The 72,089-nt window shown below is 34.1% G+C and overlaps 1 annotated feature.

The window, feature by feature from the left end:
• Positions 46,130–46,330: a silencer, noted in NCBI's record as "peak621 fragment used in MPRA reporter construct". NCBI's record gives its function as "represses an SCP1 promoter by STARR-seq MPRAs in K562 erythroleukemia cells {active_cell/tissue: K562}" and the evidence as "EXISTENCE:reporter gene assay evidence [ECO:0000049][PMID:32103011]".

Genomic DNA, 72,089 nt, shown 5'->3' with positions numbered 1-72,089 from the left:
CAAGTCTCTATTTAAATATAATGGCTTTTCTTCCTGTATTTTCTTTAGATTGGATAATATGTATTGATCTATCTTTCCATTTCCTGATTCTTTATTCTTCCAGCTAATATCTGCTGTCGAGCCACTCCAGTGATTTTTAAAAAGTATTTCAATTATTGTATTTTTGACTCTAGAATTTGTATTATTTAAAATATAATTACTATTACTTTATAATGTCTATTTGATGAGCCATTACTGTCATATTTTCCTTTAATTCTTTAAACACAGCTTTCTATAGTTGTTTTTAAAACATAGTTATTATTCCTGAGAAGTCTGTGTTAAGTCCAATATCTAGACCCTTTCAGAAGCAGTATCTATTGTTTTTTTCTTAATTTGAAAATCAGAAAGGTCAGTAAGAGGTCACCTATTCAATTATTTTTTTTTTTCAATTCTTTTTTTTTTTTCAGACAAGTTTTTGCTTTATCACTCAGGCTGGAGTGTAGTGGTGTGATCTCAGCTAGTTGCAACCTCCACCTCCTGGGCTCAAGAGATTCTTCCACCTCAGTCTGCTGAGTAGCTGGAACTACCGGTATCCACCAGCAACCAGCTAATTTTTGTAATTTTGTAGAGATGGGGTTTCTCCATGTTGCCCAGGCTGCTCTGAAACTCTTAGGCTCAAGCAATCCACCCACCTCAGCCCTCCATGGTGATGGAATTACAGGCATAAACCACTGTGCCCTGTGCATTATTATCTTTTGTATAGATAATACTTTTGTGTATCTCAGCATATCTCATAATTATTTATTATAACCTGACATTTTTGGTTTTACATTGTATTGATTCTGGATACTGACTCCCTTCCCCCGGGAATTATTATTGCTGCTTTTTTGTTTATGTATTTGCTTAGTTAACTCACTAGAAAAATTCTGTATGGTTTGTCTCCCTGATGATATGACATACTAGCAGGGTATGGCCAGTTATATCTATGAATATTTTCTTGTTGTTGCAGTTTTGTTTATGGTTTTTAAGCTTGAGTCACTTTGGGTCACCATAGTTTAGTGTCTGCCAATAAGTAGTCAGAAGTTGCACTTAAACATCTTGACCCTGCAAGCCTTCGGCTGTTTGTCACTAGGTCTGTAAGTAGTTTGAACACATTCAATATGTCAGTTTACATGTTGGCCCAACTTTTACTTTCTCCCTTTGCAAGGCCTTATGTTAAGCTAGTATTGATAGTTCAGCCCTTTCTAGTGTCTCCTGAGTGTACCTACCTCTTTGGCCATCAGTGCAGCCTTCCAGATTATTACAGAAACGCACTAAAGTCCATTGTGACTGTCTTTTTCCCCTGGTTCTTCTTGTTTAATTCTGGTTTGTGTATTGCTCATCCCAGTCTATAGCATAATGCTAAACTCACTTTAATATTGGACTTCCTTAGTTGTTTTTAATGAGAAATATATTGTTTTGGACAACATACATGGTCATGATTTTTTTCTTTTTTTTTTCAACTCTATTCACATCAAGTCATCCATTTGGGCACTGAAGCTGTACTCTTCCTGGCTTTCCCTGCCATGATAGAACTCATGCATGGAGGTATTGGGAATAGGAGTCATATCAGCCCCAGCCTAAAATATCAAAGACTCCCACTGTTCTTACTAAGGTTCAGTTTTTTTTTCTTAAATAAAAACTTAATTTTGTGTGTGCCTCTGGTCAATTTCCAGACTTCTGATTTGTTGTTTTCAATAATTTTGATCCATCTTATTGCTGCATAGAGAAAAAGGTTTTGGTAAGCTTCTTAGTTAGCCATTCTGGAAATCGCATTCTTGGTCACTTCTGCTTTTGTAAAAATTTCTCTCCCAAGGCCTCCTTATTGTATGTTGTGGATCTTTTGGCAGCACAAACCATAAATCCTGAAAATATATGACTATTTTACCATTGACAAACAGCCTAAATTTAAGCATTGATATCTTGCTTTATTTAAACATTAAGAAATAAAATAATTTTTTTTGTGTGTGTGGGAGGTCTGTGTATGTGCATGTGATGATAAATACATCGTCTAAACTTAAGAGTGGTGGTTTTGGGGCATTTAAAATCAGAAAAATGGCATTAGGAAGTTCTCATTGTAATTCCATGAATAAATGAAGGCAAATTTTCTAGCCCTTTTGACAGATTGATCACTGCATGCAAAAAAAGACTTAACATGAGTACACTACTGACTGTGATTGAAAGTTTTGCTTATTTGTTTTGTTTTCTATAATTTAACTTTTATTTTAGATTTGTGGATATATATACAGGTTTGTTGAATGCATATACTACATGATGCTGAGGTTTGGGATATGAATCATCCTGTCATCCAGGTACTGAGGATAATACCAATAGGTAGTTTTTCAACAGTTTCCCCCTTCCCTACTCCTTCCCTCTAATAGCCTCAACTGTTTATTGTTGACATCTTTATGTCCATGAGTAGCCAATGTTCAGTCCCTTCTAATAAGTGAGAACAAACGATATTTGATTTTCTGTTTCTGCATTAATTCCTAGAGGATAATGGCACCCAGTTGCATACATGTTGGTGAAGAGGACCTGATTTCATTCTTTTTATGAATGGATTCTTTTTATTGATGGGCACCTAGGATGACTTTTTGTCTTTGCTATTGTGAATAGTGCAGTGATAAACATATAAGCACATGTGTCTTTTTGGTAGAATGATTTATTTTCTTTTGGATATATACCCAGCAATGGGTTACTGGGTCAAACGTCAATTCAGTTTTAAGTTTTGTGAGAAATCTCCAAACTGCTTCCTACAGTGGCTGAATCAATTTACGTTTCCTCCAACAATGTATAAGCATTTCCTTTTCTCCACAGCCTCACTGGCATCTGTTGTTTTTTGACATATTAATAATGACCATGTGACTTTTGTAAAATGGTATCTCGTTGTAGTTGTGATTTGCTTTTCTCTGATGATTTATGATGTTAAGCACTTGTTCATGTTTTTTGGCCACTTGTGTGTCTTCTTTCAAGACATTCATGTTCACCTTTCTTGCCCACTGTTTAATGGAGTTATTTGCTTTTGGTTTGTTGAATTATTTAAGTTCCTTATAGATTCTGGATATTAGATTTTTGTCAGATGCATAGTTTGCAAATATTTTCTCTCATTCTGTGGGTTATTCATTTACTCCATTGATAGTTTCCTTTGCTGTGCAGCTTTTAGTTTAATCAGATCCTACTGTCAATTTTTGTTCTTGTTGCTATTGCGGACTTAATCATTCTAGTGATCATCTGATAATTATATTTTTCAAAGAAAACATCTGTACAAAATTTGACTATGTTGAACATAAATGTTTCTGCTCCCAGTGTAGCTATCTATATCTTTTGTTGATTAGTAAGTTGGTGCCTGTGGTATCAGCCTATATTTGGTTACATGCTTAATATGAGCCTGTGTCTTTTAAAATACATTGTCAGCTGTTAAAACTAAGCTTCAGAGTCTACAATATATAGGTTTTGGTGATTATGCACTGAGTGTACCAATCCACCTAAATGTAGTCTACAATTTAAAGGTTCTAACAGGAAAATGCATGCGTTTACTTATCATCTTGAATGGAAATGACCTTTTCTGTCTGGGAAACTTCATTTTCTTGGGGCTGCCTTGACTTATTACCACAAACTTGTGGCTCAAAACAACAATTATCTCTGGAGGTTAGGTGTCTAAAATCAAGAATTGCCATTTCCATGCACTCAGAAGGCTCTAGGTGATGATCATTTCCATGCCTTTTTCTAAGCTTTAGGCTTGGCTGGGAATCCTTGATCTTTGGCTTGTAGATCCATCACTTCAATTTCTGCCTATGTTGTCAGGTGGCATTTCTGCTGCGTGTGCAACTGTCCCTTTCTCTTTGCCTCTTCTCTTAAAGAAAGTAGTCATATTAGATCAAGGATCCACTTATTCCTGTATGAACTCATTATAATTTACATGTATATCTCAATTATATCTGCAAAGATTATTACCCCGTAAGTTCCTATTCACAGTGGCAGAGGTTAGGATCTCCACATATCCTCCTAGAGAACTCAATTCAACCCATAACGTAAGCCATGATCTATCATTAAGTACATAAAGCACTGACAATGGAAAAGAGAAATTGAGAAATCCTTGATAAGTTTTAGTGATCAATTAAATGACAAAAGACTGTGTGTAATATCTTTACACTCAATGACTACTTGTGAAACCCCCTAAAAAATTGACAAAGATTCTCTGTCATCTATTGAGCTTCAGATTTGACAAAGCTATACCAACTCCAAATAAAATGTCATTTATTTTTGGAAAATGTTATGTTTTCCATTCTTTGTTATGCCAAGTAGATATTTGTGCGAATTATTTAAATAAACAAAAAAAACTTTAGATAAAATATAATTGTGTTATTTGTTAAACAATTACATTCTCCACAAACTTTTCTTTTTTTTTCTTTCTTTTTTTTTTTTTTTTTTTGAGATGGAGTCTCACTCTGTCGACCAGGCTGGAGTGCAGTGGTGCCATCTCGGCTCACTGCAAGCTCTGCCTCCCAGGTTCACACCATTCTCCTGCCTCAGCCTCCCGAGTAGCTGGGACTACAGGTGCCTGCCACCAAGCCTGGCTAATTTTTTGTATTTTTTTAGTAGAGACGGGTTTTTACCATGTTAACCAGAATGTTCTCGATCTCATGACCTTGTGATCCACCCACCTCGGCCTCCCAAAGTGCTGGGATTACAGGCGTGAGCCACCGCACCCGGACCTCTCCACAAACTTTTAAAAGTAAAAGAAGAATTCAGAGAAGGGGTGGGATGCCATGTCATATGAGGATTTATAGCCATTGTTTAGATATTTTTGGCACTTATTTAAGTTATGCAGGATTAAAGTAATGGGATGGCATTGTGTTATTTTTATTTTAAAAGAATAGTTGTGCCTCCAGTATTAAGAGTAAACTTTCTGAGATAAAGCAGGAAACTACACATTCTAGCAATCCGAGTTAGAGATTATGGGAGTCAATGAAAGGCATTTAATTCTGGATATATTATTAAGGTAGAACCAATAGTTTTTCCATGATGCAATGGGTATAGATTTTAGGGTATGGAATATAAGTTAAGAATAGTCCTGGAATAATCCAAGATTTTTGGCCTGATGGAGTTACCACCAAGAGAGAGAATGGATGAAACTGAGAGAAACTAAGACAAAATTAGGAATTTAATTTTGAACACATTACATTTGATATCTTGACTATTCACATATACATTTTGGATTTGTTTGCATGTAATTATTATTTAAAGCTCTTGGGTAGGAAGAAATCACCACACAAATCAGTGTAAACAAGAAGAGAAAAAGAATAAGAATTGAGCTGTGATGCTTGTCAACATTAAGCCTGGCCATGGATAAGAGGAGGAAGAGACAAAGATACAAGATTCAAAAACCCAAGTGAATGAATAACATCAAGAAGGAAGGAGTAATGCACTATTTCAAATGAACAAATAAAAAACTTAGATTAACCTGTATTTGGTTAGATTAACCTGTATTTGGATTGGGGTGCTTTCCTCTCATGTGTTAATTTAGCTAGATGGTGTCTGTACAGGTAAAGTTAATCTACCCTACCCAGAGGCAGTGGATTTTTCTGAATTCTTAAATCAGAATCTTTTTAGAAAAATTTACATCCTCTTAAACTGTAATTTTTTTTATTCTTCATATTCTCAAAAACAGAATTTGAGTAATGGCTAATATTTTGGGATAGGCATAAGACTTAGTTTCAAAATGTATATTGAGAGAGAGTGATTTTTTTTTTCCTACAGTGAAAATGATGCCTAAAATTCTTCTCAACTGTGAATAAATAACTCAGTCATAAGCATGGTGATATGATTTGGCTCTCTGTTCCCACCCAAATTTCATGTTCAATGGTAATCCCAAATGTTGGAGGTGGGGCCTGGTGGGAGGTGATTGGATCATGGGTATGATTTCTAATGGTTTAGCCCTACTGTCTCATGATAGAGTTCAAAAGTGTATAGCACCTCCCCTAGCTCTCTCTCTTCCTCCTGCTTCTGCCGTGTATGAAGTGCTGGCTCCTGCTTTGCCTTTCACCATATTGTAAGTTTCCTGAGGCATCCCCAGCCATGTACGGCCTGCAGAATTGTGAGTCAATTAAACCTCTTTTCTGTGTAAAATACCCAGTCTCAAGTAGTTCTTTATAGCAGTGTGAGAGTGGACTAATACACTTGATTAGTTTAACAAACACTCTGCTGGGCTACGAAACGTCTTATGTGCTGATTGTAAATTGATGAGCAATATTAACAATCCTTCACCTCAGAAGCACATTAGTGGAGAAGGTAGATATTAAGCAAATAATGACACAAGGATATTCTTAGACATATGATGTATTATAGATACTTATAATGATTGGAGTACCAGGAACTATGGAGATAAAACTTTGGTATCATCAAAATAATCCATCCAAAAATATTGACTATAAAATGGTAAACTTCAAGATCATGGATAATTAGCCTTGAGATTATGGACAGACTTCAAATGACATTAGTCTGAAATTGCATGCAAAATCTTGCAAGTGTGTGAATAAGCAATTTTCCCCAGGCAATTAGGCTGATAGCTATCATCTATTGCCAAACAGTCCTTTGACTCCAAAAGTGTATAAAAAATACTCCAGAAGAATGCTAAAATGTTATTTCTAACACCCTGCAGTTTCAAAACAGCCAGATGTTTGGAAGCATGAGAACACATATACGGATGATTGACTAAATTTCAGTTTCATATGGATGTTTTGACAGCAAGTTCTTGTTGTAAAAAATGCAAATTAGCTCATTAGTGTGGAGATAAAGCAATTAATGCTGGAATATGACCAGACATTAAGATTCATAGGATGAAATGAGGATTAAAATTCCCCTTACTCGAAGGTAGATTTTTCTTAAGATTTTGTAAGAGAAGAGGATAAGCCGAGAGAATAAAAACTTTAGTAGGATTTAATTAAATACCCACTTTCTTCAAATGTAAATTTTAAAATAAGTGCACAAATGAATATTAATACATTGGTCAATGTACTTTATTTTTAGCTGTGGAAAACTATAATAACTTACAGAATATTACAGAGAGTAATAGAGCAGAAAAATACTTGAGGCTCTATTTTATTATTTTTCTTCTTCCTACACCCCTATCAATAAGGAAACAGGGTCTCTGCATTACATTACTTATCCACAAATATCTGTTTGCTTGTGTGCTGTATACATGTCACTGTGCTAGAAGAAAGAACAAAACCAAAGAGAGGTAACCTGTAGTTACAGATTCCATTCTAATCTTAGTAGCTGGAGATTACTTGTGAATGTTATAATTTATGTAGGGCTTTTGTTTTCTGAGAAGAGTGGCAGAGAATGTCTTAAGCCTGTTCAGTATATCTTCTTCATTGAACATCTCAGAAACATTTCCTGAACCCAAATATCTATTCCTTGCTCAGAGGTATAAAAATATTTCTCCTAAATTTAAAATGCTGTAACATTCCAGTTCTTACCCAAATTTAGCCTTTAAAATTTTTTTGAATGAGATTTTCTATATAGCCACTTTGCCTATTTTTGGGAGTTTGGATTCTTCAGGATATTAATTTTCAGAATGAGTCACACCCAGGGCATCGTCATAAAAGTTGGCACACCAGAACTAATGGAACTGGATATTAGAAACTTAGGAGATTGGACTGTTAATCTTTCTTCAAAATCATTTATTTGTTCTGTATAAAATACAAATGCTTCATTGGTTACATTTTTAAAGACCATATTTTATCTGTTATAAAATATGGTCTTTATTCAATGTAAAAACAAAAAAAAAAGTACATAGAACATTGGCTTAGATGGTTGCTTTTGCGGGGCAGCCCTGTTTGTGTCTTCTTTCTTGACCTGACATAGGACTTTATTCAGTTGTTCTCAAGATCACATTCTACAAAAATTACCAACATAGAAATTCATTAACCTAAAAATAAACTTCACACATAATAGAAAATTCTGAAAAATTAGTAATTGTATTTTTTCATTTATTACTGTGAAGGCTACTTAATATCTTAAAGACAATTTGTAAGAAAACCAACCTAGTCAAGAAAACATTTAGCATACAATACCTAGTACTATAATATAGTCCTTATGTTATAATATCCAAAGATGTAGTTACTACAGCCAGTTCAGGTAAACATTTATTTCTGAATATTTTTCTGTGTAAGACAGATCAAAATGTTGTATATTACCAGTTTTATGTCTGATCTAAGATAATTTTATTCAAGTATCTAAAATGTATATACATTTTTAAAAATTTCAGATCAGAACGTCATCTAATAAAATATTAAGTAGTTATGTCTTAATTATTTCAAACATTTCAATCATGTTGTCAATGCATTAATAGAAATTTCAGTATAGCTATGCTTAATACTTTAAGAATAAGCAAATCTTGAATGCCTGTTTATGCAACACTGAATGCTCCAGAAATTCAGACATAAGCTCATTAGAGAAATAGATGGAAACATACAGGGTGAGGAAAGCATTTTCTAGAAGATTCATAGTGAACAGCCTGGCTATGGGCTACTGTATTTTTCTTGTTTATAAATCTCTAAACATTTTGAGTTTGTTTGTCACCTCACAGTTTGATGAGGAGATAACTTTATTGGTGTTTTAATTATAAGTGATGTTAAAAGAAATATTTCAAAAATATAAGAATAATCCTTCACATTTTGGTGACCGACGACAGAGTTAGACTTAAATTTTACTATTTCTGTGTTCTATTTGCAAAATCAAGTACTTGTAACCCTATAGCAAATTGCTTTCAGCAGCATATTCATAACATTATGTAGAACATAACATCATGTGGATCTCTCTTATGGAGAAAAGCTTGTAAAGAATAATCAGTACTAAGAACTCTTTAGCTCTGTATATACAAGGTTTAAAAGTATCTTTATACAATATTCATATCTCTCAGTCATTTCTGGAGGTTCTAGTTAGCCAGAATATTGTCGAGAGAAAAATGTATATGTATTTTTTCCCATTGCAAACGTAAAACAAATAAAAGACCAGTGAAAAGGTTTTATAAATTACCAATATATATTTTATTTTTCATTTATTAACATGATTATAAAATATATTAATATTTAGGACAATTTTGGAGTAAAACGTTAATATCGTCTTTGAAGAAAAAAATAAAATATAGTAATATATGTAAGTTTGTATTGTCATCATGTTAATTTATGGATGCCTTACTCTATTTAGTTTCCAAGACTGATAATGGTGGAAGAATAATAAGAGTCGGGGGACTAAAGTTTCCTTTCATTTTCAGAAGGAACATTGGCCATAGTAATTTTGCCTCTATTTGGTGGTAGTAAAAGTTTATTGTTATTTTAAAAGGAATAGTAGCTCTTCCCTTCTACCATTTATGATTGGGAATTCGAAACATACCAAAAAAAGATATTAAATATCAACTTAATATAATTAAAATTTGCTTAGCCTTAAAGCCTCATCCTATACTTGTGGATTTGTTACATTTAGTGGAGGCATTATACAAATAGCAAAATATCATTTAAAGGTGAGTAAATCAAAGAAATATTGCCTTCTGGGGTATAGTGGTCACATAAAGGAGATACACCTCTGGATTGGCTAGATTGCACATCACAGGCAGGCTCCATCTGACCCCTTTACTGTGTAAGAACTGGCTAGACCCAGGAGGGGCAGTCTCCTCAGCTAGAAAAGTTCTTTTTTTTTTAATCTAAGTAATAATTTCTTTTCGATCTTTATTAAAATATTTATCATTTTGCATCCATAGTCTGCATTTCCAAAAATGTGTGATGTGAATTAACATTCGACCTAGATCTTCCACTTTGCTTTTATTATAGCTTGTCAAAATTAAAAAAAAAAAAGTCACTTTGAATGAGGCATGTTTATTTAACAGGTCAAGTAGCTTTTAATTCGAAGGAAATTTGAAATGAAAGAAATACAGATTTCCTTATTTTTACGAACAATTAACTCAGTGTTATTGGAGAAAGACTGAACTATTAACAAACAAAAATAAAAAGAAAACTAAACACCATCAAAAACAAACTACAGCATTTCCTCCTCTAATTAATACATTATGAGATTTAAAGGAAAACAATATATGCGATCTTCACATTAACTTTCATTCAACTCCAAACCTCAGAAGACAACAGCTTCCTTAGAGTAGTCAGAAAAACATATTTATATATTAGGCTTGTAATTATTCTTATCATTATGTCATGTATCCTCTTTTTTGTTATCTAATAGTTGTAAATTTAGTTTAACTTAAAAGTATATAGCTATATATGATATAACAGTGGAACAGGAATTATGAAGTGTTGGAAGAGTCCTTAGATAGAGCCAAATTACTGAGAAGAACCGTTATTTTGCTGCTCAGGATTCAGTTATAATCATAGAAATGAACCATTCTTTAACTCCCATATATCTTTCCTCATAATGTTAATTTCTTGGATTATCTTACATAGGGTTTAGTTCAGCACCTCTTCTCATAACTATGAATTTCCATGGAAATGGAGCTCATCTCTAAACATTATATTCAAAATTCTTGATTACTCTGGTATGCTTTCCATAATACAAATTTAAGGTGCAAGTTTGTGTAAAAATATTAGAGAAGATAGAAATAGTACAGACTTCTAATCATAGTCCAAATATACCTTACTTTCAAATACAGGGTATTGAGTCTATGAAATTGAATGCATTGAATGAGGAAGAATGATTGTTTTTATTTTTGAAAATTTTCTTTTACTTTTAATTGACAAATAATTGTATATATTTATGAGGTACAATGTGATATTTTGATATGTGTTTACTTTGTGGAATGAGTCAATCAAACTAACAAACATATCCATTACGTCACATACTTATTAACTTTTGTGGTGAAGACATTTTAAATTTAATTTTTAAACAATTTTAATACAATACATTATTATTAGTTATTGACACTATTCTGTGCAACATATCACTACAGTTTATGCTTCATATCTAGGTGAAACTTTGTATTCTTTGATTAATATTTTCTTTTCCCCCTTCCCTCCCATCCCAGTGCCTCTGGTAACTACCATTCTACTGTCTAGAATTATGAGTTTGATTTACTTAGATTCCACATAAAAGTAAGATCTTACAGTATTTGTCTTTCTGTGTCTGGCTCTTTTCACTTAGCATACTGCCTTCTGGGTTCATCCATGTTTTGGTAATGACAGAATTTATTCTTTTACAAGGCTGAATACTTTTCTGTTGTATGGACATATACTCCACATTTTTATTCTATTCATCCATCTATGGGCACTTAGGTAGTTTCCAAATCTTAAATATTATAAATAATGCTGCAATGAACATGGAAGTGCAAATGTCTCTTTCACCTGCTGATTTTTTACCTTTTGTATATATACTCAGTAGTGGGATTGCTGGATCACATGGTAGTTCTATTTTTTTTCCTTTTTTAAGGAACCTCTATATTGTCTTTCATAATGTCTATACTAATTTACATTTCTACCAATAATATGCAAGTCTCCTCTTTTCTTCACATCTTCTCCAACTGTTATCTTTCATCTTTTTGATGATAGCCCTTCTTACAAGTCTGAGATGATATCTCATTGTGGTTTTAGCTTGCATTTCCCTGATGATTAGTGATGTTGAGTAGTTTTCACGTATCTGTTGGTCATTTGTATGTCTTCTTTTGAGAAATGTCTTTTCAAGTCCTTTGCTGATTTTTCAATCTGGTTGTTTTCTTTCTGTAGAGTTGACTTACTTACATATTTTGTGTAAGTAACAAATGTGTGATTTTCAAATATTTTCTCCCAGTTTGTGGGTTGTCTCTTCATTTTATTAATTTATTCTTTTTAATATTTAATTAAAGTAGTTATACTTAAAATAGAAGAGGTTTCAGATAAAAAGCAAAAATCAAATAAGCAAACGCAGTTGTCCCTCGGTATCCATGAGGCATTGATTGGTTCCAAGATTCCCTGCAGATACCAAAGTTCATGCATGCTCAATCTCTTATATAAAATGGTGTAGTATTTGTATATAACCTATGCATATCCTCCCATCTACCTTAAGTCATCTTTAGATTACATGTAATACTTAATACAGCAGCCAGGCGTGGTGGCTCACACCTGTAATCCCAGCACTTTGGGAGGCTGAGGAGGGCGGATCAGGAGGTCAGGGGTTCGAGACCAGCCTGACCAACATGGTAAAACCCCGTCTCTACTAAAAACACAGAAATTAGCCAGGCGTGGTGGCACACACCTGTGATCCCAGCTACTCAGGAGGCTGAGGCAGGAGAATGACTTGAGCCTGGGAGGCGGAGGTTGCAGTTAGCTGAGATGGCGCCGTTGCACTCCAGCCTGAGCGACAAAGCGAGACTCCGTCTCAAAAAAAAAAAAAAAATACAGCATAAAAGTTATGAAAGTAGTCATTATACTGTATTGTTTTAGGAATAATGACAACGAAATAATATCTGTACATGTTCAGTAGAGACTCAAATTTTTTCCTAAGTATTTTTGATCCAATTGTGGAATCCATGGATGCAGAACACACATATATGGAGAGCCTACTGTATTAACTATGTATTTCCTGTAGTAACAACATCAAATATGTGAAACAAATGGTAAGAGGATACTGACTTTTTGTTTATTTGTTGATTTATTTTCGAAGAAAGTTACTAAGTAAATTTTAATCTTCTTTAAAAAATGAGATTTATAAACTAAAATGCAAATTATTAGGCTTTCTGTAATTGACAAAAGGCTTTAGGGCTCGTGGGTAAGTTTCAGTGGTTCTATGTTGCAGTAAATGTTTTAATTCAAATGTTGATATTTCCACCTTGCTCATTTACAATGATTTCAAAATGTCAAAAATACAAAGGTCAATCCTTAGTTGACCCCTAATATTATTAAGATTGTTTTCAAGTGGTAAACCTAAGGTATAGCATCCTACTTCTATACAGCTACAACTATACAGGTCCATGAACACCAAACACCATTTAAAAGTACACATACAGATGTACATCTACACGCACACACACATGCACACACACAAATTTATAGAGAGGCAGCAAAGTCTGCTGTCAGTAATTATGGATTTCAAAAAAATAGCAAACCATTTCAAAGTTGACTTATGCTGATTTTTAGTTTTTATTTGTTATTTATCAATGTGGCAAGGGTATTCAAGGAAAATATATATTTCCAAAGAAAATTCAGTACATTAAGGAAAACAGTAGTATTATTTATAAACCAAACAAAAATCAACCAGATAAATGAAGCTTTGTTGAAAATGCATACCCTTAAATGTAATATTGATATGAAAATGTAATATTGATATGAAAATTGATATTGAAATGTAATATTGATATGATAAGATCATAAATGCTTAAATAGAGTTGTTGTTTTATTCCAAAAAATCAATACAGGTCCAAAGTCCCTATGCATAACTTATTAAGCTGTATCAAACCCACTTACCCAATTATTTAACACTTTTTCTATTTTGTATTTTGTTTTTACAGTAATTTTTATTTCACAAAGTAAAGAATAAAAAGAAAAAAATGTGTATTCCTTTTGTTAATCTAATTTTTTGTGCGTTAATTTTTTTCTTTAAATGTGATCTACACAGTTACTGAATTCAGAGGTCCTGCCAAAAGTATTGTGGTTTATATTTTTGGTTTTCTCTCTGTAGCTACTCATTTATTATATTAAATAGAAAACAAATTTTCTTTTGATCACTAATTGCTAATTGTTAATTAAATATGAAATACCATACTAATATTTCCTCTATAATTGTAAATTCAACAATTGAATAGAAGGGATATAATTTTGCTTCTTTTTATTAAATCGGTATCAGAAATGTCTCCTATTTTAGATAAAGAATAGTAATACATATAATATATAGTTAATGCATAATGACTTTAACATTAATTTATAATTAGAATTTAGAATTCAGATCTTAAAACTTCAATTGAGATTTCTTCCTATTTCCAGACAATTCTGTCGTATATGGATAAGCATTTTATTGATGAAAATGCAAATGCTTGCTCTGTATTGTGCGTGAAAGGTCAAAGCAATTTTATATCTGCTCCTACAAAATATTTTACTTCAAATAAATCTCTGTATTAATACTTTATTGGGATAGATTTATTTCCTAAATTTTATTTTGTAGAACTTTGCCCTTTCAATTTTAACTGGTTCTAAGAAATTACATTCTGCCTCTTCTCTTGAAATAGGAAAATGTCAGGGAAGGGAGGTGGCTGTCAACACAATAATAAAACCTGAGAATTCTCGTGCACTTCAGATAAGGATCCAGGCTTACATGTGTTTATCAGGTTTGAATTAAATATCCAATATTTCATCAATTAGTAGCACAAATGCCACTGTATTTTGATGTGCAGTACTAAGGTGTTTGTGATATATTAGATTTACTCTTCAAATTTAAACAAATAGCAAAAAATTTGATTTTTGATGAACATACTTGATATGACACATATTTAATAAAATGAAGTAAATTTTAATACACATTTGTAATAAATTTATGATTTAAAAATGTAAGTAAATGGTTATAGTGGTCCTGTTTCTGGTTGAGGTGCTATATATTTGGGATCAAAGTGCATCAACTGCTCAAAGAAACAAGTTAAATAACCAGAATAAACAGTAGAAAATGATGGTCACTGATAAGTACTAAATGTTCACTGTAGAAGTCCAGTAGTCTCCTCTTACACACAGTTTTATTCTCATAGTTTCAGTTATTTGTGGTCAATCAAAGACTGAAAAGTACAGTAAGATATTTTGAAAGGGAAAAGAAAGGTTGAGAGGCAGAGGCATCACATTCAAATAAATTTTATTATATTGTTATATTTGTTCTATTTTATTATTAGTTGTTATTGCTAATTATTATTGTTAATCTCTTACTATGCCTAATTTATAAATTAAAATTTATTAAAGATGTGTGTGTATAGGAAAAAACAGCAGTTTCAGGCATCTACAGGAGGTCTTGGAATGTATCCTCCACAGATAAAAAGGGTCTACTACTGTATCATTATTTGTATTTTAAAAATGATTCAATTGAGGTTTACACAGGGTATTTGCAAAGAGTAAAAACTTCATCAGAGTTAAAGTTCTTTGCAATAATGATAAGTATTGTGATAATGATAATTGTCATCATAGAAGTGGTGATAATGCTAATTACTATTTATCAAGACATTATGTCTGAAGAAAAGTGCTGAGATTTATGCACAGTATATCATACATCTTCCAAGAAACCTGGGAAGTAGATATAATCTGCATTAGATAGTCATTTTATAACCTGCAGGGTATGGTCAGATTAATACATTGCTTTAAGCTGACTCAAAATCCCATGGTTTTAACATGGTTAAGTAGTGTACTGCTGAACATGACATATAAGATAAAAAGATACATGTTTCTAAAAAGTGTTCTGTGTGTTTAAGAATATAAAATAAATTAAGGCTAATAAATGTATGATAACTCTTTGACAAGTAGATGTCTTTAAAATACAGAAATGATTAAGATAAAATTCAAATGACATCAAAAAACATTTAAATTGAGTGTGATTTCAACTTCTGTATATAAAAATACGGCTGGATAGTGGATATTAAGCTTCTCTATGCATTAAATACAACTGTGCAAAATGCATAAAACACAAAATGAACCATTTAAAACATTGGACATAAACCAAATAAGCTATGATATAGTGTGTCAAGATCCCAGCTAAAAGGCAAGTTCAATGAAATAAAACTGATACTGAGACACGTGTTTTCTGGTTACAACATTAGCTGTGGTGTGGCAGAGGCATGGAGGACTGAGAGAAAGCTGTATCTTACAGCATGTGGGTTAGCTAAATAAACATTAAATACTTTCTGCAGGATATCCAAAGACTGTACCATCTATCATGTGTAATGACTGGCAGATCATTAAAAATTACCTGGAGTACTAGGAAAGAGTACCAAATAGCATAAAAATCAAAATAAAAAACCAGGTAACACAGCCAACTCATAACTGATACTGGTAAGGGTGATATTAAGCATAATCACTATAATAGCTATGATTAATATCTTAAGGATAGTGGATAAAAAAGAAGAATTTTACAAGAAAACTTGCATCTACTAAGCAAGAACATCTAGAACTGAAAAACAACATAACTATGCTAAAGTATTTATATATGTATATATCAGTTAATATATGCATACATTAAGTATTATATAAATGATAAATAGTAGAGTAGAAACAGCAGAAGAGAGGATTAGTAAAATGGAATTTAGTTATCTCAGTAGAAAATACCCAGATTAAAACAGAAGAGGAAATTTATGGAACATAGTGAAAAACATAATACATATATAATTTAAGTTACAGGAGAAGAGTAACTTTAGTAGATAATTTTCTAAATCTTTTGAAAAGTATTAATTTACAGATTCTAAAGTTTCTATAAAATCCAATCATGAAAAATTAAAACAAAATTGAGCACATCCTGGCAATCTGCTGAAAATTAGACAAACAAAAATATTAACAACTGTAATCAGAAAAAAAAATACACTTTCCTTTCACAGGAGCAGTTAAAAGTAACTACTGAATTCTCAAAAGAAACCTTGTAAGCATGAAAGCAAAGAAATGATAACTTTTAGTGATGAAATAAAATTCTAGAATTCTGTAGCTACTGAAAATATTTTTCTTTTTAATTCTGACAAATATAAAGACATTTTTCTGACACCAATTCTGAACTAAAAGAAATAATAAAACAAACTGAGGTAAATAATTTTAAAGTAATTAAACCAATATATAAGAAGAAATGTAAAGCATCACTAAATAAAACAATAGCTTTTGGAGATCTGGAGACTAAAATATATGCAAAACTGAAATTTATAAAAACAATGGAAAGAATGTGGAATGTGGTTAAGTGAAAGTTGTGTAAGGTCCTTGCATTTTCTTGTTAGTGATGAAAGTACATATTTAAAGTTGACTGCAAGTAGGACATCCAATTTAATCACTAAGCAAGCCCTGAGAAATATAAATAACCACTAATAAGTTAAAGGAAAACATCTCAACAAAAATAATTGATCTTAAAGGAGGTAAAAATTAAGACAAATACAAACAAAACAGAAAAGACATAAAAAAGAGGAAAATATAGAAATGATTATGTTCAGTGTAAATGAACTCCATAAAAATGGCTTTTTTTTTTTTTTCCTGGCTAACACAGTGAAACCCCGTCTCTACTAAAAACACAAAAAATTAGCCAGGCGTGGTGGCGGGTGCCTGTAGTCCCAGCTACTCGGGAGCCTGAGGCAGGAGAATGGGGTGAACCCGGGAGACGGAGCTCGCAGTGAGCTGAGATCGCGCCACTGCACTCCAGCCTGGGCAACTGAGCGAGACTCCATCTCAAAAAAAAAAAAAAAAAAAGATCATAAAAAGGTAAAAATGACAGTAATAGCAGATTAAACTCAAAGTAGGCCCCTTACAAGAAACATTCTTTAAATAGAAGATATTGAAAAGCAGAAAGTAAAAACGTGATTTTATATATATAAAAACACATTCAAACACGTAAGACTAAGACAAAAACGCTAAATAAAAAAGGTGTGTGTTTATTAATATGGAAGAGTAAATGTTAGGGCAAGATGCATTATTAGAGATAAAGCTTTTTTTAATGGGTCAGTTCAGAAAGAAGATATATTAATAGTTAATTGATGTACACAATAGCATGTCCTAAGTATGTATAAAGTCTCAAAAAGTTGACAGAAACAATATGAAAAATTTTTAAATGAACAATATAAACAAGCACATTTGGGTTTTTTAACAACATTTTTATACTAAGAACTAAGAAAAAAATTACATCACAATATAAAATATTTGAAACATGTTAAAAATAAACTCAGTAAATAATTTAAAAAATGAATTTTGACAGCAAATTAGACACAGTAGAAAAAAGGATGAGTACATTAGATGTTAGTTCAGTAAAATAACTAGATTTAATAAAAAGAAGAAAAAAATTTAAAAAGCAGGAAAATGCATATGAATTTTATTGAAATAGTAGAAGCATTTAATATGTTATAGTATATAATATATAACAATTAACCCTTAATAATTATAATACATAATATATGTATACTGTATATCATGATTTAAATAAAATATCTACATAATTGGTTTACATATACTGCACTTGAGCTTAGCCAAAGTGCAAGAAGCAATAAAATGATTTACTTATAATATGATTTACATGATAAATCTGTATATAATTAGCAAAATAAGGGTTCTAAAACATAAGAACTACAAAATATTTAAATATAGTGCATATAATATTGCACATAATATATTATACATGATATAGAATATATTATACACTATATTGTATATTGTGTCATATTTTACATTACATATTGCCCAATATGTATGTTATTTGCAATATATTATATATAAAATATATTTTAAAATGGACTCTACCAAAAAACCTATTAGAACTGATTAATTCAGTAAAGTTGAAATCTTTAAAATGACACAAAATCAACATACAGAAATAAGTAACATTTCTATTTGCCAACAGCGAACAATTGGGGAAGAAAAACAACAACAACAAGAAAACTATCCCAATTATGATAGTTACAAGGAATATAAAGTAACTGGGACTAAAATTAAACAAAGAAGTGAAATAGCTCCACAATGAAAACTATAAGAAGAAAAAAGAAATTGAACAGGACACACACAAAAAAATGGAAATATATTTCATATTAATGAATTGGAAGAATCAATATTATTTAAATGTCCATACTACCCAAAACAATGTACAGATTGAATGCAATTTCTATCAAAATACGAATGACATTCTTCACAGAAATAGAAAAAAACCTTAAAATTTATATAGAACCACAAAAAGAGCATGAATAGCCAAATGATCCTGAATAAAAAGAACAACGCTGGCGACATCATCCTACTTGACTTCAAAATACACTATAAAGCTTGAATTATTTTGAACAAAATGTACAAAATTTATAATCAATTACCCTGGGTCAATCAAAAGAACAATAATTATATGCAGTAATATTAATGATTATCACTAACATGATCTTAATAGATAGGACGAAGCAATATATTTTAAAAAGTATATAAAATTTATGTATATAAATTTCTAAAAGAAGAAAACTAATTTATGATGTCATAGGTCAAAATAGAGGTTTACTTTGAGGAAGTAATGACCGGACAAAAGGATTAGAGAGATTTCTACAGTATTGTTACTACCCTAACCCCACTATGATAATTTCACAGGGCTATTGAAGTTGTAAAATTCTATGTCAGAATTCATCAATTTAAAAATTCATTATCACTTAAGTAATTAAAAAAATGTCACTTAAGGTCTGGAGTATGTTAACAGTAAAAGATAAAACAAAAAATACACTTGCCATATATATTTATTTTTGAATTTGGCTAAAATTTAGTAAGAAATAAGAGATTAAGCAGATTATTTCAGGTGAGCAAATTTATGAAGAATAAAAATAATAGTAGGCACTGAATAGTTAAGTGTAGTTTATTTACTCCTTCATAAATCACTTAACAAATATGTTACAGTCACTATTCTAGACATTGGAATAAATCAACGAATTTTTTTTCTTATCAGAAGAACTAATTTTAATGGGGAAATAAATAAATCTTAAAAATTATATAATACGAGCTTAGAAAGTAAAAGTAGTGGGAAAATTAAAACAAATAAAGTATTGATATTTTTAGTAGGTAACAAGTACTTGAGATAGAAATGGAAATTTGGATGGTTTAGGTAGCTATTGTTTAAAAGGTGACATTTGAGCAGCAACTTCAAGGCAATACAAGTGACCCATGTGTTTAGTCTTATTTCACCCAACTGGTTAGGAATTGAGGGAAAACCATCTTGAATTCAAAGAATCCTAATCAGTGATGTAATGACTATGTCCAAGAACAATGAGGAAGTGGGCAATGATTAGTCAAGGATGGATTCAAAATGTTTGGCCTGAACAAATTAAGAAATGGAGTCCAGGTAATGAGGAGTAATGTGGAAATAGTAAGTTTCAGAAAAAATCAGATCAGTTGAGTTTGTGATGCTTTAAAATATACAAGAAGAAATATACGATAGAAATTTGGATATACACTATTAATTACAGGAAAGAGGCTGGTGTTGGAGATACAAATTTGTGAGTGCTGAGTATCTACATGCTATTTTCAACCACAAGGCTAGATGACCATAGATAGAAGAGACCCAAGGATTGAGAGCTCTGGGGCCTCCAAGTTTAGAAGTTTAGGGGAAGACCAGAATAAGGAAAGGAGAGAGGGAGCAACCAGTAAGGGAAAAGAAAGTTTTCTCCAACAAGTCAAATGGGAAAAATATGTTAAGGGTGAAGAAAACTTCAACTATCTCAAAAACTACTGATAAATCATGTCAAATGAGTTGAGAAAGCAACTGAATACAGCAATGTAACGGCTGTGTCCAGGAACAGTGAGAAAGTGGGCATTGATTTGTTGTTTTGTTCTCAGTAAGCATAATTTCTGAAATGAAAGATTCATAGAATGTCCTATTGTGGCAAATATGCTTCATATATCAGAATGATCCTCCACTTATTTTCTCCTAGATTAAATGAAATCCAATTAAAGACTGAACTAAACAAGGAGAGCAAGAAGAACAACATAGTGTACTTTGAAATAAATTTTCAGTCTCATTAGCATTGTACATTAGTTCTATAGGCCTTATGAGTGTCTGAAAAAGACAGCTCACGTTGTGGTTCATGGTCTTCAACAACTGAATTCACAGCAGAGAAATGAATTCTCTCCTCCATTTAAAATGTGACTCCATGAGGATGGTTACAGAAGTTTTTAAAATATCAGGTCTGATCATGTTTCAGGAAAGATCTTGGCACCTAGTGTCCGTAAAAATAGCCTTCACTGTGTGAGATGCTACTTCTGCCAGTATATGTTCATCCCTTGATTACTGGAAAGCAGAGTTCTCTAGGAGCCTTGTCTTCAGCTTGGTAACATAATGGCCAATTAATACCATATTTGAATACTAAATCACAAACACTAAGAAAATTCTTTTTAACTTCCTTTTAGGTCAATTTAACAAAAAACCAACAAACAAGAACACAAATACAAGCAGGACAAAAATCAAGTACATAAAGACTATCAGTGAGTGAGAATATTACTTTTCATATTTAACTCATGGGTTTGCTTCAGTGGAACTGGAAAAACAAGACATGGGGTAATTTCTACAATACGGTATGAGAGCATTACTCTGACACAAAATTATTCACCCTAGTGACCCTTTAGATATCGCTCTTTTGCTTTAGTGTCATGCTGCTGCTAATAACAGATATGAAATTAATTTTAACAATTATGCTCCTAATTCTTGGTACCTTTAAAGATGACATAATTTCTTTGGCACCTGTCAGACTAACTTGCATAATCATAGTTAAACATACATAATTTTATGTATAATTATAATACTTTCTTTTCCATTAAAATGTCTTTCAAATGAAGAACAGAAATCTAGCACATGATTAGTAAATGAATACGTTTCCTTATTTTCTTTTACCAAATCCAATAGAAACAACTGAAAGCATATAAATTTAGAATATTTCCATAGTATGATGCAAATCAGGAAATGTGTTATTAGTGGAACAAAGCAACGAGAAATGAATCTAAGTCACAGAGTTGGGGAAATTAAATTAATATAAAAGGAAAATATGTTGAACATCTTTTGAAGAAATAAAGATGAAAATAAGAATGACAGAAATTACAAATTCCACAGGAGAATGCTTGAATTTGGAATTTTTTTAAATTATTTTATTTTAGATTCAGAGAGTACATGGGTAGGCTTGTTTCATTTCACGTGCAATGGTGGGGATTGGGTTTCTAGTGTTCCCATTACCCAAATAGTGAACATTGTACTCTATAGGTATTATTTCAATACTTGAATACTTGCCCCTTCCCATGCTCCCCCATTTTGCAGTCCTAGAGTGTCTATTATTTTTCTCTTTATGTCCATGTGTACCCATTGTTTAGCTCCCACTTGTAAGTGACATGTGATATTTGATTTTCTGTTTCTAAGTTAGTTCACTTAGGACAATGGCTTCCAGCTCCACTCATGTTGCTGTAAAAGACAGGATTTCATTCTTTTTTATGGCTGCATAATATTCCATGGTATATATATATATATATATATATATATATATATATATATACCACATTTTCTTTATCTAGTCTACCATTGGTGGGGAACTGGGTTGTTTCCATGTCTTTGCTATTGTGAATTAGTGCAGTGATAACCACACACATGCAGGTGTCTTTTTTTAATAATGATTTGTAATACTTTGGGGAAATACCCAGTAGTGGGATACTGAGCCAAATGTTAGTTCCATTTTTAGTTTTTTTGAGAAATCTCCATACTGTTTGCCATGGAGGTTGAACTAATTTACATTCTCAACATCAGTGTATAAGCATTCCTTTTTCGTCACATGCATGCCAACATCTGTTGTTTTTTTCACTTTTTAATAAGAATCATTCTGACTGGTATAAAATTACATCTCAGTGTGGTTTTAATTTGCATTTCTATGATGATTAGTGATGTTGAACATTTTTTCATGTGTTTGTTGTTTACTTCTATTTCTTCTTTTGAGAAATGTCTGTCTTTTGCCCAGTTTTTCACTTGGTAGATTTTTTTTTTTTCTTATTGAGTTGAGTTCCTTGTAGATTCTGGATATTAGTCCTTTGTTGTGGGCATAATTTGCAAATATTTCCTCCCATTCTGTAGGTTGTATGTTTACTCTTGATTATTTCTTTTGCTTTACAGAAACTCTGTAGTTTAATTAGGTCCCATTTGTCTATTTTTGTTTTTGTTGCATTTGCTTTCGAGGTCTTTATCATAAATTATTTGCCTAGGCCAACACAATGAAGAGTTTTTCTTGTTTTATTATTTCTGGATTTTTATAGTTTTAAATATTATATTTAAGTTTTTAACCCATCTTGAGTTAATTTTTGTGTATGATCACAGATAAAGGTCTAGTTTCAGTCTTATGCATATGGCAAGCTAGTTATCCCAGTACCATTTATTGAATAGGATGTTTTTGCTCCAATGTTTATTTTTATCAACTTTGTCACAAATCAGTTGGTTTTAGGTATTTGGCTTCATTTCTGGGTTCTCTATTCCATTGCTCTGTGTTTCTGTTTTTGTACAAACAATGATACAGGAGTTAAGAAGAAATTACTTAGGCAGATAATGAGGGTACGGAAGTCCTCTGTAAGGGTTTCCTTTTAATGAAAAACAGCTGTAAATCATTTTCTAACAAAGAACAGCCTGTAAAATTGAGCTGCAGACACAGACGCCAGCAGTTGTGCCAATCATGTTCAACATGGCGGCTCCATCTTCCTTTCTCTTTGTCAGCCACATGTCCGGTAAGGAGCAGACAAGATTGCACCCTCCAAGGAGGAAGTTTATTTGCATAATATGATTAGGGTAGGACAACCAGCCTTCCCTGTGCACCATGTAAACGTCATACTTGATTGAAACAATCTGTGAGCCTTATGTAAATCAGACACCACCTCCTCAAGCAGGACTACAAAATCCAGCACATCCACTGACAGCTGGCCTTTTCCTCTAGGAAGTCCGCTCTTTCTCACTAGACAAAGAAAGCTGTTTTCCCTTCTCTTTCTTTCTCTTTCTTTTGCCTATTAAACCTCCATTCCTAAACTCCTCGTCCTAAATTTTCTCGACACGAGAAAACAAACCCTGGGTATTTACCCAAGACAACGTAGCCACTTCAATACCGTGCTGTTTTCATTACTTTAGGCTTCTGGTATAATTTGAAGTCAGGCAATGTGATGTTTCCAGGTTTGTTCTTTTTGGTTAGAATTGCTTTGCCTCTTCAGATTATTTTTTGGTTCCATGTGAACTTTACGATTGTTTTTTCTTAATCTGTAAAAAATAGGCTTGAGTGTGGTGACTCACACCTATATTCCTAGCATTTTGGGAGGTTAAGGTGGGAAGATTTCTTAAGCCCAGGAGTTCTAGACCAGACTGGGCAATAAAGCAAGGCCTTGTTTCTAGTAAAAATTTTAAAAATTAGCCAGGCATGGTGGCACATGCTTATAGTCCTAGCTACTGACGAGGCTAATGTGGGACAATCGCTTGAGCCCAGGAGATCTAGATCTCAGTGAGCAGTGATGGCACCAGTGCACTCCAGCATGGGTGACAGAGCCAGACCCTATCTCAAAAAACAAACAATAAATAAATGCATGTTTAAAAATGACTGTGAATTTGATAGGGGTTGTGTTGAATCTGTAGATTGCTTTAAGCAATATGGTCATTTCAATGATGTTAATTCTTCCACTCTATGAATATGGGATGCTTTTCTGTTTGTGTCATCTATGATTCCTTTCATCAGTGTTTTGTGGTTCTACTTGCAGAGATATTTCACCTCTTTGGCTAAATGTATTTCTAGGTATTTTAATTTTTGGTAGCCACTGTAAATGGGATTGAGGTCTTGAATATTAGCTCTTGTCTTGAATGATACTGATGTATAGAAGTGCTACTGATTTTGTATGTTGATTTTGTACCCTAAAGCTTTACTGAAGTTGTTTATCAAGTCTAGGTGTCTATTGGAGGAGTTTTTGGGGTTTTATAGGTATATGATTATATCATTAGTATACAGATAATTTGACTCCCTCTTCCAATTTGGATGTCTTGTATTTCTTTCCCTTGCCTGATTGCTCTGGCTCAGACTTACTGTACTATGTTGAATAGGAGTGCTGAGAGTGTTTTCAACTTTCCCCCACTCTTCACGATGTGGGTTGTGACTTTTTCATATATGTCTTTTATTATTTTAAAGTATGTTCCTGCCTATTTGTTGAGGATTTTTATCACAATGCAATGTTGGATTTTATTGAATGCCTTTTCTACATCTACTGAGATGACCATATGGTGTTCAGTTTTAGTTCTGTTTATGTGCTGAATCATATTTATTGATTTGTGTATGTTGAAATATCCTTGCATTCCTGGAATAAATGTCACTCGATCATGATGTAATATCATTGTGATATGCTATTGGATTCATTTTGCCAGTATTTTGTTGAGGATTTTTCATCTATGTTCATCAAAAATATTGACCTGTAGTTTTCTTTTATTGTTTTTTCATTGCTTGACTTTGATATTAGCATGATACCATTCTATGATAATGGTTTTGTAGTCTAAACTAAAGAAGGATCCCTCCTCCTTGATTTTTAAAAATTATTTCAGTAAGATTGGTACCGGCTCTTTCTTGTATGTCCAGTAAAATTGAGCTGTGAATATCACTGGTCCTAGATGTCCTTTTTCTTTTTGGCTACTGATTCAATTTCATTACTCTTTATTGGTCTGTTTGAGATTCCTATTTCTTCCTGGTTCAGTTTTAGGAAGGTGTATGTTTTCAGGAATTTATTAATTTCCTCTAGAATTTTAGCTTGTGTGCATAGAGGTTCATAGTAGATGCTGATGATCTTTTGTATTTCTGTGGTATCCATTGTAATGTCACCTTTGTCATTTCTGATAATATGTATTTGAATCTTCTCTCTTTTTTTCTTATTTAATCTAACTAGAAGTCTGTCAATTTTGTTTATCCTTTCTAGGAACCAACTTTTTGTTTCATCGATGCTTCGCATGCATTTTGTCATCTCACTCTCATTTAGTTCTCCTCCCCTCTTTGTTATTTTCTTCGGCTAGCTTAGGGTTTGGATTATTCTTGATATTCTAGTTCCTTCAGATATGACATTAGGTTGTTCACTTAAGATATTCCTATCTTTTTTAATATAGGCATTTAATTCTATAATTTTTTTCTCTTAGAACTTGCTTTTGCTGTAATCCAGAGGGTTGTATATATTGTGTCTCTGTTTTCATTTGTCTTGTAAATTGTTTTTATTTCCACCTTAATTTCATTGCTTGCACAAGGTCATTATTGAATAATTTTTTTAGTTTCCATGTATTTGGGTAGTTTTTTTCTTTCCTATTGGTATTAATTTCTAATTTTATTTCACTGTGGTTCAAGAGGATAGTTGGTATAATTTTAATTTTTTTTTTAATTTATTGAGACTTGCTTTATGGCCAAACATATGAAGAATGTTCCATTCAGAAAAGGGAAGAATGTATAATCTGTAGTTGTTGGATTAAATGGTCTATTAATGTATATTCTATTAGATCCATTTGGTCTACAGTTCAGTTTAAGTCCAAAGTTTCTATATTGATTTTCTGCCTTGATGATCTGTCTAGTGATGTCAGTGGAGGTGTTGAAGTCTCTCACTATTATTGTATCAGTATAAATATTTTCATAGATCTAGTAGAATTTGTTTTACAGGGTGTGCACCTGTAATCCCAGCTACTTAGGAGGCTGAGGCAGGAGAATTGCTGGACCCTGGGAGGCGGAGGTTGCAGTGAGCTGAGATCATGCTATTGCACCCCAGCCTGGGTGACAGAGAGAGACTCCATCTCAACAAAAACAAACAAACAAACAAAAATAAAATAAAATAGAATTTGTTTTATAAAACTGAGTGCTCGAGTTTTGGATGCCTATGTATTTAAGATAGTTATATATGTTTTATTGAACCATATTCTTATATAATGTCCTTTGCCTTTTTTTTCACTGTTTTTCTTTTGACGTCAGTTTCATCTGCTATGAGGATATCTACTCCTACTCATTTTTTTTTTTTTTGTAATTTGCATGATGTATCTTTTCCCACTCCTTTACTTTCATTCTGCAGCTGTTTTTGGCCAGTAGGTAGGTCTCTTGTTGGCAGCAGATAGTTTCAGCCTTGAGTTTTCATCCAATTTGCCACTCTGTATCTTTATAAAATTATTATTTCAATAGGTTTTTGGGGAACAAGTGGTGTTTGGTTACTTGAATTTATTTAGCGGTTATTTCTGAGGTTTTGATGTACCTATCACCCAAGCAGTGTACACTCCACTCAATGTGTAGTCTTTTATCCCTCATCCCCCCTTCAACCCTTTCCCCTGAGTTCCCAAAGTCCACTGTATAATTCTTATGCCTTTGTGTCCTCATAAAGGCATAAGCTTTGCTCCCACTTGTGAGTGAGAACATGGAATGTTTGGTTTTCCAATCCTGAGTTACTTCACTTAGAATACTCATCTCCAATTCCATCCACGTTGCTTTGAATGCCATTATTTTGTTCCTTTTTATGGCTGAGTAGTATTCCATGGTGTGTGTGTGTGTATATATTTATATAAAAAGTTTTATTTATCCACTCGTTGATTGGTGAGCATTTGGGATGGTTCCATATTTTTGAAATTGCAAATGGTGTTGCTATAAACATGCATGTGTAAGTATAAGTGGGGCATTTAGGTCATTTACAATAAAGATTAAATATTGATATGTGAGGTTTTGCTAGTGTCATAGTGTTGTTAGCTAGTTGCCTTGGGGTTTCAATTGTGTAATTATAGGATCTGCGAGCTTTGCACTAATGTTTCCTGGTGGTAAGTTTCATATGTTTGTTCTCATGTTTAGAACTAATTTGAGCATTTCTTGTAGGTGCAGTCTAGAGGTGACCAACAATAACGTTCAGGTTAAGAGGTATATTGAATTAAAAACAATTATATACTAAATTTTTCCAATAAATAATGATTTTAAAGTGAACAAAATTATATTATTGATGTTTACATCAATTTAGTTAAATGTATTTCAGGTGATCTGCGCTTGTTTTACACACACACACACACACACTCATACATATATATTAGCAATTTAGGAATTTCTGAACAAAAGTAACTATATTACATCACACACGGAGCGATTTAAGAGTGGAGAGAGTCTTTCTCACAGTTTATCAGATTCAAGGAAACCCAGGTGACTGTCAAAATAAAACAATACGACAAAAATATCTTTCTCAAGGTAAATGACCTAGTGAAAGTTTTAGAGGAACGAAATATGGTGATTGAAAGCCATCAATGCTCACTAAAGTATTCACTTTTCCTGAGGATTGGATCACCAACTGTTGGTAAAATTATACTGAGGGAATTTCATAAGCCTCTTTTGTGCATGAAATATCTCAGTTAGTGAATGTCACTGACATTTGCTTTTCAGCAGCTGTGTATTTCATCTGTGACTATGAAAAATAAAATAAGACTTGGGGACTACTTTCCGTCCAGAGAAAGAAATACTATGACGAATCAAATTATTACTAAACTGTTGTTTAAACAGTTATTACAGTGTTTTAGTGCAGAATATTCGATTAAGGTAGTCATATTACCCAGTTCTTGGTCTGTACATGAATATTTATAAAATAGCAATTTTAATATATTAAACAAATTTGATGCCTCTCATTAGTTACCATTTATAATGTTGCTATAGAAATGCATTTTTAAAATCTTTGGATAAGTTGTGGAAAGATTTGAGTTTCATCACAAATAATTTTGTTTTAAAATGTACATATAATGAAAATTTATTATACATTCATAAGCAAATTTTGTTTTTTAAAAAGGAGGACATTAATGGAAAAAATAAGAACTTGACTTTTAGTATGTGACAATTAAAACGTAAGATTATATTTGGGTAATTGTAATTAAAACATCATCATCATCATAATCTACACACACACACACACACACACACACACACACACACACACGGCAAGCTCTTCTACACTTTAACAAAACAAAAGAACCTATTGAAAACATGCATTTTGCTAACCTAGAAGAAGAAAAATATGCAGAATACATTACAACTCCAAACAGGTATTTATTTATTTACTTATGTAACAGTTGTTTCCCTTTCATGTTAGGTAAATTAAAATTTGAGCTCTTGATAACTTTGTAGCAATTTAGGATTAATTCCATTTTTTTAACTTTTATTTGAAAATAATTTTAGACTTGCAAGAAGTTGTATAGTAGCACAGAAAATTCCCATGTATCCTCCATGTAGCTTCCTCTATTGAAAACTACTGAAGTAAGGATTCAAATGAATGACTTTGTTCTTTTCGGGGGAAGGGGAAGGCGCTTATGAATTAATTAATGAAATACTATCAAAACGTTGTTTTCAGTAGATTCTTGGAAGAACTCTGTGTGAGATTATACCAGAGTAAAGCATAGAGAATCAGTTGGAAATTATAGCATTAAATTATCATTTCAGGAGACTTTGTGTAATGCTTATCTAGTTATTTTGACCCCTTTCAAGGGGTTTAGTTTTAACCTAGTTGTATAGTTACTGTATTTTTCTTGTCTAAAGTAATTCCCAAAATAGTTATTAGGTGCTAGCCATTTGCCACCTGAAATGACTGCTGCCCATTCCCTTTCCCATGAAGGAGTCTGGCTGAATGCCTTCTAGAAGAGATGAGAAAAATTCAATATGATAGTTTTTAGATTAATTAGTATTAAATTTATTTATTAACCCCAAGTCTTTTTTACCTTGCAAAATTTAATTTTTGCTTGTGGGGACTAAAATATTAGTTTGTACACAGTCATTCTGACAGTACTATTGAAGAATGATCATTTTATCTAAGTGGTCCTTCAACAAAAATAAATAAATTTTAAAAATATATTTCTCAATAACTTGTATAATATCAATTATCTTTTAGCCTTGTCAAAGAATTCATCAACTGATTATATTTTTTGCTCACTTTAATGTTAATTATTTTTTCCAATTTTAACTTTGATTTAAAAACACTAATGGCACATCATCTACTTTGTAGAATGTGTGCTACCTTTGGAAGTGCAAAGCTAAATAAGACAATGATTTTACCAATTAGGAGGCTATAATTTAATCAAATGATTAGACCTATAGGATGTATGTACCATCATTAATGGAAACTACCTTGAAATATGCAAAATAATTGAAAATATTTTTCAAATACTTTCAAACTATGCAAAATCATTGAAAAACAGGAAAATTATACTGCCTTCCTAGGGTAAAAATTGCAAAAACAACACATCAGTATAAGACCGAGGGTGTTGCAGTTACCCTACCTGAGTCATTCTGGTTAAATGTATTACCATAGATAAAAAACAAAACAGAAGAATCTAATCAAGGATCATCTAACATGACAACACACATACAAAAAAGGGACATTCACTTTGCAAACTTTGTCAGTGTTAATTCTGTGCTTACTTAGAGGTCTCTATACCCCAGGCCAAAGGTCATTCAAAATAGTGTTACTGCCCTAAAAACGCCCTGTGCTTCACTTATTTGTTAGTTCTTCCTCCCCTGCCCCCAAACACTGACTGTTTACTGTCTCTATAGACTTGCATTTCCCAAAATATCGTATAGTTGGAATCATACAGAATCTAGAATTTTTAGATTGGCTTCTTTCCCTCACCATTAATCATTTAAAATTTATCCATGTATTTTTGTGTCTTGATATTCTTTTTTGTCACTAAATAATATTCCTTTGTATGGATCCCACAGTTTCCTTATTTATTCACCTTTTGAGGTGCCTCTTTGTTGCTTTCAGTTTTTGGCAATTATGTATAAAATTGCTGTAAACATTTGTGTGCAGGTTTTTGTGTGGCCATAAGGTTTTAACTTATTTCAGTAAATTCCAAGGAGTGGGTTTGCTAGACCATATGGTAAGACTGTGTTTAGCTTTGAAAGAAACTGCCAGATTGTCTTCCAAAGTAGTGATACCTTCTTGCCAGTAATGGATGAGAATTCCTGTTTATTGAACATCCTTGTCAGAATATGTTATTATCAGTTCAGAACTTTAGCCATTCTAATAGGTGTATGGTGGTAGCTTGTTTTAATTTGCACTTCCCTAATGACATATGATGATGAGCATATTTTCATATGATTATATTCCATCTTTATATCTTCTTTGGTGAGATGTCTGTTCAGATTTTTTGCTCATTTTTAAATTGGGTGGATTGTTTTTCTGTTGTTGACTTTCAAGTTTTCTTTGTATATTTTGGATAGTCTTTTATCAGACACGTATTTTGCAAACATTTCTTCCCAATCTGTGGCTTGTCTTTTCATTCTCTTAATACTGTCTTTCACACAGCAGAACTTTTTAATTTTAATGAAGTTTGACGTATTAATTTTTCTTTCATGAATCTTGCTTTTCATATTTATCTAAACCCATTAACAAAACCAAGGTCACCTAATTTTTCATCCATGCTATCTTCTCAAAGTTTCACTGTTTACATTTTAGGACTATGATCTATTTTTATTTTATTTTTGTGAAAAGTGTAATCTCTGTCTAAATTCACCTTGTCACCATGTAGAATTCTAGCTACTCCATCTTCATTTGTTGAAAAGACTGTCCTTTCTCCACTAAATTTTCTTTTCTTCTTTGTCAAAGATCAGTTGAATATATTCGTGAGTACATTTCTGATATATCTATTCTGTTTTATTCATCTTTTGTTTCTATTATTTAGTCAATATCATTATCTCTTGATGAGTGTAGCTTTATAGAAAGTCTTGAAATAGGGTAGTTTCAGTTCTTCAACTTGTTCTTCAGTACTGTGTTGCCTATTCTAGTTTTTGTCCAAATAAAATTTATCAGCATTTTGTCGATATCCACACAATATCTAGCAGATATTTTAATTGACATGATATTTAATCTATACATGAAAAACAGATGGAGAGAAATGATACTTAACAATGTTTAATTTTCTTACTGTGAATATAAAATATATATTTAGCTCCTTTTGATTTCTTTTATCAGAGGTCATAGTTTTTCTCATATAGATCTGATACATATTTTATTAGATTACTAAATATTTCAACTTTTTGTTTTAATATGAAAGGTTTTGTGTTTTTCCCAGCACTTTGGGAGGCCAAGGCGGGTGGATCACGAGGTTAGGAGATCGAGACCATCTTGGCTAACACAGTGAAACCCCATCTCTACTAAAAAAAATAAAATAAAATACAAAAAATTAGCCGGATGCAGTGGCAGGAACCTGTAGTCCCAGCTACTCGGGAGGCTGAGGCAGGAAAATGGTGTGAACCCGGGAGGCGGAGTTTGCAGTGAGCCGAGATCATACCACTGCACTCCAGCCTTGGCGATAGAGTGAGACTCCGTCTCAAAAAAAAAAAAAAATTATTGTGTTTTTAACTTAAAACTCTAATTATTCATGCTGCTATATAAGCAAACAATTGAATTTTTTATATTAACATTAGAAATGGCCACTTTGCTTTAACCACTAATTCATTCCAGGAGATTCTTGACAATTTTTTTTTATGATTTTCTACATAGACAATCATATTATTGGTGAAAAAAAGTTTTATTTCATCTTTCTCAATCTGTATATCTTTTATTTCCTTTTATCTTCTTATTGACTTCTAGGACTTCCAGGATCATGTTGATTATAGTTAATGAAAAAGCATATCCTTAAAACTGAAAAATATCCCAATTCTCATCATTATGATGTTAGCTGAATGTATATTGCATATGTTCTTTAACAATTCTATAAATTCTCCTGTTCCTAGTTACTGAGTGTTTTTGATTGTTTGTTTTATCATGAATAGGTATTGAATTTTATCAAATTTTTTTTGCATCTATGTATATGATCAGATGATTTTCCACTTTAGTCTGTAAATATGATTAATAATATTTATTGTTTTTAAAATGTTAAACTAATCTTGCATGGATGGAATCAATATATCCCACTTGGTTGTGATATATAATGTTGTTATATTTGATTTGCTAATGATTTGTTGAGAATATTTGTAGTTATGTTCAGAAGAGATACTGTTCTATAGCTTTTCTTCCTTGCAATGCTTCTACCTAGTTTTGGTATAAGGCTAATGCTGGTTTCATAGAGGAGTTAGGAAGTATTCCTTTTACTATCCATATCTGAAAGAAATGGTAGAGAATTGATTTTCACTATTTCCTTAGTGATTTTCTGCTTGTTGAATCTGACAATTACTAATAGAGCAATGTTTTTAAAACTTTATATTTTTTTAAAATAAATCAATTTTAAAAATTAAAATAAAAACTGTACTGGTTGCCCTAATATTTGCAGTGTAGATTTACAATTGATTCAAGTCTACTCTTATGAAAACCATACTGCTTCATGGGTAGTGAAGATATCATAAAACACAGTGTCCCAATACCTCCCTCCTACCACTTATAAAATTGTCACTTATTTTTCTTATCATAACTTGTAATGATGTCACATATTGCTGGTATTGTTATTTGGGAAAAAGCTGTTATCTGTTAGATCAATAAAGAATGGGAAAACAAAAGATTTTATTTTAGCTTCATTTAATGTCCAGTGCAGACACTCACTCACATTATGTAGATCTGAGACTCTGGCTTTTATGATTTCTTTCTCTCTGAAGAATTTTTCAACATTTCTCACAAGGTAAGTCCAATGGTTACAAATTTAATCAATTTTTTATTTGTCTGAGGATGTCTTTATTTCTCCTTCATTTTGAAGGATAATTTTCTAGATACGCAATACACAATTCCAGTTTTGTTTTTATTTGTCATTCAGGACCTTAAATATTTCACTCCATTTTGCTTTCATGATTTCTCAAGAGAATCTGATGTAATTCTTACCTTTGTTTCCCTATAGGTAAGAGATGTTCTTTTCAGCAATATTTTGGTTAAGTGTTATCTGAGTAAGAGTATATTCTGAGGTGGGCTCTAACTAAGCTTAGGTCTATGGTTTTTTAGGTATGACTAATTTAGTTAAATGTAAAATGTCAGTAAGAATAAGAGAAGGGATAAAGTAAGTAGAAGAACTGCAGTATCTAAATGTTAAAATAAAATGTATGGAAAAATGAAGGGAGATGTTAATGAATATAAAATTTAAAGGACTGAAATCAGAGAAAATAAAAGAAATAGTTAAACTTTTTAATTCACTCTATTTCTGTACTTGTAAGTATAACTCTATACATTGGTTTTTAATGTAGAGTAAGTTTTCAAAACCAAAATATATTTGCTTAAGCCTGAGGGTTTGGGCAGTTTTGTTTTGCCAAGTAGAGGTACCATATTTAAATGGCTCTCTCCATTAATTTTACTATCAGTGACTACTCTGAACTGAATTTTGTCCTCTCAAAATTTATTCATGTTGAAGCCTTAACCCCCCATGTGGCTGTATTTAGACAGGCCCATAGGAGGCAATTAATGTTAAATGAGGTCATAAGGATAGGGTCCTGATCAGATAGGATTCATGACTTTATTTTAAAAAGAAGAGAAAACAGAGAGATCTCTCTCTGTCTCTCTTTCTAGCTCTCTTTCCCCTGCATACAGGAAAGGAATTGTGATGATATAATGAGAAAGTATCCACCTCCAAGCCAGGAAGAATGCCCTCACCAGACTGAATCCTGCTGGACCTTAAATTTTGACTTTCTGTTTCTAAGAGGGTGAGAAATAAATTTCTGTTGTTTGAGACACACAGTTTATGGACGTTTGTTATGGCAGCCCTAGCAGATTAATACAGTAACAATCCCTCAATAAATACATATAAAATAAGGACACATACAAACTAAAATAGTAATGGTTTCTTAGAAATCTGCTTAATTGAGTATGCCAGCTATGACTGGGTATCGTGTGTTAATATTGTTATCCTCTTAACTAGCTTTTTCTAGGTAAAAGTTAAAATATTGTTTTCCAAAATTTGTACTCTACACTCTGCTAGTGTTAAGTATTATTTCATACTATTTCTATAATGCATAATATGGGCCTTGACTTTAGAATTATGTGTGGTAGAATACCATACGATTGTAAATCAATAGCTGTAGGTTTTAACTCTAGATATGTCATTATTAATTATGTGAGGTTAGACCAACTTTGAAAATTCTACTTTTTAAGTATATATATATATGCTTAAAATCAATAGATTGGCTTTGATATATCAGATCACTTCCAAATCTAAAATTATATAATTATGCGTGTCTCCTTGAACACTTCTAATTAGGAAATCTTCATTATATTTTTGCCAATATAACATTCTGTTCTATTTTTTTTTCAGCTTCCACAGTCAAGTTTCAGTTATATTTTAGCTACACATAGACATTTCACAACATATGGCAATCCAACAGTTGAATGTCACTACTAAGTAATGTTTAAATCATGGAGTGGATTTAATATATGCTCTATATAAAATAGGATTAAAACTTTTTGTGTGTGCTCCTGCCTCTGATCCTGGTTGAATCCCCTTTTCCTTAATCTAACTACATTAAAGTAGTTAGGTTGTAAGTAGTCTGGCTCCTGATTAAAAATCCATGACTGATTTTACAAGCCCAACCACAGGCAATTTACAAAGGCGTTACCTGGCAGGACTCACAGGGGAAAGCTGTCTTCCCCACACCAGACATGTTGCACAGCCAGTGCACTGCATTCTTTGGAAGGAGTTATAGTCAAGGACTCAGACAATCTGACAGGTCATGATTTTCCCATAGCTGTATTCCTAGCCTATTAGTTTTCATTTCCAGCTCTCTTTATTTGAGATTTGGCAGAGGTCTTCTTCAGGCTTCTGTACTGAAGCCTTCTTACAGGGTAGGAGGGTGTAGGTAGAAGGGAAAACCTAAAAGATGTTTCTCCCGACTCTGACATTTTCACTTCTAGCACTCCACTACCCAGTACTTTTCCACTCCATGACCACTCATAATCCACCAAGGTCCACGCAACTGCCTGAGCCTTTTTTTTTTTTTTTTTAATTTCAGGGTGAGGGTTCTTCCTCAATGAGATAACCTCTACATCTCTGTTAATCCACCTGACCCTCCACTGGTATGTTTTTCTATGGAGGAACATGGAACAGGGAGTCAGCACCTTTTCCTGCTTTAAAATATGCTTAGATCATTCCAGTAAGTGATTAAAGGCTAAGTTCTTTATTTTTTTATTTATTTATTTTTTTTGGTGTTGCTTTAATTGGCTACTCTGACACCAGACAGCTCAGCACTTCTGACACGCTTTTTTTTTTTTTTTTTTTCCTTCTCAGTCTCTCTCCCCCATTTCCAGCTCGGCTGAGCCCTTGACAGCCTCAGAAGAAGAGTCCATGGTATATCCAAAACCTGCATTTTCTTTTTAGGCAAATGTAGATAAGAAAGCTCTAATTATGCTTAGAATAATCTCCTGCTGTTTTGTTTTCTTTTATTTTCTCACAGATTCAACATTTTTATTTCTAACTCTTGTGTTTGAGGTTAGAGCACTATTGAAATAGTGGGAAAGGGATTTGTCTGATGTTTTTCTCATGGTTACACTGGATTTTTGGGTTTGGAGAGGAAGACCACAAAGGTGAAGTGTCATTTTCAATGCCACAGATAAAGAATAGGTGCTATTATTTTGACTTATCACTGATGCTGTGACATATTAATCATAGTTCTTTTAAATTCTCTGTCTGATATTTCCAACACCTGTGTCATATCTAAATGTGTTTCAGATGATAGTTTTGCCTCTTCAGACATATTTTTTTCTCTTGCCTTTTGAAATGCCTTGTAATTTTTTTGTGAAAAATCAAACATGTTGTATAGGGTAATATTTATTGAGATAAATAGGCTGAAACCTCTAAAGAGCAAGATTTTATATGATTCTTTCTAGAAGTTGAAAGGTGTTTAAAGTTTATTGTCATTGTAGGCACCAGAAGTTTGAATTGTTTTGGTGGCTTAGGGAGACATTATAGAACTATCTATATAAATTTTATTTTATTTAGTGGGCCTGTCTTCCGGGGCTGTGCCCTTCAGAAGTATCTCGTCCCTTTTTTCCCCCTTCCTGCCCCCTAGTCTCTTCTTGGGTAATACTGTTTGCAGACTCTTTCTTCAAAGCCCTCTTCCCTGTTGACTATGGCTTGTATTTATTTATATTTGTCTTAGGTGAGACAGGAAGGCTAGAGATAACTGGTTTGGTGTGGAAGTTTGTTACTCTACTAGGTTAAAGTTTTCAGATTCCACTGTGGTGAAGTACTTTCTCCTGGAAGTCAGGCTTTTGTTAGGGTGAAGAGTCTGGGTAGGTTTCATAATGGCTGCTTTTTTCTTTTTCTTGGTGATTCTACCTGGGGAGCTTTCTCTGATCCCCTTGAAAACCTGGTCAGATACATGAAAAAAAAAATCTGCAAGTATGTAGGAAATCACCAGGAATACAGATCCCACGAGTTTTTCAGTCTCATGTTAGTCTGCATTCAGCTTCCAGTAACTTGTCAATATACTGCTAATATTCCTACCAGTTTATGGCAAATGGTGGCTTCTGTGCTATATAAGAAGATCTCAGCTGTGACTGTCTGGATAGATCCAACTCTCAAGATTTGGGGTTAGTGATTTACTCTGCAATCTCATTCTCTTATGCATCGAATAAGGTTTGTTGATATTTAGTTTTCATGTGGCCACTACTGATACCAATATTTATTCTGAAAGTCAGTCTATTTCTTATTGTAAGGTCAGGACTAACTTCTAAGCACTTTGCAAGTCACTGCTGAAATCAAAGGCAGCATGTCCTGTTTTTTAATCCAAATACATCTTGAATTTATGTATTTTATCTCTATATTTACAATCAATTTTCTGTCCCAAACAAACATCTTTCATCATGGTACAATGCATCCTCTACTATGTATCTTTATGCTCTTTATTCTATTCTCCAGGTAAGAAGTAGATTGATATTTCAAATAATATCAGTTCACTGTTAGCACTCTCAAATTATTTCACATTGAATTCTAAAATCTCTTGCCCTGATAGACAATCCTATCTGATCCCTATATAGTTCATATACCACCAGTTGCCGTTTATTCCCAACCCAGTTTTTAAACCTCTGCTCTTACTCCTTTTGACATGGCTGTTTTACTCTTTTCATGTAAGTCTCTGCTTAAATCTAGTTTCTTAAACAGAGCTTCTTTAAGTACTTGAAACAAGAACCCCTGTATCCTAGAAATCAAACATGTTTAGCCTGTATAATATTTATTTATTTATCATTTACTCTTCTTCTAAAGGGGGAGAGTACAGTGACAAAAAAGGTATCTTTCTGGCTTGTTCAGCATCATATTCCTAAACTTAAAACAGCAAATACAAAGTAGGTGTTGAATAAATATATCATTGATGAATGAATTGTGTGCATCTTCCTAACATTTTTTAAAATTGCATATTTTAATCCCTTCTCCCTAATACACTGAGTTTGATCCACTCAATTTTCTTTCCTTTAAGGCAAAGCTCTTTCATGCCTTTGTATGTCTTATTTCTCCTTGTTCTTGTTACTCCATCACAACATACATATATATTTTTAACTAGACTAGTTCTTTTTGATGTCCTATGATTTAACTTTGAGGGATTATTTCTTTCTCATATAAAACTCCTGACAGGGGGTCCTGGGGGAACTTAGTAGCTTCACAGTCATCCATGACCTAACCCTTTTCCTCTTTATCTTCTTTTTCAACATATGGCTCCCATTTCATGATTCAAGATGATTGCTTCAGATCTAACATCACAATCACATGGGAGGTAGAAGATAAAGGAGAGAAACTTGTCTTTCTCTTCCTCTGCTAGAAGTTGGTCAAGTTGGCCACTATGAATGTCAAAGAAAATATATAAAGTCAGTCTTTATTCTGAGTGCTCACATGTTCATCTAATCTCTAGGAGTTCTACTGCAAAGAAGGAAATGGAAATATATTTGTGAAATATCAAGTAATCTCTGCCATTCTATTTAACATATATTCTTTTTATTATTCTCCATTTTAGTATTATATTTTAATATCAACACTTTTGCACAAGTTTTTAACATGATTTTTCATTTTTTTGTGTATTTCAGCTTTCTTCTGCTCTATGATAAGCCTTATTATGTCATTGAAAATCTGTTCTTTTCATCATATTTTCAACATTGCCTCACATGATATCTAGGATAAAGTAGGCACTTTTTAAATATTTATTGAATGGAAACAATGGGAAGAGATCTAGTTATTTATTTTATAATACATTTAATTTTATAGTCTGTATTAGTCTGTTTTCATGCTGCTGATAAAGACATACTGGAGACTTGGCAATTTACAAAAGAAAGGGGTTTAATGGAATTACCATTTAATGGACCTACAGCCCTGGAGAGGGATCAAAATCATGGGGGAAGGTGAAAGGCACGTCTCACATGATGGCAGACAAGACAAGAGAGTTTGCATAGGGAAACTTTCTTTCATAGAACCATCAGATCTCATGGGACTTATATCACAAGAACAGCATGGGAAAGACCTGGCCCGGTAATTCAGTTACTTCCTACCAGGTCCTTCCCACAACATGTGGAAATTCAAGATGAGATTTGGGTGGGGACACAGCCAAACCATCTTATACCACCCCTGACCCCTCCATTTCATATCGTCACATTTCAAAACCAATCATGCCTTCCCAACAGTCCCCCAAAGTCTTAACTCATTTCAGCATTAACTCAAAAGTCCATAATCCAAAGTCTCATCTGACACAAGGAAAGTCCCTTCTGCCTATGAGGCTGCAAAATCAAAAGCAAGTTGGTTACTTCCTACATACAATGAAGGTACAGGCATTGGGTAAATACAGTCATTCCAAATGAGTAAAATTGGCCAAAACAAAGGGGCTACAGGCCACATACAAGTCTGAAATCCAATGGCGTAGTCAAATCTTAAAGCTTCAAAATCATGTCCTTGATTCCATGTCTTACATCTAGGTCATGCTGATGCAAGAGATAGCGCCCATGGCCTTGGGCAGCTTCCCCTTTAGCTATGCAGGGTATAGCCCCCTTCATGGCTATTTCATGGGTTGGCATGGTATGGCTTTTCCAGTCAAATGGTGCAACTTGTCAGTGTATCTACCATTCTGGGGTCTGGAGGGCAGCTGCCCTCTTTCCACAGCTCCAGTAGGTGGCGCCCACTAGGGACTCTCTGTGGGGGCTCTGAGCCCACATTTCTCTTTTGCACTGCCCTAGCAGATGTTCTCCGTGAGGGTTCCACCCCTGCAGCAAAATTCTTCCTGGACATCCAGGCATTTCCATACATCCTCTGAAATGTAGACAGAAGTTTCCAAACCACAGTTCTTGACTTTGGTTTACTTGCAGGCTCAACACCACATGGAAGCTGCCAAGGCTTTTGGATTGCACTGCACCCTCTGAAGCCATGGCCCAAGCTCTATGCTGGATGCTTTCAGCCATGGCTGGAGTGGCTGGGACACAGCTAGGCTGTGCACAGTACAGGGACCCTGAGCCCAGCCCAAGAAACAACTTTTTACGCCTAGGCCTCTGAGCTTGTGATGGGCGGGGCTGCCCTGAAGACATCTGACATGTCCTGGAGACATTGTCTTCATAGTCTTGGGGATTACCATTCGGCTCCTCATTATTTATGCAGATTTCTGTGGTCACCTTGAATTTTTCTTCAGAAATAGGATTTTCTTTTTTATCACATTGTCAGGCGGCAATTTTTCCAGACTTTTATGCCGTTTCCCTTTTAAAACTGAATGGTTTAACAGCATCCAAGTCACATCATGAATGCTTTTTTGCTTAGAAATTTATTCTGTCAGATACCCTAAATCATCTCTCTCTAGTTCAAAGTTCCACAAATCTTTAGGGCAGTGGCAAAATGCCACCAGTCTCTTTGCCAAAACATAACAGGAGTCACCTTTGCTCCAGTTCCCAACTAGTTCCTCATCTCCATCTGAGACCATCTCTGCCCGAACCTTATTGTTCATATCACTATCAGGATTTTTGTCAAAGCCATTCAACTGGTCTCCAGTAATTTCCAAACTCTCCCACATTTTATTATCTTCTTCTGAGCCATGCTAACTGTTCCAACCATTGCCTGTTACCCAGTTCCAATGCTGTTTCCACATTTTCAGGTATCTTTTCAGCACTACCCCACTCTACTGGTAAAAATTTACTGTATTCATCCATTTTCATGCTGCTGATAAAGATATACCAGAGACTGGGCAATTTATGAAAGAAAGAGGTTTAATGGATTTACAGTTCAACGTCTCTGTGGAGGACTCACAATCATGGCAGAAAGTGGAAGGCAAGTCTCACATGGTGGCAGATAAGAGAAGAGAGCTTGGGCAGGGAAACACCCCCTTATAGGACCATCAGATCTCATGAGACTTATTCACTATCATGAGAACACCACGGGAAAGACCTGCCTCCATAATTCAATTACCTCCCACCAGGTCCCTCCCACAACATGTGGGAGTTCAAGACGAGATTTGGGTAGGGACACAGCCAAACCATATCATACTCTAACATTTGTTTTCAATTTCTTCATATTACTATTTCTATAATCTTTTATATTATTCCTATTAAAATAATAAAATTTATATAGCATCCTATAAGGAAAAAGCTATATTTTATGAAAAATATTATTTTAAGTGCTATAATACTAGATAATGTAAATGACAATGTAAAAGTTTATTTTAATTTACTATGTAACATTTATTACATCACCTATAACACATTTATAACTTTTTAATTAATTAATTTTTTATCTTACATAAAACATTTATTTATTTATTTTTATTTCAACTTTTACTTTAGATATGGGGAAAAATGTGCATGTTTTTACATAGGAATATTCTGTGATTCTCAAGGTTGGAGTATGGATCCCATCACCCAGGTAATGAGCATTGTGTCTTATAAGTAGTTTCTTAATCAATACCCCATCCTTTAGTAGTTCACAGTGTCTACTCATCCCATATTTTTGTCCATGTGTGCTCAATGTTTAACTCCCACTTACAAGTGAGAAGATGCAGTATTTGGTTTTCTGTTCCTGTGTTAATTCGCTTTGGATTATGGCCTCCACCTCCATCCATTTTGCTGCAAATGACATGATTTTATTCTTTTTTTAATGACTGTGTAGTATTTCGTGGTGCATATGTACCACATTTTCTTTATCCAATCTACCATAGATGGACTCCTAGGTTGATTCCATGTGTTTGCTATTGTGAGTAGTACAGCGTTGAACATATGAGTGCAGGTGTCTTTTTGGCAGAATTATTTATTTTCTTTGAGTACATTCCCAGCTCTGTTTTAAGTTCTTTGAGAAATCTCTAGGCTGCCTTCCACAGTGGCTGGACTAATTTACATGCCCACCAATAATTTATAAGCTTTCCCTTTTCTCCACTGCCTCAGTAGTATCTGTTGTTTTTCAACTTTTTAATAGCTATTCTGACTGGTGTGAGATTATATCTTACTGTGGTATTAATTTGCATTTCTCTTATTATGAATGATGCTGAGCATTGTTTCATTTTTTTCATGTTTGTTGGCCACTTGTGTGTCTTCTTTTGAGAGGTGTCTGTTCATATTCTTTGACCATTTTAAAAATTGATTTATTTGGTTTTTGCTTGTTGATTTGTTTAACTTCTCTATATATTCTCAATATTAGGTCTTTATCATATGCATAGTTTGCTAATATCTTCTCCCATCCTGTAGGTTGTGTGTTTACTCTGTTGTAGGTTTCTTTTGCTGTGCAGAAGCTCTTCAGTTTAATTAAGTCCCACTTGTTTGTTTTTGCTTTCATTGAAGTTTACTTTGGGGACTTAGCCAAAATTCTTTGCAAGGAGAAATGTTGAGAAGAGTATTTCCTAGGTTGTCTTCAAGGATTTTTTATAGTTTAAGGTCTTATATTTAAACCATTAATCCATTTTGAGTTAAGTTTCATATATGGTGAAAGGCAAGGGTCCAATTTCATTCTTCTGCTAGTCAGTTATTTCAGCAACATTTATTGAACAGAGTGTCTTCTCCCCATTGCTTGTTCTTGTCAACCTTGTTGAAGAGCAGATGGTTGTAGTTTATTTTGTAATTGACAAATGACCTTGTATGTTTCCATCATGTACATCATGATGTTTTAAGGTACATATAAGTTGTGAAATGGTTAAATCTAGTTAATTCACAAAAGCTTTACCTCACATAGTTATTATTTTTGGGCTAAGAGCCTTAACATCCATTATCTTTATATTTTCAAGAATAAAATATATACAGATAAAGAAAACATCTTTAAAATGAAACAATTTTGTTTACTAGCATATTATATAAAAATGTGGGATCTCTGAAAATATCAAATAGCATTCTAGTTTAAATTGTTGCACTTACATTCTATGCAAATAAACTTTTAAATTGTATTAATTTCTTGGCTATATAAGTACAGGCATGTTTGCTTTGTTCATTGATATTAAGTTCCTAGAACAGTTGACACATTTTGAATACAAATTGCAGATAATACAGGAAGAAAAAAGAACAATGGTTTTTATAAATCATCTATTTCTTATGTAACAGGCAACTTAATAAGCAGTTAATATGTATTATTATATTTAATGTATAAAGCTTTAAATATACTTATACAAATTTGAAGAACTCAGGGCACCCTATTCCTCTGCTCACAGATATCTATTTTAAAGTCGACATGAGTAAGTGATAAATTCATCAATATAAAATAAATGTAAAAATATTTCAAAGTGATTCATTTGTACCAGACCATTTAAAAAGAGGGGATAAAATAGTATCAATGGGGAAGGGCATGGCGGGTCAAACCTGTAATCCCAGAACTTTGGGAGACCGAGGCAGGCAGGTCACGAGGTCAAGAGATTGAGACCATCCTGGCCAACATGGTGAAGCCCTGTCTCTACTAAAAATACAAAAATTAGCCGGGCATGGTGGTGGGCACCTGTAGTCCCAGCTACTCAGGAGGCTGAGTCAGGAGAATTGCTTGAACCAGGGAGGCACAGGTTGCAGTGAACCGAGATCGCGCCACTGTACTCCAGCCTGGCGACAGAGCGAGGCTCCATTTAAAAAAAAAGAAAAAAAAAAGTATAACTTGTACAGTGCATACTGTTGATTATAGGGACATCACTGATGTTACAAAAAAATATGGTTGCCATCTCTGCTATTCAACATTATTTTAATAGTATATACCACAGTACAATGAGATAAGAAAAATAAATTACAAATCTATATATCACATGAATATATACATCATATTTAAGAATGTCTACCATATAGTAAGTACTACAAGATATTCCAAGTGGCAACACTACTGATGATAACTGAAACATTATTTCATGAGTTTAGTAAGGTGCCTGATTTGAAGATACAAGTTAATAACTTCATAAATGAACAGATAAGCACAACACATAAATGGCTCTGCCCTCATAAAATTTACATTCTCACGTGTTTGTATGTTGCGGTGGTATAGACATAAATATAATAAATGAATGTTTCAGATTGTATTTTCTGAAGACAGCTCGCCAGTGTCTCCCGTGCCCGTGTGCTATTGTGTAATGTCATCTGACATTCCTTCAGTGAAGAAGTGGGGCCCAGGACCTCTCTGCTTGAATGTGGGCAAAGTTGTAACTCCTTTGTAGTCAGAAACATGTAATGTTGTACGTCTTCCAAGCATAGGTGATAATAGGTGAAGGAGCTGTTTTCTTTCCTGAAGCCCTGTAGTGTCATGTAAGAAATCTGATAGCCCTAAGTCCTCTATACTGTAGGAAAGATTAAACCAGCCCTGGCTGAGAGGCACCATGGCAAAGCTGTAAGACTTCCCAAAGAGAGAAATTCCTGACCAACCTCCAGATGCTCCAACTCTAGCTATTGCACAATAGAAAGCCTGAGCCAGAACCACCTACATGGCTTTTCCTGAATTTATGATTTATAAAACCCATGAGTGTTAACAAAGAAGAGTATTACCTTCTTAACCACTGAATTTTAGGTCATTTGTTGTGCAGCAATCCATAAATGGAACAAGTAAATGAGCTTGTTAAGTAATAAGGAAAAACAAAAACAAAATGCAGCAAGAAAGATGGATCACAAAAATGTGAGGTAAGTTTTCAGTTTTTAATATGAGGGTTGTGGTAGGCATTATTGAAAGGATACTTGGGAGTGGGGAACCTGAAATGAGTGAAGTGGATGAGAAGGATCATAGTTGTCTTTAGAAATTTAGAAGGTCTATTTTGCTTTAAGAACTCCCTGAATTTTAAGTTTCATTCCATCAGGGCACCAAAATATACCAAGAGTTCCTCGTAATGTTTTCTGGCAGCTACTATATCAAGCTAGTCTGTTTGCTTTAAGAATGATTTCTTTCTACTTTATGGCTCATCAAGTGCTCTATGCAACAAAATTCCAACACTAACCCCAGATTGCAGAGTTAAATTATTTTTTACTAAGAGCACTTCTCCTTAATTCCTATATTATTTTTAAGTTACTTTTTTGTTAAGCTCAGTAAAGAATCTCAGGATATACCAGGATTTGAATAAATGTTAAGTTACTATTTTTTATCTTTCTCTGTTTACAGTGTTCCTTTTTCTTTGAGGACTTCATATTATTACTTACCACTTGTCATCTGTGGCAAACTGAGATGAAAGAGAATTAGACATACTCAAACTCAAAATGCAAATTTTATAATGCATCAACTTCTCACTGGACGCAAGCAGTCTAACTTGCACCTTTCAAACCAGTGTTTCAAAAATTGTGGCACAGTGACCACCTCTGTCTGGGTAACCTAGGTCACTTGTTATAAACTTGAACTCCTGGGCTCCACCCTGATTTACCTTATTTATTAAGGGTGGGAGCTAGGAATAAGACTGTAACAAGCTCTATGGTTCATTCTGTTGCACAACTTCAAAGCTATTGCTTTACATCATCTACTTGGAATTGAGTAGAGATTAATCATGTTGTATAGTAAAAGATTTTCTTGAAATTTGCTAACCTTCACCGTAGGCCAGTATGAAAAGTAAACATTTCTAGTTAACATTCATTATTTGTGTTAAAGATATTGCTCAGTAGCCAGTATTGAATATTCAGAAAATGAGATATAATTTTAGAGAAAAGTTTAAACCTAAAACAAAATACTGGATGATAGGAAATCCTAAAAAATCTGGCCATTAACGCCCTTCGGCACAAAGAGTTCAGAGGAGATAAGAAAAAAGTAGATTGGAAAATTAGACAATAGAATTAAAAACTGTGACTGAGATAGCTTTCAGAAGGAAGGTTTTAAGAAGTACCCACAACAAAGAAAACTAATTTCTTTTTTCCTTTTTACTCTCAGGATTAATCACAAAGTATTTTTAAAAATTAATTATTAGTCCCCTTTTCTTCTTAGTGATTCACCTCTGAAAATAAACCATTTAAATATGTTCTTACAATTTCCTGCTGTTTTGGTCAGCATTATTCACTTTGGTGGCAGCAAATGTCAGGAGGATCATTCCAGAACCAGGTTGTCACAAATTAACAACCAAAATCACTTTACAAAAGCCTCTTGGAAAATGAGTGTCACTTCTCTTACTCTGGAGTTTCATCCATGTAATAATACCAAAAGGCAAGAGACATGAGGCAACACAGACACATAATCCCTTAGGTTACTTGTAATTTCACTACCACTGCAGCTGATAAAATCAAGTGTGGGTACTGTTTTCATGCTTGGAAGCTTAAGTCATATGCTTATATTCATAAATCAAACCCTTGCCTAGATTTTCTCTATTACATTCATTTACATAAACTCCTTACAGACATATGCAATATTTGCCTCTCTGTCAACTCAATAATATCAAGACAATCCAGTCTTTCCCCTTATATCATGTTTGTTTCTTCATGTGTTTTAGCAACAAAGATAAGCTTCATGGATTATGGACAAAAGTTTCCCTAATACTACTGATTCTTTCATTCAACAAGATAAACAAACAAACAAAAGACAACTATTTCCAGATATATATGATTATAAATCATAGCTTTTTATGCGCATAGCATTTTAATAGCCTTTTCATACATGTTCTTGAAACATTTTTTCCAAAAAAATTGCATATTATTGCATTATTATGTAATTATTGTTATAAGTATTATCAAATTTCACTTTATGCTAGATTTATAATCTTGTTAACTTTTTAAAGGTGACAAGGCTGTTTACAATTATACATCCAGTACACATATTTTTTACTTTAAAGATAATGTTGGGCATAATTGTATTTGGTGGAAAAAATTTTTTTTAATGTTTACTGTGTTCAGTTTATATAGCAGCAGTGTACGAGGCTGTAAATGCAAATATTATAACATTTCCCAAGTTGTATTTTATACAATAAAGTATTCAGAAAACATTAATAGATTTGCAAAGATATGATAAACAAATGTTATAAAACTAAATATGTTTATGAAATGAGTTTTAAAAAACAAGATTTATTAAGACAGAGCTTTTCCATATTTTTTCATATGATTATAAGTGTTTTAAACTCCAAGAAGACTATAGAGCATGCAGCATTACCCAGACTTATTATGAAACAAGAAAACCCTTTCACTCTATAATTCTGCTCCTGAAAGTCCTTTAGCCTTTGTCATTTTTCATATGAAACACATTTTGGAGATCTCTAGCCTATTACCATTGTTCTATTTCATATTTTGCCCTCATTTCCTGTTACTCTCATATTTTGATACCTGAATGTGTAGTTTTATTGATTATCCAATGATATGTGTTATCAATATTTATAATATAAATGGTATCCTTTTATATAGATATTTATGTTTATTTATTGAAAAACTAAATTCTTATTTCTATCAAATTTTAACTTTATACTCTGTGAAAGAAAGTTTAATTATTTATATAAGTTCATTAAATATAAATATATTAATAATTATATTTCATGGCAAGGTCCATTTTTTTTAGGAGGATCACAGGACACATCATGCGACTTTCATTAATTTAGACATTTAATTAGAACCAGAGACATTTTTTAATAAGATAGACTACATTACAGTTTTCAGAACTAGAGACTTTCTTTAGTAAGACATACTACATTACAGTTCTTACCAAAAAAAGTGAATTAGAATGCTAATTTTTTGACACCCCAAATGGAAGAATATTATTTAAAATTAAAAGTTTATTATCTTTTAAAACTAAATAGACAATTTTATTGTGTCTCCTGGTGGCAGGTTTCTGCCCTCTGCAATTAAGACATCTAGGCCAGCAGAACGTAATGTTGTGGGAAAAGGAAGCAAAACTTCTGCTCGTGGATCACTAGGGGTGATGGTGAGTGGTGCCACTTCCACTTCCACCCCTATTACCCCTATTAAAGCCTGATTAAATACATTGCAATTGGTGATCAAAACAAGAACCTAAAATTATATTCAGAAATTAAAATTTTAGGAAAAAAATTTAGAATAAAAATTTTAGAAAAATTTTAGAATTTTAGTGGAGACCAGGGGCATTTGAACCACTTCCTCATGTAACTTGTGCCTTCAAGGCCTGCTTGAGCCCAATCACGTACATAGCACTTCCATTTGATGATGGAATGCTGCTGTGCATGACCCAATTTATGGCTAGATGGGTCAGAAAGCATCCAGTTTATGATAGACATCCAGTTCATAATATAGAGAATTAGAAAGGGAAATAAATGTCATGCTAAATATATGTCCTTGTGATATTCAAGACATATGTATATCTGATACTCATACTCCACTGATATTGACCATTATTTATAGTATAGCTTGATAGGTATATATAATATCTCTCTCTTTATAGCTATTGTTTGCCACAAATGTACTTAACATGATAAAGAGGTACTTAAGAATGTTTTCTAAAGTTCATTTTGCATTTTTATCTTTGCAACTCAAAACCTCTTTAACTTTGGATACCTATGTATTGCATAATTTATCTATCAGATAACTTTAAAGATAAAGTAAAAAAAATAGTTGTTAACATAGCGCTGTATGTAAAGATTGATTGAGATAGTAAAACTTCAAAAAAACCTAAAATACTGTTCAATCTACTATTAAAATAAGCACAGTATAAATAGATCCAGAATTATCATATTAGAACAAATAATAGCAAGCAATATGTTTAAAATGTACTATAATAGGAATTAATATTTAAAAAAATACTTCAGAACATCTTAATGAAAATGTTACAACAAAAATTAAGAAACAAATTTCACCAAATATTATGATAAATAATATTACTTTGGATGTCAAATACAAAATTATTAAAAAATACTTATATGGAACACACATTTTTATAATTTAAATTTGTTAAGCACTGTAATAGGTTCAAGGGTCCTATTACCACCAATATTTGCACAAGTCATTTAATGATATAAAAGTGTTAAAATGTTTTTTTCTAAGACTTTGATATGTTTACATCTTCAACTATTGAAATAATAAAATCAGAAAATAAAACATCAGGTGAAATTACAGTCAGATTAGAAACATTTCTTTAACTTTATTACGTAAAGTTAACAATACTTACATGCTGATATGAAGTCAATAAATCTTATGTCACATGATAAAGGAAAAGGGAATAACATGAAGATATTTTATTAGTACAAGTGTATACATGCACAAACGTGTTTTTAACAAAAGAAGGAGGACATACTCATGACAATTACAGTCCTGATTTCTGCAGTTGGTCATGTGTTTGTAACTAGTATTGATGCCTACCTTCTTCTACTACCCATTCTGTATTCCCTTTGCCTTCAGCAAGCACCTCAGCAGGTCCCAATTTTTTTCCTGGTGGGGTGACCAAAACCTTCATTTCTGAAGGGTCTCGGTCCTCCCTAGATTGGACTGTTGTAGTTTCCCATTGACCTTAATCACAGGGCATGGAAATACTAAGAGACACCCTAATGGATCTCCTGAATTCCTGAATTCCTGAATTCCATGCATACTGTTCTTTTTTTTTTTTTTTTTGAGACAAAGTTTTCACTCTGTCACCCAGGCTGGAGTGCAATGGCGCATTCTCGGCTCACTGCAACCTCCGCCTCCTAGGTTCAAGTGATTCTCCTGCCTCAGCCTCCTAAGTAGCTGGGATTACAGGTGCTCACCACCATGCCCAGTTAATTTTTGTAATTTTTAGTAGAGACGCGGTTTCACCATGTTGGCCAGGCTGGTCTCAAACTCCTGACCTCAGGTGATCCTCGGCCTCCTAAAGTGCTGGGATTACAGGTGTCAGCCACTGCGCCTGGCTGCATACTCTTCTTTACTTCCATTGTGCAGTAGTAGACTGATTTCGTCTTTATAGTCTGGGTCAGTCACCCCAGCCAACACTGTAACTCCCTTCTTAGCCTGTTGACCTAAAGGTAGGAGGAGCCCAAAGTGTCCAGGTACCAGTCTTAACCTCCAGTTTAATGAAATTGTTGTCATGTCTCCTGGTGGCAAGTTTCTTCCCTCTGGAACTAAGACCTCTAAGCCAGCAGAATGTAATGTTATGGGAACAAGAAGCAAAAATTTTGCTAGTGATTTACTACGGGTAATGGTGAGTGGTGCCACTTCTACTTCCATCCCTTGATTCATGGACCCATGAATCCTGGCTATGGGAGAAACATTACCATATATTGGATGCTGATTCAGAGCATAAACAGCCCTCTGGAGAACTTTTCCCCAGCCCTGCAAAGTATTGTCACCTTGTTGGCATTGTAATTGTGACTCCAAAATGCCATTCCACTGTTCTATCAATCCAGCTGCTTCAGGATGATGGAGAACATAGAAAGTCCACTGAATTCCATGAGCATGAGCCCACTGCCACACTTCTTTATCCATAAAGTGAGTGCATTGGTCAGAGGCAATGCTGTGTGGGATACCATGATGGTGGATAAGGCATTCCTTGAGTCCACATATGGTAGTCCTGGCAAGAGCATTTTGTGCAGGATAGGCAAACACACATTCAGAGTAAGTGTCTATTCCAATGAGGGCAAACCTCTGCCTTTTCCATGACGGAAATATAATCAACCTGCCACCAGATAGCTGGCTGATCACCCCAGGGAATGGTGCCATATCAAGGGCTCAGTGTTGGTCTCTGCTGCTGGGAAATTTGGCACTCAGCAGTGGATGTAGCCAGGTCAGCCTTGGTGAGTGGAATTCCATGTTGCTGAGCCCATGCATAACCTCCATCACTGCCACCATGGCCACTTTGTTCATGGGCTCATTGGGTGATGACAGGTGTGGCTAGGGACAGAGGCTGAGTTGTGTTTACAAAACAGGTCATCCTATCCACTTGATTATTAAACTTCTTCACTGAGGTCACCTGTTGCTGAACACTCACATGGGTGGGATACAAATATCTTCACAGTTTTTGACCACTCAGAGAGGTCCATCCACATACCTCTTCTCCAAATTTTTTTGTCAACCAATTTTCCAGTCTTGCTTCTTCCAAGTCCCTGAGCATCCAGGTAAAGCATTGGCTACAACCCATGAATCAGTGTGTAATCAGACATCCAGCCAATTCTCCTTCCCTGCACAGTGCACAACCAGGTGCACTGCTCAAAGTTCTGCCCACTGGGAAGATTTCCCTTCACTGCTGTCCTTCAGGGATTTCGTAGAAAGGGGCTGTAGTGCTGTAGCTGTCCACTTTCAGCTGGTGCCTGCATATGGTGCAGAGCCACCTGTGAACCAGGCCCTAGTCTTCTCTTCCTCTGTCAACTGATCACAGGGAACTCCCCGTGAGGCCATTGGTTGCAAGCAAAGGGAGAGAAGGCAGAGTGGCAGGAGTGGAGACCATGGGCTTTTGAACCACTTCCTCATGTAACTTCAGCCTTCAGGACTTGGTCGAGCCCAATCACGTATATAGCACTTCCATTTGATGATGGAATGCTGCTGTGCATGACCCACTTTATGGCTAGGTGGGTCAGAATGCACCCAGTTCATGATAGACAGTTCAGGTCACAGGATGACTTGATGACCCATAGTCAAACGTTCAGTTTTCACCAATGCCCATTAACAGGCCAATAGCTGTCTCTCAAAAGGAGAGTAGTTATCTGCAGAAGATGGCAGTTCCTTGCTCCAAAATCCTAGAGGCCTCCACTGTGATTCACCTATGGGGGCCTGCCAGAGGCTCCAAACAGCATCCCTATCTGCCACTGACACCTCAACCACTATTGGATCTGCTGGGTCATGTGGCCCAAGCAGCAGAGCAGCTTGCACAGCAGCCTGGACCTGTTGCAGAGCCTTCTCCTGTTCTGGACCCCACTCAAAACTGGCAGCCTTTCAGGTCACCCTATAAATGGGCTGGAGTAACACACCCAAATGAGGAATGTGTTGCCTCCAAAATCCAAATAGGCCCAATAGGCATTGTGCCTCTTTCTTGGTTGTAGGAGGGGCCAAATGCAGCAACTTACCCTTTCTTAGAAGGAGTATTTCCACAGGCCCCACACCAATGGATCCCTAGAAATTTTACTGAGGTAGAAGCTCCCTGAATCTTAATCGTATTTATTTCCCATCCTCCTGCACACACATGTCTCACCAGTAAGTCCAGTGTGTTTGCTACTTCTTGCTCATTGGATGTAATCTGCATAATTTCATCGATGTAATGGACCAGTGTGATATTTTCTGAAGTGAAAAGGTGTCAAGTTCTCTCTGAATAATGTTATGACAGTAAGCTAGAGAGTTGATATATCCCTGAGGTAGGACAGTGAAGGAATATTGCTGGCCTTGCCAGCTGAAGGCAAATTGCTTCTGGTGGGCCTTATGGACAGGAATGGAGAAAAAGGCATTTGCCAAGTCAATGGCTTCCATTTGGCCTTTCCCACCATAATAGCCCTCACCGTAACAGTCAGTGAGCCAATGTGGGGGTTCTGCCAGCTGCTAAGTATGTCTATGCCAATTATGCATTCTGGCACTGGGGAAATGATCACAGGATGAGTTTGCCGACCCACTGGACCTGCTGTAAGTTGGACATGAGCTAAAACTCCATTGATTACCTGACCTCCATAAGCCCCAACTTTAACTGGAGGACCACAGTGACATTTTGGTTCCCCTGGAATCAATGTCAGTTCAGAGCCAGTGTCCAGTAGTCCCCAAAATGTCTGATCATTTCCCCTTCCCCAGTGCACAGTTACCCTGATAAAAGGCTGGAGGTCTTCTTGGGGAAGGATGGGAGAAGGATTCACTGCATAGATTGTCAGTAATGTAGTGGAGTCTTTCCTCAAGGGGAGCTGGCCTCCCCTTCATTCAAGAGGTTCTAGGTCTGTAAATTGGCTCAAGTCTGGAAATCAATTGAGGGGACGTGATTCTCTATTTTTATAACTCAAATTAGTCTTCTGACCATTTGACCTAGAGGTTTTCTCCTTATATAAATTTAATGGAAATGCATTAGGCTTCTTACCAATTTCAGTTCTAGGAACACCGTGATTAATTAGCTAATGCCAGAGCTCTATGTGAGTCAGACTATTCTGATCGCCACTTTGCCTATGCTGTTCATATGGTAGTTACACCCACCTTGCCTTTGATGGGTTGAGTGTTGCCACTTGGCCCTGCCATCTCGGGATCCATCGTATGTAAATTTTGTAGTTGAGTGACGGCAGTTCTCACAGTTAGATCTGACCTATAAAGAGGAGTAATTACAGTGCTCTTCAAAGATGCAGGTGATGCCCTCACAAGTCTATTTCACAAGGCATTTGTCAAGGATATGTCTTCTGGACCCTCTTAGCTGGGAGGAGTAAGGCTAAAGTGACTAATCCACTCCACCATCTCAATCTCCCTAAGCCTTTGGATCCCTTCCTCTACATTAAACCAAGGGAGATAAGGCATTTCCAGCTCACTCACAGGGGGCCATCTTTTAATCCATATTTCAGCTAATCAAGCAAATAAACTATTAGAACCTTTTTTAATTATCTGATCTGCAGTATTAAATGCAGAATCCCTACTTAGTGGCCCCAAATCAATAAATTCAGCCTGTTCTAACTCTATGTTCCTTCCACCATTATCCCATGCCTTTAATATCCATTCTCATGCCTGTTCTCCAGATTGCTGTTTATATAATAAATTAGAGAACTCAAATAGTTCTTTTCGAGTTTAGTGCACATCCTCATGGGTCACCCCCTGAACCTCACCTCTAGGGTTCTGCCGAGACTTTAGTGTGGTTATAGGTCTAGAAGCAAACAGAGGTGTTGGGGGTGGCTTCTGAGGAGAATTGACATTATCTTGCCTGGCAACTGCCTCAAGGGAGGCCATCACTGTTGCCTTAGGCAGCACAGGGTTTATCTCCTGAGACAAAAGCTGATGGAAGCATGGGTCAGGGAGGGGATGTTGCCACTACTGGGGATGGGGAAGCTATTCCTTCTGGCAAAAAAGGTTGATCAGAGTTTACAAACTCAGTGTCCCCAGCTTTACTGGGGTCCTTCCACACTTCCCCATTCCAAATTGCAGGGTCTCATTCCTTTCCAGTAAATGCCCTCACTTTAACAGTAGCCACCTGGCGAGACTGTGCATGCATCTTTCATTGCAGGTCAGCAACTTGCATGATACGAGCTTGTGTCTGTTTTTCCACAATTTCAGCTTTTTCTGTACAGGAGATAAGACTCTCACTCAGGGCAATCTTAGCAGATTTGGGGCTCAGTATCTGCTTCTGAAGCCAGGAGACAGAATCCCTGAGTTCATCATTTTCTTTCATCACTTTTGTCCACTGAACTTAAGACGAACCAACTAGCTTCATTATGTTCCTTGGTTCTCCACATATGGTCAAAGGTATTATGTATAGAGTTACTAAACTCCTTGCCTCTCATGAGCGGTGAAACAGGAGTGTCAAACACATTTATTTTGCGTCTCTCTAAAACAGTTCATGCCAAGGACTATCAGTGTTCTCTGTACTATTAAAAGTAGGGTCCTTAGCATTTATGGGTCTAATCATATTAAGCAGCCAACTTCAGAAACCCCAAAAGCAATGAAAGAACTCCACCCTTAATATTCTGTTCCTTTAAAACCACTCCTGGTACCAAAATATGTATTAGTCAGGTTTCTCCTAGAAGGAAAGTACTTACAGGATATATATATAATAAACATATATATATATGTTTATTAATCATTAATTTACACAATCACAAGGTCCCACAATAAGCTGTCTGCAAGCTGAGGAGCAAGGAGAACCAGTCTGAGGAGCAAGGAGAACTCAGGAACTTGGAGTCTGTTGTTTGAGGGCAGGAAGTACCCGGCATGGGAGAAAGATGTACACCAAGAGGCTAGACCCATGTCTTCTTTTCACATTTTTCTGCCTCCTTTATATTCGCTGGAAGCTGATTAGATTGTGCCCACCAGATTAAGGGTGGATCTGCCTTCCCCAGACCACTGATTCAAATGTTAATCATTTTGGCAACACCCACACAGACACACCCAGGTTTAGTACCTTGCATCCTTTAATCTAATCAAGTTGACACCCAGTATTAACCATCACATTCTCAAATATATGTGTATTTATAAATATATATTTGTGTGTGCACATATTCTATAGCACATAAATATTCTATAGCATTCCCTTTCTTTATTCTCATATCAAGATTACAAATAGCTTTATCAAAATATTGTTTTAATGAGGTATTTTTGCTATTACTTTGGTATGTAATCTTTTGAATTCTGTAGATATTCTGATCTGCTTTTTTGTTTTGTGAAACAAAAAACAATAATGACATTCTTTGAAGTGCATGAAAATTTAATCGCATGTTATTGTGTTTTCAGATAAGCCAAAGGTGACCATTTCTCCAAGTTGCAAAGATTGAATCCTGGATTGGCGTCCATCAAATGCAGGTAGCACTCCTTGCCTTTTAATGACAGTGACTATGAGAAATGTCTTACATTTCAATTCTTCATTGTTTTATTTTTCGTGTGCCTTTATGCAATATGTTAACAATGTCCAGGTTCTCCAAAGAAACAGACAAATAAGAGAGAGAGAGAGAGGTTTTATATCTAAATCCATAATTGTGTCTTTATCAACGGACAGATAAATTTATTCTAAAATAAATTTATTATATATTTATTATTATTTATTCTATGACACATGATTATGGAGGCTAACAAGTAATAAAATATGCAATTAACAAGCTAGAGATCCAGGAAAGCCAATGGTGTATTTCCAGTCTGAAGGCCAGTAGGCTGGACATTCAGGATGAGTCAACATTTTACTTTGAGTCCAAATGTAGGAGAAAATGGATATCCCAGTTTGAAGACAATCAGGCAACGAGAAACAATTCTTTTTTTACTCAGCCTTTTATTAGATTTATGCCTTCAGTGGATTGGATGAGCCTCAACTACATCAGGGAGGGCAATTTGCTGTATCCAATCCACAGATTCAAATGTTAATTGTATCCAGAAACACCCTCACTGACACACGAAAAATAATATTTGAAAAATTACTGTGTGTTCTATGGCCCAGTCATGTTAACATAAAAATAACCATCACATAAACTGATAGGCATATACCATTATAGTATTTATAATTTGTAATTGTATAATAAAACTATGGAAAGGCTTTGTATTCTTAATCCTATTCACCCTGATATTTTGATGATCAGGGTAATAAGATTGATTCTCCTTTTATATAGCTGGTGTCAGTGAGTGTGTACACTCTTGTTGGACTCTGTTAGATAAATAGAATAACTCTGACTTAGTTTTAAGTAAAGAATATAATAATTCCTGAAGTGACCTCACTAGTGAACCCACTCTTTACTGGTTCCCCTACTTTCAATGGCATCATAATTACCAGGTTTTAGCCTCCTGGTTTTACTGCTAGTTTACCTTCTCACTGCCACCCTTTCCCTAAAGGCCTTCTTTTAGGTAACCGTTTCTTCCTCTAAGACGGACTACAACTCTTACTAGTCCTTGCATCATGCACAGTGACACCAGGCATCCTTCTTTAAATGCAGCTTAAGTCACATCTTTCACTCCGGCAGCGGGTGGTGAAAAGAGCATGAACTTTAGAAGCAGACAGGTCTAGGAACCATGCCCTGCTTTATAATTACTGTTGCATGTGTGATCTTTTGTAAAGCAGTTAACTCTCTCAAAAGTTACTTTTCGCATTTGAAAGATGAAGTAAACATGCTGCCTCCTAGCTTTAAAATGTGAATTAAAGAAATGTTTGTAGAGAACATATAGAACCAGGCACATGGAAAAGGCATCATCTCCATTTTCCTTCTCTCTGACATTTACATGCCATAGATGAGGTACTGTGGCTGTAACCAGGTATACAGGGTTGAAAGACACAGTCTTTGCCATCCAGAAGCTCACAGTCTAGTTAAAAAACAACACAAATGTAAGTAACTATGAACACAATGAAAATGTATATAAAATAAGTAAGCCTACTGCAACATGGTTATTCAGGAGGAATGTGCTGATATCACTCTGAAAATGGTAAGTGGTAGTATCTTGATCTGATAAAAATAAGTAAAGATTTAGAATGAGTTATTTTCCAATAGAAGCAAGAAAGGCAGGTTTCAGCATATGTAATATATGAGACCTGAAGGTAGTTGGTAGCAACATGAAGTATTTCAGAAGGACTAGATTTTAGTTTATTCAGAATTGGGCTTGTGGAGTCCAAAAAAATCTTGTAGAATTAATAAGGGGAACAAATAAACAAAACCTAGGCACAATAAATACATTGATATATTTAAACTTTTATGAAGTAGGTATTGTTGTTATCCCCATTTTCAAGATGAAACAGAAACAAAAAATCAACATTCTCCAAATCATGAAGCTCTTAAGTTGCAGAGCTAAGGTCATACCTTGGGAATCTGGCTCCGTATCCTGTGCTTTTAATCAGTCTGTATTTCTCCTCTCTAACAAGTTAATGTATGAAAGCATCAATATGGGGCTCTTCCAATACTTTGTTTTTCAGAAAAGCTCGGTCAAATATGATGTCCTTAAATCATGTTACTAATCCAAGTTATTTATCCACAAGTCATTGTACATTGTTTTGTATGAGATAAAATTAGCTATGTAGAAAATTTGAGATACAATATTGATGTAATCTAAAAATAGTCTTTTAAAGTAGGTAGATTTTGTACCACCATATTAAAATCTATACTTTTCTATATAGCAGCACTAAACTGAGGAGACTGACTCCTGCTTAAAATTCTACTGTTGATTCTTCAGGCCTGACCCTACCTATGCAATTAGAGAGACTTTACCTGGCAAGACTCACAGGGGAAAGCTGCCCTCCCTGAGGCAGATTTGATGTATAGCCCGTGCGTCACAGTCTGTACAGAGTCACGATCTCAGGCCCCCTGGATGGCCGGTCATGCTTTTTCACACATTTACATTCTTAGTCACTGTGCCTTCATTCTGGAGTCTCTTTATCTGAGGCCTTGGAAAGAGGTATTCCTCAGACATCTGAGGCCTCTTTATGCAGGGAGCAGGGGGAAACATTGAAGACACTTTTCCACTGTCTGACTCAGTACCCAGTACCTTTCAACTCCTAGTCCTTTCCACTTATTGGCCCCAGCCCTCCACTTCAGGGTCCACAAAACTGCAGGAGCCTTTTATTTGTGCTCCTTCAACACTGACATGACCCCAGGTCAGAACTTATCCACTTGACCTTCGACCAGTGTGCCCTTCCATAGAGGAAAATGGAACAGGGAGAGCCAGTGCTCTCTGGTTTTAGACTCTTGTTTATACCATCACAGTAAGTGATTAACTCTTTAATTTTTGGTTTGTTGCTTTAGTCAGCTATTCCAACACTTGAAAATTCAGCTCTTTCTCTCCCAGCTCAGCTAAGCTCCTGACATAAGCAATCAGAAAATAGTATAGACAGTACACCTGTAAGTGCAACAAAAAATTTTAATGCCTACAAGTAAACACAATTACAAGACGAAACTGTAATTTACATTGAAGATACTTACATGAATAAAGAGGCATATTCCCTTATGCAATGGCAATATTAGATCCTCAATATTGGTAGAGTTAACTATTCTTTCTAAATAAATTTATAAATTCAGTGCATACAATCCTAATCAATATTCTAACTCTTTAATAAATTCAGTTGGAATATATATATATACAGCTTCACGAAGGCTAAGGCAATTTCCTTAAAAATATAGCACTTCCCAAAGTACTAATTCATAAAGCTCTTTCTGATCCCCAATTAGAGGATTAAGATTATTTTGTATATTAATTGCTAAGTACCTTCTAACTTCTAAATTCCAATGAAAATGTATACTTAATATTTTTATGTGAAGAGGAAAAGAAGTAAGATTGCTTTCACTAGTGGGTCATTTTGTTGTTGTTAATATATTATTCACTTTGATGAGGCCTATACATTAAAATATGTATTATGATGTTTAATATTTTATATTTTATGTGTAAAAATGTGCTTTACATAATTGATTGAATAAATATACTCAAATAAACTGTGTCTGTACAAATGTATGACATATTTTTAAGTTAGGGAGATTTTTACAAGATAGGCAGAGGAATGAAGAGAAAAAGTATCAGGGATGGATGGAAGGCAAAAAAACATTGAGATAAATCAAACAGAGAAACTGTTTATATTCTAGGATAATCCCAAAATTTTACCTGTCATAGAAACAAAATAATAAAATGATAGGGAATTTAGACAATGACTGTTATTGCCTGAGGTTTATTTGTTTGAAATTACCAAGGAAGTGAGCTGAGTGAGTTAAAAGTGTTAGGGATAAAAGGCCTAGTCTGAATACATTTAACATCAAGTACTAATAAATAAGAAGGCATTAAACTGAGTTTCAAAAAAATCAACAGGCAGTTTTAGAACTTAATGAGTTTTGAGTTTGGTGTATTTCAGTCACGGATTAAGGCTCATGGAGGGTGATATGTGCCCTTTTTTTAAATACGGAAAGATAGTTAGAAATTGCCAGAGGTGGGTAAGTTTGTAATTATATACCTTTGTAAGCAATTTTTATTTTAATAATTTACTTAAATATTTGTTGTTGTTAATTGTTTTTACAAGAAAATTTCATACATAAAAATTGTGTTTTGTAAAAAAATCCAAAAAGAAAAAAAGAAAAAGAAAATCCAGCATGTGGGTTAGGAGCAAACACTCTGACACCAGACCACTTGATTTGAAAACTTGGCTCTGCTATTTGTCATTCATTCAAGGTAATGAATTTGTCTGCTTGTATTTCCTAATTATCTTTATGGGACTAATATTCATATCTAGCTTATCAAGTTGTTAAAACGTTTAAATATTTATGTGATATATTTATTATATAATTAATTCTTAGTTAACTCCTTGATACATTTTCTGTAGATCTAAATGATTTGGCAAAGTTTTGATCATAAGCACACTTAAAAATATATTGGTGATTGCTACAGAATTCACATAGCTGGCATTTCTTTAATATATACTTATATACTGAGTTGTTATTTTGATTTAAAATTCACATCTTTTATATTTAGGATGGATTTATCATATATTACTGATAATGTTATATATAAAAATTCCACCTTATTTTAATGTTTTTATAAAGCAAGTATAAATAGTAATTTATACTGCTCATATTGAAACTTGGATATGTAAACACATTTATAAGGGTGGTTTATTTATTTACCACATTGATATTAATAATATAGAACCTGATATAAACATATACATGTTCAGCATTCTGTTAGGTATAATCACTTATATTATTTAAAACACTATAATTTAGACTATGTCTTTCCTGTGTCTGACTCTTTGCCTGAAAGGACATTAATCAAGTAAATTATGTTTAATTGTGTAAAATGCTACTCTCAAGAAAAAATATACCTTCAATATCAAGTAAGCTTGGAACTACAAATATGTGGTTAGCTACCATCCTATATTCTGAGATTCAAACACATCACACCTTTCCAATTGCATGCTTTATTTCAATCACACAAACTACTTGAATTATTTAGACTTATGTTTCTTCTGTGCGTGGTAGGTGTACGTCTATGACAGCCAACAATGATCATCACCTTCTGGTAATGAGAAATGATGTAGTCCTTTCCCCTAAGTTGGGACTGGAACCAACAGAATATGGCAAAAGTAATATGTCACTTCCAAGATTAGGCTACAAAAGCTTGTGAATTCTGTCTTACAAGATGACCCTCTACTGCCTTCTCAGCTTGTAGCTTTGATGGAAGTTGTCACATTTAAGATATCATGGTACAAGAAACTGAGAGTGGTCTCTAGCCAGCAAAAGCTAATCTAGAAATTAGGCCTTCAGCCAACCAGCCTACAGCCCTGAAGACTGCTGTCAAGCACTGAGTGAGCTTAGAAGGGGATCTTTCCTGGGTTGAGTCTTTGGGAGACTGTGGACCCTGGGCTAACACTTAGACTCCAGCCATATGAGACTGTGAAGCAGAGGACCCAGCTAAGAAAGACCCAGTTCCTCACCCACAGAAACTCTTGAGATAATTAATGTCTTAATTTACTCCACTAAGTTTTGGGGTACTTTGTAACATAGCAATAGTTAAAAATGTATTATGCCCCTTAAGAATAATAATATTGAAAGGGGAAATTTTCCTTGAACTCCTCATGGGCCTCATGACAGAGGTTTCTCACTTACTCAGCCCACATATCTCAGCCCCTTGTGGGAGGGGAAACACACAGGTGAGTGGGTTCAGGGCCGGAGGAAGTACTTTTGGGCACCGGCAGGAGCAAAACTCTATGCAGCCCTGTTGCAGTGTCCAGGGAACTACCCACAACTCCTGAGGCCCCAGGGTGGGAGGTGGTTTACAGTGTGCTCTTTTAGCCTTGCCAATCGTGGATGGCTTCAGTTGTGACAGCCTTTTGCACCTGAACAGCATCCAGGAGGAATGAGGTCACATGAACAAATTGAAGGGTGGTGAATGCAGAGGATTTTATTGTTGATGAAAGTGCCCCTCAGTAGGAAGGAGAGCTGGAAAGGGGAAGGAGCAAGAAGGTGATCTTCTCCTGGAGTCTGGCCGTCCCTGGCCAGACTCTACTGCTAAGGTCCACCATCAAGCCATCTCTCTGAAGTCAAGCTGCTTCTCTCCAACATCCAGCTGCTTCTTCTTGTCTCTCCTTCCCTGCTCTGTGCCAATGGAGCCTGGGGTTTTTATGGGTACAGGATGGGGGGCGGGGTGGGCTAGGAGTGGTTTTGGGAAAGCAACATTCAAGTGGGAAAACGAGGATGTAAAATTCTCACGTGGGGCCACTGTTCCAGGCTTGGGGGTAGGGCCCCTGCCAGGGCCCCCACCCTTTTCTGCCTAGAATTTTTCTGCCTCCTGTCTCTGTCCATATCTTTCACTGTTTTAAGTCAAGCAATTTTGTTATTATGAAATGGTATATTGTAATTTCATCACTGCAAATTCAATTCCAATTACAAAAGATCAATATTGATTATACTATGAGAGAAAATACAACATTTCCAACATTTTGTAAGTTTATTATAACGTTAAATATATAATGAACAGATCCTATGTATATTTTGGAGATTTTTTTTATTTTAAAGAATAGTTTGGATTAAGCTTCTTAAAAGAATTATCTAAAGGATGTTTTTGCTTAAGACACATGGTAATTTTCCTGTTATTTTGCATCTTGGAAGCAAAAACACTTATGTTGTTCCAAGGTTTTTTCTAGTCATAGTTCTCAAATGTGATTATATAATCAATATCACATATGATTATTTTTATGCCTAACAACAATTTGGTCATGACCTAGTTACATAATCACCAGAACAACAACACTACTTTAAAGTTTTCTGACTGCTCCTTCTTGTTGCATCTCTCTGCGTCTTCCACAGAGGTAACCATTATTTTAAATTTTATGATTATAACTTTTTTACTTTAAAGAGTTTGCCAATTATGTCTATATTCTTAAAAAATATTTTTAATGAAGAATTTGCATTAAATAACAAAATGTTAGTTTGTGTGACCATCTCAGACAAATTGACTATATGGAATATTAATAAAATATAATCTTCAGACATTACTAAAATAAACATCTAACTACAAACTTTTTATCAAAATTTCAGAATAGACATAATTTAATCTTTTACATATAAGGGGTAAAGGGACAACTGTTTGCTGTGATTTATTGTACTGAATTTTCAACAAAAGTTTTCTACTACTGTGGCTGCAGTATAAACTTATGTATACACAACTAGAAAATTTTTTAGAAATAGCTATTAAACATTATTATGTGTCATATGAGTTCAAAAAATAAAAGGTTTGTGCTCTTTTGGATACATTAAATTCTACCTCAGGGTTGTGGTATTGGGAAACAGTGCAGATAGTAGTGTAACGTGGAGAAATAGCTTTTTTACAAAATATCTAGGTAATGAAATAATCTGTACAACAAACCCCCACGACATAAGTTTACCTATGTAACAAACCTGCACATGTACCCCTGAAATTAAAAGTTAAAAAAATACGTATCTCTCTCTGTCTCTGTCTCTCTGTCTCTCTCTCTCTCTCTCTCTATATATATATATATATATATATTATATATATATATATATAATATATATATATAATAAAATACAATTAAATCTTGCAAAAGAAAATTTAGATGATTATCTTTTTTGGGAGATTTTCCCACTCACACTTCTCAAATGTTATTATATAATGGAAACCACATATAAATGTTATTGAGCATAATAGTATTATTATCTAACAATAAAATTAGGCCAGGTGCCGTGGGTCATGCCTGTAATCCTGGCACTTTGGGAGGCCAAGGTGGGGGGATCACCTGAGGTCAGGAGTTCGAGACCAGCCTGACCAACATGGTGAAACCCCGTTTCTACTAAAAATACAAAATTAGCCAGGTATGTGGTGCATGCCTGTAATTCCAGCTACTCTTGAGGCTGAGGCAGGAGAATTGCTTGAACCCAGGATGTGGAGGTTGCAGTGAGCCAAGATGGCGCCATTGCACTCCAGCCTGGACAACAAGAGCAAACTCCATCTCAAAACAAACAAACAAACAAACAATAAAATTAACCAGATTTAGTTTGCATGAAGCATTAATAGAATTGTTTTCGTACAATCTGAGTTGTGCAATTTTTAATATATTGCCAATATGTAGTACTATCAACTTTTTACTCAGAGTAGCTTAACAACTTAAGAGAAACAAGCTTTTTCCAGAAGATTCAACCAATATCAAATTTACCTAGCTGTAAGAAGAATACAGGACAGGAAACAAGACACCATACGTAACAACAGGCTAACAGAAGTTTTGTGATTTCCAGGCAGAGATGTTATGCTCTGAAGACATACATGGTAATGAAAGGTAATACTGAGTCTGTGTAGACAACCTCATGGAGGCTGTCAGTACTGGGTAATTTCGGCTTTGGTAGCTTGAAAATCACATAAGGCCCTAGGCACAGCAGACTGTGACCATTCTTTGGATCCGCTGCCCGTCCTCAATGCTAGAGATACTCATCACTAGATCTTCATAGTAGGAAATAGGTGTTTAATCCAGCAGGCTGTTCTTGTCCGGATTCTCACTTAAATTGGATGTGAAAACTTCTAAGAATTCCTTTAGTTAATATTGTCAGAGAGATTGGCCAAGGATCATATCCTACAATGTCCTTGAAGTTAGAATAAGGACCAAAAAACCAGCTGTTCATCCTTTTTTTTCCCATGGATATTTTGGAGTTATTCTGTTATAAAACATTTTCGATGACTAAGAGTTGTTCCTTTTCTTTAAGACATGACTGAAAAATTTAGTGACTAACAATAAATGTTTTCTAGCTCCAGGTCATAGTTCTTAATCTGTATCTTTGGGCCATTATTTGATTTTCTCCAAGGCATAGGAAAGAGCATGGGATAAGAAAAAGTTGTAAAGGAGTTGTTAAAGGAATATGGATGTTTTAAGTACCTCATAGAAGCCCTGTCACATAAGAACACAGTGAATGAAGGAGGCTTGGGGTGGATGGGACCAGGGAGGTAGGCCATAGTAAAACATTCTGGTCCTTGTATATAAGAAATGTGGCAACTGTGTGCTATAATAATCCATTGAAAATTTATAAGTAGTATTGTATATTCACAAAACCAAATGGATGAAGTTGTGTCTAGACTGTAATAAATTACTAAGAAAAAGGATGTTAAGAAAACAGAATAATATTGGTCAGAGAAAATTAATTGGCTGTCCCAATTATTCTGCTCATTTATATCATTGAGTTAATTAAGTTAAATCAATTTAATTATAATTACAATCACAAAATAACATATTAAAATTATACATAAAATAATAAGGATAATATTTATCCATAGTAACCTAGAGGAAAATAGCAAGATACATAGAAAAAAATATTTGGTGGTAAGTATTGACAGAAGGAGGAAGGAGAGACTGAGAAACTTAGTTTTATTTCACAGTGTAGTGTTAATTGATAATATTAAGTTTTATTAATTAAGAAATGGACTATTTCCAAGAAAACTAAAGAATCTATTAAAATTATATTTTTGCTTCTTTATTGTATCTTAAAGTGCATTGTATATCTTTATGCTGCTGCTGTGTCAAAATGCAATTGACTTTTTAAATTGATTGCATTAAGACACAGGATTAATTTAACCTCTTATCCTAATATTGTATATTTCCTTATTCTTAAGGATGCTTTTTCAATTAAAATCTATGCTTTATGACATATTTGTTTTATAGCACATCAGATATTTGTAACTTCATGAAGAGTTCACATTTAAGGTGATTAATGATGTATCATGATATATTTCAGCTATCTTATTTTGTGTATTCCATTAGCCCCATTTTATACTTATTCATTATATCAGTATTGGTATTAGGATTTCTCTTATTATTTTTGTCCTTTTTATTAGTTTGAAAATGACATCCCCTATTTAATTGTCACCCATGGAATTTTGTCATATTATACTAAGATAATATTAAGATATTATAAAATGAATCACTAACTCTCATCCACATAAAAACGGGTGCCTTGGAATGCTGTAATTTTTCTCCCTTCTCTCAGCTTGTATGGCAGTAAAATAGCATGTTTTTTTCCAAGCTTTATTTAAATAAATTATGCCATTCAGTGTTCTATAGAAAAGTTTGTAGTTTATGAAGTTTAATTTTACAAATGTGTTCTGTCATTATAAAATTAGATAATGGAAGTCAATATTTTTTTTCAGCTAGCAAAAACATTAACTAACAAAACATAAAATGTTTTCTTAATAATCTGTTTTAACCTATAATTATATATAATTTTGAATTAAAATTTGTAAAATGTTAGCATAAATAAAAGAGTAATGATGACAATTAAAATTAAATCGAAGACGGCAAAAATGTTTGGTAATGATTCCCAAAATCACAACTAACTTTAAAAATATTTTCTCAAAACCATGTGTTTGAAATCAATACATATTTCACTTTAGCCTTTCATTGCTCCTACTTGTTTTTGAATTTAACTATATGTAAAACTTTTTGAAAAATAGAGGTTTATAGGGAGCAATAATAGTCTTTCACTTCTGATTGTTGACAACAACTCCCAAAGCATCATTTATTATATTTCTGGATTCTCTTTCCAGAGAATATCTATGTTCAGAGAAAACAAAACAAAAAACAACAAAAAAAAACCTCTCCATGCTTTCCAGCCATTTATTTTCCCCTTTTGTTCTTGGCATTCTGTGATTTCTTAAATCCAAAGAAAGCCGAATCTTTCAAATATAACTCTAACCAAGAGGCTTAAATGGGCTCTTCACCACATACTTGAAGAAGAAAAAATGTTCAGCTGGGGAGAAAATAGCTTAAAAATACCAATCCCTTAAAGTATATTTTTAACTGACAGTTCCCATTGTTGGGCCCAGAAGTTTATGTGGATGTTGCAACCCTAAGATCTTTTTACAGAGCACATCCTTAAGAATTTAAGAGAGAGCTTCACAAATCAAGCAGTACTCGTAGTGTCTATCACCTGAGTACTGAGTGTTTTGGCAAGGGTGCTATTGCTTCAGTCATATATATTAGGAAATTGGACACTAGGGGAATATGTGTCTTCTGTGGTGTTGCGAAAGGAAACGCTAGCAGAGCTAATGTTTTGATTTGTTATACTTGATTTTCAACTCTTATAATTAGTTTCAAAATTGCACATGTAATGTAACTCTTGGTGGTAACCATAATGAGAGAAGATTAAGACTTTTAAAAAGACAAGTAGCATAAAATTTGGCATTTTCCGGAAATGAAGAGAAACCATACACAATGTCACTATACCTTTAATTTTTCTTTATTAACTTTCTATGGAATATGGAAACCTACCAGTTATCACTGGATTTCCAAAAATGTTCATTAAAGATTGAGAATATATTTTATATATATAGTCACGTGCCACATAATGGCATTTCAGTTAAGGAAGGTCTACATACACAATGGTAATCTCATAAGATTATAAGGCAGCTGAAAATTTTCTAGTCATGTTGCAGCCATCATAGTGGAATGCATTTCTCATGTCTTTGTGGTCATTCTGGTGTAAACAAACCTGCTGCACTTCCAGTCATATAAAAGTATACCACATGCAATTATGTACAGTGCATAATGCCTGATAATAATAAAGTCTTGCTGTTTTATGTATTTACTGTATTATACTTTTCATTGCTATTTTAGTGTGTATTATTTCCACTTTTTAAAATAATGTTAATTGTAATACAAACTTGGACAGGTCCCTTAGGAGTATTTAAAAAAAGGCATTGTTATCACAGAAGATGGCAGCTCTATGCATTTCATTGTCCTTGAAGACCTTTCAGTGGGACAAGATGTGGAGGTGGAAGACAGTGATATTGATGATCCTAACCCTATGTAGGTCTAGGCTAATGTGTGTGTCTTAGTTTTTAACAAGAACTTCAAATTGTTTTATATATATATATATATATATATATATATATATATATATAATTTTATAAATAGAAAAATAACTTATGGAATAAGAATACAAAGAAAAAACATTTGTACAGCTGTACACTGTGTTTGTGTTTTAAGCTAAGTGTTATAAGAGTAAAAAAGTTAAACATTAAAGGGCTTATAAAGTAAAAAGTTTCAGTAAACTAAGGTAATTTATTATTGAAGAAACAACAAATGTCTTTGTAAATTTAAGGTAGTGTAAGTATACAGTTTTTATAAAGTCTACAGTAACATGTAGAAATGTCCCATGACTTTACATTCACTCCCCACTTACTGACTCAACTGGAGTAACTTCCAGTCCTGCAAGTTTCATTCATTTTAAGTGCCCTATAAAGTGTACCATTCTAAAATTTTTATCCCCTACTTTAACATTACTTTTTCTCTGTATTGATACACAAATATTTACCATTGTCTACAGTATTCAGTACAGTAACATGCTCTGATCTATACTAGGAGCAACAGGCTACACCATGTAACCTAGGTGTGTAGTAGGCTATACTATCTAGGTTTGTCTAAGTACACTCTATGCTTTTTGCATTAAGATGAAATCACTGAACAACACATTTCTCTTTTTATTTATTTATTTATTTTTTATTATACTTTAAGTTCTAGGGTACATGTGCACATTGTGCAGGTTAGTTACATATGTATACATGTGCCATGCTGCTGCGCTGCACCCACTAACTCGTCATCTAGCATTAGGTATATCTCCCAATGCTATCCCTCCCCCCTCCACCCACCCCACAACAGTCCCCAGAGTGTGATATTCCCCTTCCTGTGTCCAGGTGATCTCATTGTTCAATTCCCACCTATGAGTGAGAATATGCGGTGTTTGGTTTTTTGTTCTTGCAATAGGTTACTGACAATGATGATTTCCAATTTCATCCATGTCCCTACAAAGGACATGAACTCATCATTTTTATGGCTGCATAGTATTCCATGGTGTATATGTGCCACATTTTCTTAATCCAGTCTATCATTGTTGGACATTTGGGTTGGTTCCAAGTCTTTGCCATTGTGAATAATGCCGTAATAAACATACGTGTGCATGGGTCTTTATAGCAGCATGATTTATAGTCCTTTGGGTATATACCCAGTAATGGGATGGCTGGGTCAAATGGTATTTCCAGTTCTAGATCCCTGAGGAATCGCCACACTGACTTCCACAATGGTTGAACTAGTTTACAGTTCCACCAACAGTGTAAAAGTGTTCCTATTTCTCCACATCCTCTCCAGCACCTGTCGTTTCCTGACTTTGTAATGATTGCCATTCTAACTGGTGTGAGATGGTATCTCATTGTGGTTTTGATTTGCATTTCTCTGATGGCCAGTGATGATGAGCATTTTTTCATGTGTTTTTTGGCTGCATAAAAGTCTTCTTTTGAGAAGTGTCTGTTCATGTCCTTCGCCCACTTTTTGGTGGGGTTGTTTGTTTTTTCCTTGTAAATTTGTTTGAGTTCATTGTAGATTCTGGATATTAGCCCTTTGTCAGATGAGTAGGTTGCAAAAATTTTCTCCCATTTTGTAGGTTGCCTGTTCACTCTGATGGTAGTTTCTTTGGCTGTGCAGAAGCTCTTTAGTTTAATTAGATCCCATTTGTCAATTTTGTCTTTTGTTGCCATTGCTTTTGGTGTTTTAGACATGAAGTCCTTGCCCGTGCCTATGTCCTGAATGGTAATGCCTAGGTTTTCTTCTAGGGTTTTTATGGTTTTAGGTCTAACCTTTAAGTCTTTAATCCACATGATTATCTCAATAGATGCAGAAAAAGCCTTTGACAAAATTCAACAACACTTTATGCTAAAAACTCTCAATAAATTAGGTATTGATGGGACGTATTTCAAAATAATAAGCTATCTATGACAAACCCACAGCCAATATCATACTGAATGGGCAAAAACTGGAAGCATTCCATTTGAAAACTGGCACAAGACAGGGATGCCCTCTCTCACCACTCCTATTCAACATAGTGTTGGAAGTTCTGGCCAGGGCAATTAGGCAGGAGAAGGAAATAAATGGTATTCAATTAGGAAAAGAGGAAGTCAAATTGTCCCTGTTTGCAGACGAAATTATGGTATATCTAGAAAACCCCATTGTCTCAGCCCAAAATCTCCTTAAGCTGATAAGCAACTTCAGCAAAGTCTCAGGATACAAAATCAATGTACAAAAATCACAAGCATTCTTATACACCAACAGCAGACAAACAGGGAGCCAAATCATGAGTGAACTCCCATTCACAATTGCTTCAAAGAGAATAAAAATACATAGGAATACAACTTACAAGGGATGTGAAGGACCTCTTCAAGGAGAACTATAAAACACTGCTCAAGGAAATAAAAGAGGATACAAACAAATGGAAGAACATTCCATGCTCATGGGTAGGAAGAATCAATATTGTGAAAATGGCCATACTGCCCAAGGTAATTTACATATTCAATGCCATCCCCATCAAGCTACCAATGACTTTCTTCACAGAATTGGAAAAAACTACTTTAAAGTTCATATGGAACCAAAAAAGAGCCCACATCGCCAAGTCAATCCTAAGCCAAAAGAACAAAACTGGAGGCATCACACTACCTGACTTCAAACTGTACTACAAGGCTACAGTAACCAAAACAGCATGGTACTGGTACCAAAACAGAGATATAGATCAATGGAACAGAACAGAGCCCTCAGAAATAACGCCGCATATCTACAACTATCTGATCTTTGACAAACCTGAGAAAAACAAGCAATGGGGAAAGGATTCCCTATTTAATAAATGGTGCTGGGAAAACTGGCTAGCTATATGTAGAAAGCTGAAACTGGATCCCTTCCTTACACCTTACACATTTCTCATAATGTATCTCCATTGTTAAGCAACATATGACTATGTGTGCATATATGTGACATACATATGACATAACTATAGAGAATATGTTTACTGCCATAAAATGCCATAATTTTACAGAAATCAAATATATTTATCCACACCTTGCTAAGAAACAAACACATAAATTTAGTTCACATAGTCAGGGAATTATATTTTATTTCCAATTTAGTTTGCTATGGGAAAGTTACTGAAGAATAATTCAAACTGGATAGTTAGTGATACAATAAATGAAGAATTATAACAGTTCAATTTTTAGTGTTGATACATCCAGTAAACAGAAAAACATTTAACAGAATTCCTAAGAATAAGTACAAGCAATATATAGACAGCATTAATGTTAAAAAAATTGTTGTCAACACTGTTATTCAAAATTATTTGATGCTATATACATCTGCAATGTAATAAGAGCAATAAATTACAAATCTGTATTACATATACTAATTGAATTTTCAAAGGAGGGCCTACAATGTAGTAAGTGCTCCAAAAGATATGTTAATTTCCATTTTTATTTATAGATAATAAAATTAACTATCTAGAAAATCCTAATGAATCAGTTGAAATGGAATTTTTTGTCATAAGGAATTTAGTAAAATGCCTAATGAGTAGATAGAAGTAAATAACTACTTATACAATTATATTAAACAATTCAAACATTTATAAAAATATCCCCTTTCAACAAAGAAGCATAATCTATTTTTGATATGCAAAACCAATTAAAATAAAAATACAAAAGTGTAATAAGCAACCTTGAACTAAAATAATTGAGAATTATGTTGTATTCTGGGAGATAATATAAAAAATGCAGACGTCACAGATTTCAATCTTTATTTTCTAATTAATATGGATGTTCAAATGCATTTTTTGATAACATGATAAATTAAATCTAAATTTACTAGGAAGATTTGATAACCAAGAATAATATAACCAATTTTGCTGAAGAATAATGAGGTGAAGGATTTAAAACTTATTTTAACACACCAGCATGGCACATGTATACATATGTAACTAACCTGCACATTGTGCTCATGTACCCTAAAACTTAAAGTATAATAATAATAAATAAATAAATAAATAAATAAAGATTTCCAGGAAAAAAAATAAAAAATAAAAAATAAATAAAACTTATTTTAAAATGCAAATAATTAAAATACATCATTATAAAAAAATTAATAGACAAAATTAAAATTTCAAAATGATTCTGAGAATTTATTCATAATAAAAGTAGCAGTTCTGAAAGATATGAAAATAATATATTTAAAATAAATGTTGATTTTACTATTATGAAAATAAATATATAAATAAATGTGTACATAAAAATAAATTTTGACAAATGCTTATTTTTCTATCAATTTTATGATTATATAAGTTTTATTTTATTGTCTGTTTATATGATGAGTTACATTCATTGAATTTCAATGTTAAACCCAATCTTAGGACACAAATTGACATGAATAAACTTTGTATGATGATGGATATATTTATTTTCTTAACTGTGTAAACTACTCAACACTCATTAAGTATATTTTAAGTAGGTGAATTTTATTGTATATTGATTATACAACAAAAAAGCTAAAAAAGTACTTTAACTGTTAAGAAGTTATTCTCAAAATATAACAAATGAATAAACAAAGTACAGAACAGAGATTACAGTTTGATATAACTCGTGTGAATGTATATAATTAGATATTGCACAATTACATAATATATAAATATATTATCGAGTGTAAGTGAAGTGCACATTTATTTGAATAATGTGTACGTGTCTATGCTTCTTTGTGTGTGCACATATATGTAGACATCTATAGGTGGGGTTTAATGACTCACTTCCTCAAAA

This window comes from Homo sapiens, chromosome 1 (genome assembly GCF_000001405.40).
Source record: "Homo sapiens chromosome 1, GRCh38.p14 Primary Assembly".
NCBI classification, from domain to species: domain Eukaryota; kingdom Metazoa; phylum Chordata; class Mammalia; order Primates; family Hominidae; genus Homo; species Homo sapiens.
Note: the sequence above shows the minus strand (reverse complement) of the source record. Positions and strands in the feature narration are given on the sequence as shown.